Source organism: Cyrtonyx montezumae, unplaced genomic scaffold (genome assembly GCF_038088225.1).
Source record: "Cyrtonyx montezumae isolate F1298 unplaced genomic scaffold, pur_monq_1.0 scaffold_13, whole genome shotgun sequence".
Taxonomy (NCBI): Eukaryota; Metazoa; Chordata; class Aves; order Galliformes; family Odontophoridae; genus Cyrtonyx; species Cyrtonyx montezumae.
In genome coordinates this window covers 36,987,488-37,059,576 of record NW_027071859.1, presented here as the reverse complement: position 1 = coordinate 37,059,576, position 72,089 = coordinate 36,987,488, and the positions used below count along the sequence as shown (strand labels likewise).

General features: G+C 39.1%; 2 protein-coding genes across 2 annotated transcripts in view; both read left to right on the top strand.

The window, feature by feature from the left end:
- The window catches only part of NDUFAF4 (NADH:ubiquinone oxidoreductase complex assembly factor 4), a 3,559-nt gene extending 1,913 nt beyond the window's left edge, over positions 1-1,646 (top strand). The window contains exon 3 of the mRNA XM_065731047.1: positions 712-1,646. Within this exon, the coding sequence (XP_065587119.1) occupies positions 712-1,008 (297 nt within the window). The 3' untranslated portion in view covers positions 1,009-1,646. The remainder of the gene's footprint in view (positions 1-711) is intronic.
- Positions 1,647-29,273: 27,627 nt separating this feature from the next.
- On the top strand, positions 29,274-57,694 carry GPR63 (G protein-coupled receptor 63). Its single transcript, XM_065731157.1, has 2 exons — positions 29,274-29,350; positions 55,467-57,694. The coding sequence occupies exon 2, from the start codon at positions 55,611-55,613 to the stop codon at positions 56,868-56,870; it is 1,260 nt and encodes a 419-aa protein (XP_065587229.1). The 5' UTR covers positions 29,274-29,350; positions 55,467-55,610; the 3' UTR covers positions 56,871-57,694.
- The last annotated feature ends 14,395 nt before the right edge of the window (positions 57,695-72,089 follow it).

Here is a 72,089-nt window from a genome sequence, read left to right as displayed (position 1 = left end):
TTAAAAGTAGTTTTTCTTAAGAAGGTTGCCATTGTTTCTATTTTGTAGTGTTATTTATTAGTGAAATCTTAAATAAAAGGGAAGGTAGAGCTGGTTTGGAAATGATTTAGAAAAGAAGATGTAAAAGGACTTAAAAGAGAGACTTTCAGTGTCTGAGTACTGCAGTGATCTTGAGAATTCAGTTGCACGTGATGATGCTGAATATTCTCTTGTCCATCAGAGCTTGTTCTCGAGACAGAGCAAAAGAGGTGATACCTTTTAGTTGAAAAACTGAAGTCTGAAAATGAGAGGAGAAGAACGAAAAGGATTTCCAGTGGTATCATGAGAAGGATTCCAGTTTTCAATGTGATTTTTCCCCTCCCCACTGACATGAATCAGTATCAAATACTGGGTCATGTGTATTTGCATTTGGGTACCAAATGGCTTGTATGAAGGGCTGCTGAGTCTGTACAGCACTTCAACTGTACTGGATCATAGCTTTTCGTGGTGTGGATAGGGAGTTGGCCCTCTATATGGAGTAGCTGTGCAACAACTGCCTGTAATTGTGATATGCAGAAGTGAGGGTGGCTAAGCTACCTTTTTATTGCTGTGAAAATGGGAAAAACTACTGGGAAATGCCATATTTAGAGATATCAAATAGCTCAACTGTTACAGTATGTGTAGTAAACAGAACTGCTGTTAAGCTCTTTTTGTTTTTCTTCCCATAATTAGGTAAAAGATGGAGGTGACAAACGTCTTCCACGTAAACAGGAGGAGAAGAGATTGACAAAACTAGGTCAAATGAAAGAGCTAGATATTAAGAAAGTTCCCGTAGGCAAAATTTCCACTGTGGAGGCTCTGATGCTTCTTAATAATCATAAACTTCATCCTCAGATATGGACTGCAGAGAAAATAGCAGCAGAGTACAGTCTGGAACTGAAGGAAGTCAACTCTCTTCTGGAATTCTTCATTCCTTTCTCCTTGCAAGAATTTCCTAAAGAAACAAGGAAAGCTATAAAACCAACATAAGAATAATTACAAAAAACTTGTGCCATCTTGCTTGTGTCTTAATTATACCACTGAGTATATTTGATGTCTGAGAAGTGCTGGTAATGTGTTATCCAGCAAGGCTGCTGCCTTGTACCAAAAAGATGTATTCAGGCAATTCCATCCTGTATTTGATGGCTTCAGGTAAATGTGGTAATTACAGGACACAGTTTGCGAAACAGATTTTAAGAACTAAGTTGTGTGAGAGCCTGTCACAGGATTCTGATTGCTGCATTCATGTGTCTTCCATTCAGTTAAAATATGTAAGTTCTATTTAGAAATTTAACTTAAACAAACAATAAAGCCCAGACATATTGCCTTTCTTAACAGAGACTTCCTGGCCTCTGGCAAAATCAGTGCTGTGTATTAGCTCTGTAATTTGTGTTGCAAGGACATGTTCTCAAGGTATGTATATACTAAAGTAGCTGTATTTCTACTGTGTAAAAGTTAAATAGCACTTATACTTTACAAAGAGTGTTAGCCACAGGAAGATTTAGAAAGTTCAGCTGTGTCAAAATACAAAGGTGAGTAGCTAGAAGTCCTCTTCCTGATGGCTGTGGTGTGACCCTCTCTTCCACTCTGTTCTGATTTTGCTGAATTATCTGTACCTCCCCAGGTACCGTCCAGTCAGTGAATTTGTAGTGAAAATCTGGTATCATGGCAGTCCTTTGCAGCAGCCTCTGGCACTTGCTGTGTGAGAAGTAATGGCACATTTAGTAGGTAGCTATTAAATACAATTGTATCTACTGATTGGACTCACTAGTAGACCTTCTGAAAATGTCTACTTGTGCTGTTGTAAGAACCCTTTTTCCCCCATGTAAGCCTTCTTTGATTTATCCAAATACAAGCTTAGATCAGTGCGTTCACTGACAAACAAGTTTTCCTCGTGCTACCACACTTGATGTGAACAGCATCGTTTAGCTGTCAGCAAAGGAAATTAAACTGAGGAGATGACTGGACTTCAGTTTTGATACTCTGCTTGGATCTGTGTAGATAAGGAAGAAGTTTAGCACTGCTGGCTAAGTACTGACTAGTGAAAACTGGTTCATGTTTTCCAGCTAACTAGAAGAGGGAGCAGAATTTATGTTTAAAATTACAGTATGGTTGCCTTCATTTAGAAAAAAAAAAAGTTAAAATGTTTACATTGCAATGTGAATGTTTCTAATGCTCACCACCAAAAAAGCTAAATGTGACTTTCTTTTTAACAACTTCTCTGTTAGGTCTTAGAATTCTGATCATGGTAAATATTTTACCAAGAACAACATCACCTTTGCTATTTTTAAAGGAAGATTCTTACTGCTTCTCTGAGACGGAACAAAGTAATTATAGTTTACCACAGTGTGTTCAAGGTGTTCTCATTGTCACTACAGACTAGTGAAGGATTGTGTAAAAGTGCTCATTTGTCTTGCATGTGGGTGATGGCCTGGTCACTGTTCCTGTAACTTAATAGGGACAGACTGAAGTGAAAATGACACATAGCACTTCTGAGCTGTGAACCACATGATGATTGACTTGATTTCCACAAAATACCTGTCTGTGCTGTAACAGAAACACTGTATTTTTCAATACAGTTCATCCCAGTCTAATACTTAAGGTGGAAATTGGAAAGAACAGCTGTGGAGTACTTTTGGTACAGATACTTTATTATTGTCAGGGACCTTGTGATTTCCTTATTTGAAAATGGATCTTCAGTTATGTATTGGAGTTGATTAAAAACTTGCTTTACAATCAGCAGTAGACAACAGTAGACTCAGTACCTATTTTGGTGTTTCCTTTACACTTTGAACTTGTTTTTGTCTATTCCCTTTCCTGTGGCTGTTTAGCTGCTGGTGTAAGGAAAAGGTGTTCAAGGAAATGTTTTGAAGTGGTAATTATGGAGGATTTGTGAGGATCTGCCACACAGGTTTATGGGAACCTTATCTGGATAATTTCTCGTGTTTCTTTTCCATGAATGCGCTGTGCCAAACATCAAATATTTTTACCACTGTAAAGAACTAGTGTATAGTAAATTTGATAAAGAACCTACATTGTTCTCTAGGAACGTTTCAGCAGATACTCTGACTTCCAGACTTGGGTTTTCCTCAAGATGTCTCTAGGGGGAGTATATTTGCTCACTTATCTGTGTTTTCTGGGCCGTTCTCACTTCAGTGCATCCGTTTCTCTAGCTTCATTCTGTAAGTTTGTATTCCCAGTCTCCAGGCAGTTCTCTCTGCCAGTTTCTGTGAAAACTTTATGTAGCTACACTTCCTGCTTTTTACTCCCTCACAGGCAAATGTTGCTTATATTCACATTATCAGTGACCTGTTTTATTTCAGCAGAGCGGTGTCTTGCCTTCCAGGAGTAGTGTATCTGTGGTAAAGATGAGAGGACAGAGCAAATGCTTTGTTCTGGGGAACTTGTGACAGACTTTCAAAAGGGATGTAGCTTTTCATTTATCTTCAAAATTTGTCCTTTGAGGTATTCTAAACTAAAATAGATCTTGTGCTGTCTTTCTTTGTATTAATAGTAGCCAGGTTCTTGCAATTTGATGTTGGGATAGCAAGATCAGAGTTGTAAGGCAGGAAAGAGGTTTAACTCCACTCTGTGCAGTTCAGTCAGAGGGAACTTCAATAAAGCAATCTTTCTGTAGTTATCCAGCATAGGGAACTTGTCTTTTAAGCTGCCTATCTTTTCCCAAGAAGGAAGGAAAGCGATGCTCATAAGTTAGATTTGTATACTAAACTTAGAGTATCTTATTTCTGTATTGATAAATGGGGTCAAACCTCAAGGAATAGTAAAACAGAATCGAAAAATCTGAAGTTTAAAAGGATGTCTTTTTCATATAAGATCATACTTCCTTGTTTGTAATTCCAGGAAGCTTCAGGTTTCATACCTCTGTGCTGGAATGTTTTTTGAACAGGATTTTTCTGGTCGGTGTTGAATTCACAGCAACAGCTATAGAGACCTGCTCAGTGCAGGCAGGCTTCAGGTACAAATGGCTTTTGGTACTTGAGACTGCAAGAGCAAGGAAGGTCTGCACTGACATACTATTAAACCACTGCACTGCTGCCTATCATTACTAAATACATCTCAGTGAAAATTCACTATGAACCTAGTGAATTTTGTATCCTCCCATGGTTTAGGTAGGTTCTGCCATGTTATTATCAGTGCTGTGTGTTTTCTGTTGAGGGCTTCCAGAGAAAGCTTTTTCAATTGGGAAAACAGCCCCCTAGAAATTGTATTTAGCCCACATCAGGATTTGGGTGTTGTAAGAGGGTGCGGGAATTCCATCCATGTTTTTTAGGCCTCCTGACAAAGTGTAGTACTGCTGTGTTGTGAGAGAAGAAATTGGAAGAGAACTAGAGCATAGCAGCTCCTATGAGGATTTCTTGCCCAGAAGTGGAAAATGCAAGGCATTTGTAGGACTGAAGCTCTGTGGGTAGGTGCAGTGGTACACAGGAGCAGCCATACCTGTGAGTGGGGTTGCCCTAGGGAACAGAGTTCACCAGTGCTGCTGGTGACAGCCAGGCTTATTCCTGCCGTAGGTTTCTGTAAGCAGAAGCATGGATGTAAAGCAACTGGTAGGTCTGCTTATGTGGGAGATGTTTGGAGCAACCTGCATGTGGCTGGGAACCTGCATGTGGCTGGGAATGCTGAGCTGGTGGTAATTGCCTGCCTTGGCAGAAGGAAAAAAAATAAAGGTGAAGGTGTAGTCTTCAGAGTATTTTCTCTGAACTAAAATATGTCCTGTTATTAATTACACAGAGCTTTGTTCCCAGGAAAAACAACAACAACAACAAAATAACCACGATGCAGGTTTTGATTCAAGCAGTTCTGACTTGCCTCAGGCCAGGTGCTGCATGGGCTCTGTGAGCCAGCACGGCCAGAGCTGTGCTGCAGGGCTGAGGTGCTGGGCAGGAGCCTGAGGCTGTGTGCTGGCACTCTCAGTTGCCTTTGGTCCTGTTCCCTGGTGCTGGGAGCGCAGCACTATATCCTAAAGCATGCCACGGGCTGGGCTATCAGCTCCCTCCTGTTGAAGAGGTGAGGTGGGTTCAAGCTCCTGTATTTACAACTGAGAAGCAGCGTTTTACTCGTCTGCATCAGTTGCTATCCTTTGCTTGGGTCAAACATATGTTCACCTTACTTCTATTAAGGAGGAAAGGTTACTAAAACTGGGTATAGTGCTAAAATGTGACCAAACTTTCTGAGTACACTATCTGCAGGTTCTTCGATTTGGGATGGGAAAAGTTTATTCTGAAAGCTATTATAGTCTAGTAAAATATTTTTATGTTTGGTTTGAGATGTCATTTACTGCTAAGAACAGTGCAAGCTGAATGCAAAATATTTTCTTCAAATATATCCTTCACCTTGCCACATAATGGAAAATATTTTTTTGTTGTTCTAGTTAATCTCAGAAGCAAATGCTAAGACTTCTGATAAGATAAAGTTCATCCCAGCATGGCTGCTACTATTCCCTCCCTTACCATGATCCTGTCCTCCCACTCTCCCTCCTAATTTGTTGCTGGGTGCCATCTGGCAAGTCTCTAGCCGGGTGTCACAGATCTGTAATTAACTGTGTACAGTGAGTGGGGCTGATTTACTGTGTACCTAAAGCTACAGTGAAATTGGAATAAATAGAAAGCAAGTGCATTGAATAGCAGTGAATTAAAGCAAAGCAGGCTACTGAAGATGTCTTTAGGAAGAAATAATGCCACTTGACTGGTTTTGCTACTCCACAGGGGAAGGAACTGGAAATAAAATTCATACTGTATCCTGCCTTTCTCAATTAGCTGTCACCTGTTAAAGTCTCCTGTGTGGGAACAAATTCATAGTTGTTGTCACTTAAATTCTTATAAGCTCACTTCTGCACATGCAATATTAAACTGGAGCTATTTTTCCTGTGACTGGCATTTAATCACAGTTTCTTAGCCTTTTTGGAAACAATACGCTATTTTGTGCATTTTTAATAAAGGTTATTTGAATTTTACCGTGGATACAGTTGTGATTAAAAGCTGAGGAGATGCAACTAAATGAAGTCTCTTGTTTCTGCCAATAACAGAAATGTCTGTTTGTAATGCATAGGTTCAGCAACATAAATGATTCTCTAGCCTTAAAAAAAAACAGCGAAAGAATAATGTTTCTGAGGGACCCTAAGGAAGAAACACAGTTTTACTGACAGAGCACATATAGAAGACCCTTGTTGTGTTTTATACTTGAAATATTGTGTTTTTCTGCAATTCTACTTTGGAACTTGTTACAGAATTCACCCCTTGCTTCACCGTTGTGCTCTACCATACAACATTCAATTCTGCCAAAATATGCAATTAATTCTCAGTCAAGGACAAAAGCTTGAGCTGAGTCTGAGCCATCCTACTCAAATCTCATTAAGATTACTGCACCCTGGAATAATGCTTTTCAGAAATATGAACCAATCCTGTTGTGTTAACTGCTACCTACTTCTGAAAATGAAAAAGGAAAATCTTAATCTAGTTAAACCAGAAATGCAGAATATGATATTGGTGTAAATAAATTGCATAAAGCTTTTGACGTGCTGTTGTTTCTTGTGTCTTGAATTTAACCTCTCTGTGGCAGTTTCTGTTTTTAAAAATATATATTTTCATTTTTCAATGAATACGGAAGCCCTTTGTTAAAATAACCTTTTATCCTTGTTGATGCAGCAGCACCTTCTTTGCCCACCCCTGCACATATAGTCAGGACTTTGCAGAATGAGGAGGAAAACCAGCAGACGAATAGTGCCAAGCTGAAGAATGCCATGAAGGATTTTTCTATGCTCTGCCCTGTCTGTGCAGGGCAGTTACACTGCACTTGTGCAGCCTTGATCAAAGCTTTGTTTCAAGCTGAAGGCAACTTGAGTCTGAACTAACTTCACACACTGCTAGCTTCAAGGTATTTCAGTGATAAGGGAAAATGATTACTTAAGAGATAAAATCCAGGGTTGGTTCCAATTGGTCAGATTGTTTCTATGGTTGCTGAGTGGTATCTGAAGATTCAGCTGAAAAAAATGTCTTAAAGATGAGAAAACAGCTTATCTGTTGCATCCTTGCACTACATTTGCTAGGCAGGAATGGAGTTCCAGGCTTGAGATGAGATACAGCCTGATGGTTTCGTTACTGGATCCTTTTAAAAAACACCTTTCCCCCAAATAAAACTTTCTAAAAGCCAAATCCATCTTAACTGCAGCTGGCTTCTTTTTTTTTGTTTTATGCTGTTAACTAGGAAATCTTTGAAGTGCCCCCAGAGATTTATCAGAATATCAAGATGACCTAAGATATGAAACACAAGAGCAGATGTAGTGTTTGTTTTGACTCTGCTCTGCAAGGTCACTTCACCCCATGGCTTTTAGGTAAGTCACCACAGAAAGAATCACTTAATCTGATGCTATATTTTTTTTTTCTGATTTACCATTAGGAATAGTATTGCTTGACATCACCAAGCAGTGGAGAATAAATAAAAAAAATAACAAATTAATATTGAATTTTCATAGGCATGATTTTTTTTTTGCCTTTTCTACATTTCTAGTTTAGAGAGGTTATATTTTTTTACCTTTAAAAGTGCAGATCGTTAGCAGCATCTGTCATTCCTGCAGCTCTCAATGAGCTTATCCTTAGTCCTCTAAGGTTATACAGTGCCATTTGAACTGGAATAATGAGTGCAGCATTCTTACTGGCATGCAGGAGCAGAATGACATAGCTTTAATAGGGACTGAGCAACCTCTGTGGAAGTCAAGTGTAAGGAGTTATCTAGGTATCTGGGATCTAATTGTTTTTGTGTTGAGGAATGGTCTTAGTGAAAAGAGAACTGAGCATCTCATATGTGAAAAAAAGCAGACCATTTGCTATATCAAAAAGTTGGGTGCCATGTTGTAAGGAGTCTTAAATCCACAGAATTGCAGTGTAATTTATTAAGATTGTAAGGAAATTATCTATTGTGTGCAGTCAAGCTGTGGATGCTCCCATGGCTGAAAACTGCACAACTTGGGAAACTCTTTTCAGTCCCTAAGAATGGGGAGAATTGTTTTCTTATGTTGAGGCAAAATTCTCCCTGTTGCACCTTACCTGTTTTTCCGCTGTGTGCTGCTGGAGAGGGTGATTTCACATTTCCTATGCTCTGCCAACATCAAAAATTCTGAGAAGAGATACATGATTCTGCTCACCTCTGCTTTACTCCTCCACTTGGAATATCATTCCTATTCCTGCTCCTACCTGGAGCTCACTTTTTTACCTCATGTGTGAGAGGAGAGGAAAATCAAATACAACATAAGAGACAAAGGGATCATTCAACAGAATGCAAATATGCAATGTAAGTATTATTCTAACAATAGCAATAATATTATTCTTTTTCCTGCCATCTTGAACTTTTATTCTGTTTGTCCTTCATATCAGGAAATACACTGATCTCTGAGAGGCACAAGCCAGGCTTCTGGGCAGGAGAACAGGGATACATGAGTGAAAATCCAAACAAAATTACATGGCCTTATTTTATTTCATGAGCGGTAGTGTAGAAAAATTGCATGTAAGCTCAGAACCTCTCCTCTTCCCCTAGCAATTTCTCTGGAGTAACATTTTCTCATAATAAGGTTACAGAACTTACAGTACAGTAAGAGAGCTCTTTATGAAAGGAATTGCTTCCACTTATTGCACACATTAAAGATTTTTAGTTGTTACGCATTTTCAAAGGCCCTAGACTTCACAAAATTGTTGGGAGCAAGTGTGTTGCAAATCAGCTTTAGAATTTGTGATGCTTTGATTCTGCACTTTGATGATGTTGTGTTGATACATTGAGTAATTTGGTATTTTACTTGCTTGTCTCCCATGTTTTTACAAAGGTACTTCACAATAACATGCGTGCAGTTTCCTTATGCCTGAAGTTTGCATCAGATATATGGAGAAATCTGGGTGTGAAGCCAGACATCTCCATTTTTTTAAACCAATGCCATAGGTACACACATCACCTTGTTTTAATCTCTTAAATCACTCCAGGAATCAAAGAATCCCAGAATGGCTGAGGTGGGAAGGGACCCCTGGGTCTATGTGGCCCAACCCCTGCCTAAGCAGGGACACCCAGAGCAGGGTGCCCAGGGCCTTGGCCAGGCAGCTTTTGAAGATGGAGTCCAAGTAGGAGACCCCACATCCTCTCTAGGCAGTCTGTACCAGTGCTCTGTCATATGCAGGGCATGGAAGTGCTGCCTGGTGCTCAGAGAGAACTTCCTGTGCTCCAGTTTGACACTACCTGTGTTCTGAAAAGACTCTATAGTGTCTCAGCACCATGTACATATTTGCCTCCATAGTGGGTGCTCACCTTAAGTTCAGGTTGGTGGCAAAGAAAAGCTGAAAAATCTTTCTGCATGAGAATGACCAAATTGCAAATCTTGTGCTCCAGTTGCAGGGGTCTGACTGCTCTTGCTGAGTGAATGGAACAGGGTAGACCCTCAGGTCCTGTGGATTATATGCATGAATATTTATGTAGATAAATGATCAGGTTCCCACTGTCTGAAATGACTCATAGGACTGAAAATATGAGCAGTCAGGCCTTAAGATTAGCTCTGAGACTCCAGTAAATTTCTCAGAAATAAGGCTATTTCAGTTAAGCTTCACTTTTTTTTTCCTCTGAGGGATGAAAAACACTGAAATACTCTTCTATGGAAGTGTGAAATGGCACCCTGTGAACAGTAAAAGGTATGATAATGCTCTAGTCACAGGCTATTGATCTGACCATGTGAGAACACTTTTAAAGTGTAGAAGGTCATAATAAATTCAATTAGTCTAACACTTTAGAGAATTCCTTGTAAAACATGGTAATTCAACATTATGCTACATTACAAAATCTGATACTATATCCTGAGCCTGTAAATGAGAGTCAATACTGAACATAGAAAAAGTTTTTTCTGCTTATAGACAAATGTGTTGCGTTTCTACACACAGAAATACAGATACACAGATAAATAATGCTATTATTCTACTATTGGTGCAATAGTTTAGCTTTTGGGAGCATTCTAAGCTTGCAAAGTTTGTAAAGTATGCAAGCTGGAAAGAAATGATATTCTTTTCAACTTTCTCATTGTAGTGTTCGAGAGTGTGGCATCCTCTGGATCACTCACTACTGCTAATTCTGCCACGTGGGTCAGTTGGATCACAGGTCAGCATGAAGTCATTTCTCCTGTGTATGAAATGAAAGTCAGCCTGTTAATGTGTACCATCAGCAGCTGGAATGCACCAGTGTTTTATCTCTTGGCATTCATTGTTACAAATAAATTGTATCCTACTTCAAAGTTGCCATTCAGAATAGATATCAAAGATTTGTATAATATTGTTCAGTGTTTAGAAAATATTTAATCATCACTGTAGCGTACAATTTGCATTATTCTCATTTTTCATGCCAACATGATTTGTATGACAGCCAGTGTATGCTAATTAGTCAAATTTCCCTGATTAATTTTTGTCAACGTGTTGCCCTAACATGACTTGAAATGTACAGCTTATTGTATTAAATGTATTAAAATTGCTTCTGCTTTCCACTGTATACTAGGGAATAATTTGCTACTAACAGCAAGTGTTTACAACAATTTTTAAATGCACATATTCTAATTAAAATGAACATCCAACATGTTGGCCAAGGGTGAGTCATACTTCATAATAGCTCAACAGGGAAGAAGGTTTGAATATGTATTTTTTCAAAGCAATGGCTTTGAGAATAATTTGTTTTCTTTGTTACGAAGTACATTTTGTGCTGTTTGTTGCACACCTAAAAGATGGATCAGTGAACACGAAAGTGTGAAGACTGGGCACGTGTCCTGCTTCGGACAAGGAAGGCAGCTGTGCTGGAAGGCTACTTGAAAACTTTGTTGGCTTGGTTTTGTGGCTAAGGTCAAAACCCACTCTGCATTTTTAGCACTGAGGAACAAGCAGATGCCACTCTCATTACCATGGTTTATGTCCAGTCACAGTGTCCTCTCAGAAAAGCAAGAAGTTTTGTTTTATATTTGGTACATATATTCCTTGGGTATCTGAAAACAGAACTGCAACATGAATATCCATGGACATATTGTCAGAGTTTGACTCTTGAATGGGGTACATGCTTCCCTGTGCCTAAAAACTTCTCCTTGTGCCCCAGAGAGGTTTGAAAATCAATGCCATCACAGCAATGCCTTCTGCCAAAGAGCGTTGGATGGATGGTGTGTGAGGAACCTTCCAAAAACCACAAGTTATGGTGGAATACATGCAAAGAAGAAAAGCATGGAAGAAATCAGTGCTTTCAGAAAGTAGGCAGTATTCCCACCCCCACCCCCCCCCCTTTTTTTAAATGAATTTTTAGCTCTTTCTTGCAGTTATGTTTCTCAGAATATGATGAACAAAGGTATCAGAAGATGTTCTTTATGTAGCAAATTATGTACGAAATGACATGATACGTGCCAAGACAGAAGAGATAACCTTATTTAAAATGTGCCAGCTGAATCAAGATAGAATGAAATGCAGTACAGAACTGATTTCAGGGAGCTTCAGTCAGATTGCAATCGCTACCTAAACATGTTTGTGATTTTCTGATCCATTGCCACTTCCAACTTTCAACACATCCTAAAATACTTGTGAAATGAGGCACCAGTAGCACCTGTCACTGAAAAGCTGTAAGGAAGGCACCCCCTGCTCCAGCTGTTCCCTCCTCCTACCTCCTTAATAGATGATAGCCATGGTAAATCTGTAAACCACTGGAAAATGTTGGGAGATTAATTGGACTCATAACTGCAAAAGCAAGGAGACATTTCTGCAAGTGTTTAGATCAGCTTTGTCAGAAGGAAGTCTGTTGCAACAACTACACATTTAGTTCTGCAGGGAACACATGGGGAATAAATCAACTTTCAGGCTTGAATTACAGTACAGGAGGGATAATTACCATAGCAGAAAATTTGCTTAGAAACAAAAACCTTTTTGTAGCACATAAACACCTGAGATAGAATTATGCTGAAAATTAATGCTGAGCATCCAATCAATATCAAATGGGAATACTGACTAGTTACACCAGACAGAGCTATGAGAATTTGTACTCTTAGTGGGAATGGACAAGGGCAGCATTTGAACAGACTTCCAAAAGATACTGAGTGATTCTGATGGCTCATAAGGATCCATTTATTCCCCAAAGCCCCAGGTACTATGGAGCTGTTTGTTCTGCAGACTTCATGTGTCTGCCAGGGGAATTACCTACCTTCAGAAGGTCTGCTTTAGCCCTATAAATCAGACACTTGATTAAAAGTTCTACCAGAAACCTAAGATGAGCTTTAGGATCTGGACTGCTGGAGCTAAGCTGTTTTACACAGCAGCCCTGAACCAAATATTGCTGGTTTTGTGTTCAGCTAAGTACAAATCAGAAATTTGTTCTTCCCTGCAGTGTGCATTGTCAGGTACAAAAAAAAAAAAAACAAAACATCCTTGGTTTAAAAGCTAGTAATAATATATTATATGCTCATGAAATTGTATACAGCATTTCAAGTCTACCTAGGTAAAATCGGGCAGGTTACTGAGTTTTATAAAATTTTACTGGTTGTAAAACCTTGGTTTCCTTGCTATTAATGCCACTGACTGTTCAGTCATCTGAAGTCCTCCAGTATGTACAAGATTGGTTGCACTTTTCTTGGAATGCAGAGTCAAGGCTATAGCAAAGTCTAAGATTTTACATCAAATAACTTCAGAGAGGTAGTAATTAGAATATTATCATACAGAGGTCTTCTGCCTCAGTTGCCAAGAATATCTGCCATCCAGAGGGACCTGCACAGGCTTGAGAGATGAGTTCATGTCAACTTCATGAAGTTTAACAAGGCCAAGTGCAGGGTCCTGCATCTGCATCCAGGCAATCCCAAGTACATCCAGTTCTGGAGCCCCAACACAAGAAGGACATTTAGCTGCTGGAATGAGTCCAGAGGAGGGGCAAAAAGATCATCAGAGGGCTGGAGCACCTCCCCTACAGGAACAGGCTGAGAGGACTGGAGCTCTTCAGCACAGAGACAGGAAGGCTCCAGCGGGATGTTATAGCAGCCTTCCAGAACCTGAAGGGGGCCTACAGGAAAGATGGTGAGGGCCATTTCATAAGGGCATATAGTGACAGGATGAGGGTAAATGGCTTTAAACTGAAAGAGGGCAGATGTAAACTAGATATTAGGAAGAAATTCTTTACTGTGAGGGTGGTGAGACACTGGAACAGGTTGCCAAGAGAGGTTGTGGAGAGAGGTTGCTCCCCCTCCCTGGAAGCATTCAAGGCCAGGTTGGATGGGGCTGTGAGCAACCTGGTATAGAGGGAGGTGTCCCTGCCTATAGCGGCAGGTTGGAACTACATGATCTTAAATTTCAATTCCAACCTAAACCATTCTATGATTCTATGATATTACTGCCCAAGCATCAGATAATTTGAAAAGAAATATGAGATTCACAGGGGTGATTTGATTTACAATTATTGAACCTTTGCTGCAGACTTTTGATCTTTTCTTCACAATCGTAAAGCTTAAAACTTTCATTAAAACAGAGAGAAATAAAGCTTTTCACCTGTAACAGGACTGAAGGTATTAAAACTTCTTTTTGAGATGAAAAAATCTAATATATTTCTCTCTGAGAAAAAAAGATGGAAAAGCTAATGTAGAATCAATGACATCTTAATCAGATACCAAGGTTTTGGTTTGGAAGGTTTTTCGGCATATAATTAGGCGTTTCCTTAAGCATTCATATCTTCTCATTCTCTTAAAAGAGAAAAACAGACAGCTCATGCATTCTGCCTATGAACAGAATTATACCTCAGATATTCAGAACCTACACTGCTGATTTAGCATATGATGTATTATTGTTGACAGAGAATAATTACTTTTTTTTTTTTTTTACTCCAGAAGAGATTGCATTTTTGAGGTGCATGAAATAACCCTGTATATCATCTACATATCACTTTGGATTACCACTAAAGAAACGTAACATATAAATCAGCAGTGATGTTATTTGCTAGAAAAAGCCCTCAGTAGGTTACCAAAGGAGAGTTTTTGTATAAACAAACTTATCTTGATCTCTTTTGGTTTATTCCAGAGAACATTGTCTTTAAGTGGTTTATGGGTATTCTGGGTTCTTCCTTTATCCTTATTTTCATATTTCACACAATTTTAGATGTGACTGCTGCGATGATTGAGTCTGGTCTAAAACACAGTGTCATTGTGCTTCTCTGTTCTCTAAAACAGAAAACAAACTTCAAGGAGAAAATAAAGAAGTCCTCTATTGATTAAATAATTACCAGGGAGAAAAAAAAAATCCTTTGTGATCCTTAGAAAATCACCATTCTGGTTTATTATCTTCACGGTTCACAACAGGGCTCTACTTCTAGACTGATCATTTGTTTTAACCTTTAAGTTGTTTTGTGATCTTCTTGTACTGGTGCTTATTGTACTGAAAATAGACTGTAAACATAAACTGTGATCAAGGAGTATTTTGAAACATCATCTCTGCAATGTGAATGAGAACAAACACAGTTGGTGTTCATCTAACATTTGTAGAAGATAGAAAATATCTCTAGAAGAACAATTGTCCGGAAAACGACAGGGCTGGACAAAATAGCAGCTATGTCTAAAGAGATGTGCTGGCAGCTCTAATGTGATTCCTGCAGTATTCTTTGTGGAGGAGAGACACCCTGGAGGCAGAAGTCATTTTGGTTTTGTTCCCTGCAGACTCATCAGGGGCCAGCTGCATCTCCTACGCACACTGATGTCATGCTGTGACCAAAAAAAATTTCTAATAAGGCTGGAGCTAGCACTATGACAGCAGATCTTTTCCATTTCTAGCTTCTGTATGTGTCCCTGTTGGCTGCAACTCTGCAGACAGAGTACAAAAATGGCAAGTGGCCTTTGAGAGACTCAAAGCTGCGGTGTGGCGACAGCCTTGCAAGCCAGTCCTTTTTTTTAGTGTGCAATTAATTGTGGGGCTCACTGCCATGAGATGCTGTAGAGGTCAAAAGTATACGTGGATTTTTTTAAGAAAAGTCAAACAACATCCAAGCAATGAAGTGAAAGTCCATCTGTGCCTGTTAAGCACAGCAGTTGGGATGTAACATCCGATTTAGGAAGAATAACTGCTTTAGGAAGTCCGTAAGTCACCGACTGCTGGAAACCAGATGTAATCAGCACGAGGCTGTGCCTGTAAGTATCTATTGATCACTCTTAACATGAATAGAATGGGTTAAATGGATCTCAGCCTTGACCAGTTTTATGTCCCAAAGGAAGCTTGAAATGGTGACAGCCTCATGACTGAATCCACATGGCAGCGTGCCAGCATGAGTGCTATCTTCATCCTCTGCTTTTCCTCCCGGTCCTGCACCCCACCCCAGCTGCTGTGTGTCAGACATTTTTCCTTCTGTGTTTCAGGGATTTCCCAGTGTGCCAAAGGAATACAGCTGAGAAGGCATAAATCTGACACCAAAGTCTTTTCACTTAGACTACAAATAACACCAATTTAGTATTTCAGAGGCCTTCGCCACACAGAGCGTATCATTCAGATAGGTAGAAATCAGTGATTATTATAATCAGACATAATGGTGGCTGTTGCTTCACTGCAGACATGGCAGAGATGGCTGAAGCTGTTAAGGCCATTTCTCTCAAACTTCACTGACCCTGCAGCCCAGCTGGTGAGATGGGCTCTGTGATCGCCCCAGTCTGCTCCTGCTCAAGTCAGTGGATGCACTTTGAGTTAATCTTCACTGACCTTTTGCTGAAGCAAAGAAGAAGCACTTGTATGAGCATTTCTACCGGCTCAGCTCTGCAGACAGTGCCCTCCAGCAGAAAGGTAATCAAGTTGAAACTTCTACAGATGCTTTCACAGAAGTTATTTAACACAACTCCACAGCCCAGCAAGAGTTCACTCCCTGTGTAGGCAATCCAGAATATAGATTTTCTCTCTTTCTTCCCTGAGACAGAGCTGAAGCTATGTCTCCACATAGACAGTAGGTTGCTCAGAGTGCAGAATTCTTTTTTTTAAGTACAAGGAAGAAAGACGCCAAGCTGTGTTGCCGACTTCTGATTAAATTGGCAGAGCTGGAAATCACAGATGTCATCTTTGTACTGAAAAGAGTTCATTCCAACGTGACTTCTATTGAAAAGCCGTTCCAGAACCAGATTCTTCTGATGATTACAGACGTTCTATATTTCAAACCTAAATTTATTCATAGCTCTTCTCCCTCCTCAGTGACTGCTGTCTTACTGTCCGTGTATTTATAGGCATCAATCCTAATATTAGAGAAGCCCTTATACAGAATAATCAGGAGATCTATGCTTCAGTAAACATGATCTGAGATTGTAAAAAGGATGATTTTATTTTTTCAGTGTTGTGGGTTAAAATATATCTTTGCAGTACCCACCTCTCCTCTCTGGCATCAGCTGATTTATTTGAAGAAAGGGAAAGGAGTACACCGATCAATAGCAAAAGGTTGAAACTTCTAATGTTTACTCTTAATAACCCAGATTCATTTTAAAAGGGCATAGAACTTCTTCAATAATAACTTTCTTCTCTCCAGTTGTCAGCATTCATAAAATGGAATAGCCTCAAACTATTCCTTTAAAGAGATGATTTACTTATTCCTGGATATTTTATCACCATCCCACAAAACAATAAACAAAAACCAACCAAACAAAAAAAAGTGAGTAGAACTTAATTTGCTTGAAAGCTGATTTAAAATGCTTGGATTTTAAAAATGCAGAATTAATTAGTGAAGAGTATTATAAAAGAATAGCCTGTGATCTGTGTGATTGCCTTTACAGGGACCTTACATTATTGTTTCACATAGACAAGGTGAAGCAAAATGTAATATCTGTATCTTACTGTAGTCTACAGGGATTCTCCCTTCTTCTTAAGTGTTAATAGAGATGAAGACAGGAATACTGATATAAGAGCTTTTTTATTGCTCAGCAATCTCCTTATGTTTGATTCAGGACAAAGAAAGGATATTGTATCAGGATTTAAAGGCCTTTGTTAATCTTTCAGTTCTTTCTCAGCCTTCTGTCTGATCACTAGAAAGCCATTTGTTCTCTCTTTGTCTAAGTAAAATGGATGAGCAAAAATACATTCCTTCAGCCTGTAGCTACCCATTTTAATTCCACCAAATGGTCAGCAAGTCAGAGGTTGTATCATGTAACAAGTGTAGGTACACAAAGGTAGATAGAGTTAGGGAAGATGGGAGGCAGGAAGATCATAGAATCACAGAATCATTAAGGTTGGAAAAGATCACTGAAGTCATCTAGTTCCAACCATCGATCCATCATCATCATATCCACTAAACCACATCCCTCAGTGCTACATCAACCCTTTTCTTAAACACCTTTAAGGATGGTGACTCAATGAAGAAAGGACAGGGCTAAAGAAAACTAAAAAGAAATACACCAAATACTAAGAAAAAAAAGCAAAATGTATTGGATAGCGAAAAAGAAAAGGAAGAGTTCAAGATTAAAATAAAACAAAATAGAATAATTGGAAGAGGACATAGAACAGAGAAACCCTGACACCACTCCTTGAAGAACTAAAAGACAAGTGGTTGCTGCCCAGAGGTGCTCTACCTGAAGATGTGTGTTGATGGTGGAATGAAGACAAGTCCCACACAGTCCACAGAGATCCACATTCCCTATTGAGCTTCTTTGTTTTGGTCACATGAATAACCAAAAGTGCAGGGCCTGAAAGATATTGACAAATAGCTCTTATAACTTGGAAGTGACATGGTGAGAGGAAAAAGTGCATCTGGCACTTAAGTCAGAGGTTTGGGAGAAGCTGAAGGTGAGATCACGACCTGGGCCATTTGATATATGCTCCAAGTATCTGTTGTGTGCCAGGACCTCTTTCCACTGTCAGAGAAAAGAAGGATCTCCAGTCCAACCCAGAAGGATGTTTCCTGTGCTTGTGTATGTTCTTAGACATTTTATTTCTGCCTAAGGAGTGTGAGTTGTAAAAGCCTCCACAGGTGGAAGTCATTGTTCAATTATTAATTGTGTTCTAAAAATTGCAAGGCATATTTAGGACAAATAGAACTTAAAAAGAATTTGGAGAATGAGCTATACCCAGGTGTTATTAAGATAGAGTAGTGCAAAACCATAGTAAAATTTTAATATTCTTAAAACCCCCATCATTTTAAGCTCACTATTTCTCTAGTAAAGTTTAATTTATAGAAGTCTAATCCACAGCAGTATATTCCAACTCAGATTTTTCTCAGTTGTTAATTGCTTGCCTTACCTACTCTGATGCTCTTCCAGTAAGAGTTTTTTTTTACATTCTTTTTATTCAATTTGAGGATATTATGAAGCATCAGTCACTGATTAGCAGTTCAGTAGCATTTTATTATAGAGGTCTCTCTACAACACAAGGTTTGTGGGATGTTGCCTTTGGTTCTGAATAAGAATTTAGATTATTTTAATGAATAACATCTATGATTTATAGCATCCATTAAAAATAAAATTTGGCAGTGAACAAATGCCAACAGTTTTAACATAATTCACAAATTAGATTTTGTAATACCAAGCTTGCCGCACACACAAAAAAGTATGTTGTAGTAGAGGTCCTGTTTTATTATGTTTTTCCTACTATGTTTTCCTGTGCAAAACACAGGATGTGTTCAGACAGTGCACTGTAGACAGTTTCCTCCATTAAGGCATTTAAAAGTCACTGCAGCTAGTGTTAATAAAATACAGTATAAGGACCTCTAAGGATTTGCTGAAAATAAAAACTATCATGATAATTCTTATGTTATTATGTGGAAATAATTATCAAGTTAACATAATTTTAAAATGTTTTAAAAATAAATGTATCAATATGTACTATAAAGGTTACATTAAAAATTGGATAAAATAACCAGAGTAGATAAAGTATATTCTGAATGTGACAAATAGCAAGCAAGAAACTGAATTATTCCTAGGAAGCTGCATTTCCACAAAGCTTTGGTGCATATAATAATAAAATTGTTACAACCTGTCACATGCACATCTTGTTCTTAGGGGAGTTGTACAAATTGTTAAGCTCTTCTGTGTAATTGGGATGGTTTTGATAACTGAAGCGCACAGTTTAAAGGTTATCTGGTCTTCCCAGTAGGAAACAATCAAACAAAAACTCCGCTACCTACATACTCCTCTACTGCTGCTGAGGTTCCTCCTTTAAGAAACTAAAGTTTCTTTGAGTTGGCTTTTGCTGAGCAGAAAATGGAAAGGCAAGTTGATTAGTGCAGAGTTTAAACTAGATAAAGGTAGAAGCTTTGAGGTAAACAAGGAAGCTATATATTGGTGTCACATTCAAGGTAGAAAAGTGTATAGTTCTGACTTGAAACAGTTTCTCTTGTGCAACTTTACATGAAACATATTTTACAGTATTTTAAAAATCTAATTAAATTCTTTTGCTACCTACGTACTACCTCATTCTGCTCTAACATGAGATGATGATATCATGGCAATCTTGTGCTTTCACTGCTGTCTTCTGGGCTTTTTCTCATTTATAGTAGAGTTAATTGCACCATACAAATGCAAGAACTTAAGTTGTGAGAATCATCTCATTTAGGCCTTTGTAGCAAATCGCCACCCATCATCTCATAGAATCATTTGGTTGGAAAAGACCTTTAAGATCATGAATTCCAACCATCACCTAACACCACCAAGTCAACCACTAAACCTTTTTCCTAATTGCAACATCCACAAGTCTCTGAAATATCCCCAGAGGCAGTGACTGTCACTTCCCTGGGCAATCTGTTCCAATGCCTCACCACTCTTTCACTGAAGAATTTCTTCCCAATATCCAAACTAAACCTCCTGCGGTGCAACTTCCATTCTACTGCTTGTTACCTGAGAACAGGCACAGGCACCCTCTCACTGCAATCTCTTTTCAAGTAGTAGTAGAGATTTATGAGGTCTCTTTTCCAGACTGAACAACCCCAATTCCCTCAGATGCTGTTCATAACACTTGCTTTCTAGCCCATTCACCATTTCATTCTTCTTCTCTGAATGCATTCCAGCAACTCAATATCCTTGTAGCAAGTGGCCCCAAAAGTGAACACACTACCTGAAATGTGGTCTCACCAGTGCTATGCAAAGGGTGACATTCACTTATCTGGTCCTGATGGCCACACTATTTCTGATGCAGGCCAGGAGCTATTGGCCTTTTTGATCATCACACTGGCCTAAGCTTAGCCACTACTCGTTCAACAAGCTGAACAACCTTAGAACAATTTAAGACTGTCTCCTTAGATTTGTTCTGCTGCAGACATTTAGGAAACCAAGGTTTGTTAGTCAATAAGTAGTCAGACTGCTTTTGGCTGATCAAGGAGTGTGAATGTACAGCAGGGAGTGGGAATAAGGGACAGGAAGCATGAGGTACAATTGCTAGCCTAAACTACTGCTAAAAGGGCACATTCTTGCCCTTCTCTCAGTCCTGAGCACACAGATCTAACTTCCCCCCCATGTGCTCCGATCACGGTGATGGATAGTGAGCAATCTCAGAGGAAAACTAACATACTCCATACCTTGTCCCTTGCAATTGCCTTCAATTCTCCAAGATTAGTAATCAAATAAGACCAATTAATGGGGAAAAGCCATGGGTGTTAGTGCTTGGCAATTGCCAAGAAGGCTGCAGTTGGCACCCACAAGCCTTATTTGGCCCTCAGCAACAGTTTACTAGGTGTCCCATCACAGTGTCAACTCATATTCATCCATATACCTTGCTTTTCAATTTGAGCTATTTTAAATAACAAAAAATTTAAATGCCTTTGCACGATCAAAGTCTTTAATATAGGAAACACAGTGTTCCTCTGGGTCCTTCTGTTTGCTCAGCAGTCTCCAGGTGAAGCATTCAGTGAAGTATTTTTAAAGCTGGCAATGAGCTGAAATGCTTCCTCTTTGGATTTGCACTGTGCTTCTTAAACTGGGATTTATGAATGTTGGGTGGCTTATCTCAGTCTAGGATAATGGCTATTCTGCACCTCTGAAAAATCAAAACAGAAAATCAAGATCACTGCTACTGCACTACTGTCATCACAGTGGCCTCATGTTTCAGAGATTCACTTGAGACAAGCTTTGTTTTCCTGTTCTCTCCTGTTTCAAGTTTACTGCCAGTAGTGGTCATTAAATCAAAGCTATTGTGAAAATGCCTGTTAAATAAATGACAAATTAATTTTTATAAAAGATAATTCATGACTCAGATTTAGACTTAAAACATTTGTTTCTAACCAAGAAGTCCAACTGTTGCTAGCAGGAATGGCATAGATGTTAGTAAATTTGGAATGGACAGCACACCGTCACTCAGCAGGTTCTGATTCCTAATCAATGATGTGAAGAACCAGATGTTCTTAAAATCAAGAAGATACTGTTTTTCCAAGCTGAGAGGAAATGCAGCATCCTCTCCTGTTCTTTTTCAGATTATGTGGTGCCAAATTCACCTCTTCCTAAGCATGTGCAAACTCCTAAAGAAACCAAAACTTGCTTGAACAAACTGAGCAGAATTGAAACATGCTAGAAAGTACAATAACACTCTCTCTTCTGCATTTCAGTATTATATACCACTCTGCTGTTCTGCTTTCCATTTTTGAGTTATGTTTGGAAGCACTGAGGCAACATTTTACTCAAAGGGTACAGCTAGGATTTAAAGAGGGCCTTAGTATAAGAGATAATATCTAGTACTGGGGAAACATATTCTAATAAATGCTTGCCCATAGGCTTAGTGAGTGAAAATATGTTTTCAGACTTTCTGAATTTTACTTTCTTCTCTCATTTCTGTTACTTGCAGTGGCAAAGCAGAACTCCGTATAAGGACTATAACCATCCAATTTTCAAATGTCTTCATGATTCAGAACAAACAAAAAAGCATCTATTCCAAGTTAACCAGAAATCTATCTCTGTTGTTTTGTACATACCTGCCCTTCCAAAGCAACAAAAATGAACAGAGCTGGTAGCCAGCTCTCATGTTGGATGCACTTGAAAGCTAAGATTCTCAAGCTGTCTGAGAATATGATTTCTCAAGATCCTCCTGCTCAACCAACACCTCACCGTCTGCAATGAGAAAAAGCTGAACAAGCTGCTAGGAAAACCCATAACTGACTCCCAGTGTCCATGTTGAACTGCTGCTCGGGAAAGCTAGCACCTGCAAAGCTAAGAGCAAGTAGTTTAAGAAAGGACAAATGGAAGGCTATGGTCCTGAAGGAAAAAGGAAGCTGAATGAGAGAACAGATACACATGCACCCATGCTTCCTGTGTACAGTAACAAGGTAACATAATTCCTGTGCTGTCCTCCCAGGATGCTAACTCATGTTGTCTCTAAGAGCCAGCAAAGAGTTCCCCTGCCACTAGTTTATCTAAAACTTTTTTAAAACCAAGAAGAAAACAAGAAAAGCACAACACCCTTCAGCAAGATGTTCCAAAGGCTAACTAGGCCTTTTCTCTTATTTGTTGTCACTGCTCTGAATGAAGTCCAGATCCATGCTAGGTAGCAGTGCATTTTCTTCCTTTTTAAATCCTTATGAAGACTGGAGTTCCTGACACTGTGGTCCAAAACATGATCCAAACATTATTCTAGGCAGGCAGTGCTAAAATACAGAAAACAAGTAGGCTTGATATCTCTTTTTCCCCTCAGCATCCCAAGGTATAGAAATTCCTACAGAAGGGAAGTATGATCATAGTTTCCCTTCCTTTATTTCTGACATAAGTGAATAGTCATACTTAAAACATGTGAGTTGATACCCCACAACTATTTCTATTATAGCCTGGTGGTCAGAGTAGTTTAGATGTGGAGGAGCCCAGTGAAAATTCTTACCTCTCTTAAAAATATTGTAATTAATTTAATTAATTCAATTGATTTGAGAAGATGAGCTGAACTACCAGCTCTCAAACTGTCAGGCTACGTTTCCTTGCACTGGATTCAGAGAATTCAGCGATCCTATGAGACCAGTGCTGGTGACACTTTTGAGATTGCCTCATTAGGTGCCAGGTGTTCAGTCCCACTAGCCCAGAGGCATTTTGGGACTCACCTGACACCTCAGGGGCAAGGGAAATCCAGGACCTCCCATTTGCAATTCTGAAGCTCCAACACAAAAGCAGACACAGCTGGAAGCCGGGTGATGGCAGCAACTGAACTTCTTTTGCTATGCAAGGAGAGGACAGAGAGCTGGGGAAAATGTTTACAGTATAGTAACTTGTTCTCTAGAAGGTCTGTCTGTCTAGGTTTTTTTTTTTTTTGCCACAGGTTCCTGATTTAAAGAAGAAAATAAAAACAACATTACAAAGAAAATGCTGACTTCTGTAGCACTGGACATATCTGCCATGATGGTGTCTGAAATAACACTGTGAGCAGACTGAGTACAAGCAAAGGTTCTTGCTGGAGGCTATAAATTAAATGAAGTGCTGAGAGTCTTTTCTTAAAATTGGGAACTGAGATGAAAACGAGTATATACAGAGCTGAGTTTCATGGAAAAACAAACAAACAAACAAACAAAAAAAACTACTTGCAACTATTCCAAACCCTGTCCTTAATCTCCATGAGCTTCAGAAGTAATTGCTAAGGGATGGAGTCACAGCACAGACACTTCAGGGCCCTGTAGATCAGAAGCAGAATGCTGAATTTTCCCAAAACATTTTTTCTGAGGCAATGTGTTTGGTGCACTGATGCAGTAGAACCTTGGTGTACCCCGCTTCAAAGATAAACAGCAGCAACTGCAGCAGCAAATGGCCTTTGAGAGGAAGGTGAATTTTATGACGGCTATTGATAATCTTTTATTTTTTGCTATGATTAATAAAAGAAGAATGAATTCAGTAGTATTCAGATGGTCAGAAGAGAATACAAGACACTGAATGCATGAGTGTACCTGAAATAACATAATAAATGTAATGACAAACTATAAAGTGTGTTCAAATGCTTTCACTTTCTCTGTCTTCCCCTCAGAATAAAAACAAGACAGAAAACGAAGTACTGAGGCTGTGAGAACATGTCTAGTTGATATTTGCTTCATGACAAAAGCAGCTGCAGAGGATCTATAGAGAGACATGAAGAACTTTCATGCCACACTTCAAACTTAGCTCCAGTTTGCAAGCTTTCTGCATCAATTCACAGATAAACATCATAAATTTCCATTTCAAAACAGCAGTCTGTTTTTTCACCGTAGTCCTTCCTCATCCAGACTTTCTTCACTTGCTGCTCTTGTTGCAGTGGGCTTGCTTACATTCCACGTATAGTCAGAACAAGATACTTGTGTGACTTCAAGCACATGAAGAACTGCACTGAGGTCAGATTTTGGTCATTATGGTCATTTGTCATTATGGTATACTGTGTTTTTTCAAGTCTTCAAATTAATTCCATTGCAATGGAAAAGAAGGTTAAAGGATTGTAAGGTTTTTATTTTGGATTTATCAGATAGCAGTTTTGAAGCCTTCCTATTCTTCAGGGCACAGAGTTCAGAAGAAGCCTTGAAACTTTGGGCTGTTTTGGGGAGGTAGACAGCTCATATCTAACCAATTAATAAAATAAGTGCAAACAATCTCTCAAAACTTGATTTATTTATTTTTTTTCCTATTTATGTGCATGATTTCTTGCTACTCTTATGGAACAAAATCTAACTGCATTTTCTATCATTCATGTTTCATGTTTCTAAAAAGTGGACTTTTTCTTTTGGGGAAATAACCTTTGTCCCCCACTTAACATTACTCTTTCGCTTATTGCATACAGAAATATATATATATATATCTAGGAGGTTGATTTTTAGTAAAAGCTGAAGGATAGCCATGCTACAGCCTGATTTCTCTTCAAAGAGTGCTGGTGTTTTCATAAAAAGGCCTGACCATCTTCTCTGAGGTTTTACATGATGTACTGGAAATGATCACTGAGTAAAGTATCATAAATATGAATAGAATAATCAGAAGAAGTCTAAATAATGCTGAAATGCTCGTGTAAGATGCTTTCAAGTGACAACTGAAGAATTCTCTCTGAGGCACGCAAAGTAAATTAGCATAAGCCTTATGTTACTTATATTGTAATAACAACAATTTAATGCAATCAGCACAGCAGTGAAATGATGACTCATTGCTCTAGGAAAATGACCAAGAAGCCACCAAAAGCCTAACAAATACAGTAATCAGCAAAGATTCCCTGCCTTTGGTGTTCTCTGGAATTAATGGAACCTTCCTCCACCGTTATAATAGCAGACAGCAAGAAACATTCTACCTTCACAGCCTGGGTTGCACTGAGGCATTACTCAAAAGAGATCAATTTTACTCTGCCAGGATTAGCAAGTTGGGGGCAGAAACGTGTGCCAGCAATCAGCAGTTTGACCACTGTGCTGTCCAAGTCCCCTCATGCTAAAAGAAACAAAAAATGGGAGCACTTAAGATTGATATTGCTATTCCACACTGCATCGTCAGGAGAGGCATGCATATTAGTGTTAGTGCAAGAGAGGGCAGAGCTATGAAAAAAGAAGGCATGGTTCACTTTTGCTAATTAAATTTAACCTCAATGTGGAGCCTGCTTCTGGAGTGAGGTAACTCAGAGAATCCTCATTTGTACAATAGGGTTTCCTCTTGACCTCTTCCTGCACAAGACCTGTTTTTCCCCGCCTTTTTGGGTCTGAATGACTAAGCTTTTCTGCAGTCCTTTCTCAAGATAACCCTTTTTTTTCTTCCCTTCAAGGAACAGCTGGAATAACAAGGCCTTTGTATTTTAAGTTATTCATTAAAGTTAAATGGCTTTCTCTTCAAGCTTGTCCTAGGGCAACTATTATAAGGTTAACCTTTCTATAGCTGTGAATCCAGATAAGTTGCTCAATTTTCTCTGCACCCAGCCAGACACAAATATGTATGAATATGCCTTTTCCATGGTTCATAGCTGTTGCCTCAATACCTATTCTGATTTCCCAAAGCAGCACTGAACATCAAGAGAAAAAAGGTCAAAAGCCATGAAATGATGTTTGAGAAGGGCAGCAAGCACCTCATCATCTGTTCATTATTTTGGTAAGACAGATGGTGATCCACAGCACATTCTCCTAAATATAGCCAGGGTATTTCACATATTAAAGGATAAACAAACAAGCAACACCAAAACCCTATTCCTACAGAGTAGGTGTGCTTAACAGAACCTTTACCATAGCCACATATCCCCACAGAATGCTGATTACCCTTGCTGTTGTTTTCAATAGGCTTCTTCAGTCTTACAGTGAGTCACTCAAATTTTGGGGTCTCCTTGGCAGCCTCACCTCAAAAACATGTTCCTTTCTGCTTTGTCTTTCCTATTCAGATTGCACCCTTTAATATTTTCCTATAATTCCTTCCAAAAACAAAGAAAAAAGTGGTTTGAAGCTCATGCCTAAATCCAAGAGCATGCACACAGACCCATTGGGTACAATAAGGTAGAGCCCAGGCAAGATTTAGCATTTCCTCAGGGATGACATTCCTCTCTCCATACTGCTGTTTTCATTCTTTTTTTTTTTTTTCATTTTATTTATTTATTTATTTGTTTATTTGTTCAATTAAACAGCATACACATACTGCTGTATGCAGAGTGCTGGGGGAGCACTAGTCTCCGCAGCAGCGAGTCACAGCACAAACTCAAACAGTGGGATATAAAATTTGTCAGTGGAACAACAAGCTCTGAAGAGATGCTTTAAGACTGTCAAGTAAGTTCATCGCCTCTTGACAGGAAATCATTCTTCTATGTCCTTCTTATATCAGTAGCTACTTGTTAGTTCCTTGATTTGGCAGTGAGACTAATTACTCAAAAAAAAAAAAAAAATCACCACAGAATCACTTTAAATATGTTGCTGTCCCTTCCACAAGATGGAGTGTAGTGATGGTATCTGAGGATTTTCAAACCGAATCAGTAGATTATATCTCCTCTCCGCTAGGAAGAGCCTTTAAAGACCTCAGTCAACCACAGCAAAGCAAATCAGAGGCTCCTGTGGGGCAGTTGCTCACTGTTTAGTTATGCTTGTTTTAGATGGGAGGAGTGAAAATACATCCCCAGGAAAAAACAAATGGAGTTCACAGCTCTTTTTTTTTTTTTTTTTTTTTTTTCTGTTTGTTTTGCTTTGTTTTAAACTGTCCAAAAGAAGTAGTAGAACTTAACAGCATTTTTTTTCTCCAATAAAGAACTGAAAAAATATATAAATTAATAACAAGCTCATGCATCTAGCCACTTGTTAAAGACGTTCAGATAACAAACGTAACTTCACTTGGTCAAGAATTACTATCGCAGCTCACAAGCCAGATTACTTCCTTTGGCTTTGTGTTCTCAGCTCAGTCAGATAAGAGTGGTACTTAAAAACCAAAGCAAGAGCAGTGGACAGAGTTGCTGGTGTTCTGTGGTACATCAGCCTCACAATCAAGAGAACCATTCAGGAGAACAGAAGCTTCCTTTTCCTCCCTCTCATGTTCTGAGCTGATTGCAGGTGGCTGTGATCTGATACAGGGATCTGTTATTGGCTGACAGACAAGTAACTGCAGTTTGAATAGGGAAAGAGATTGTGAAAGTCTCTCCCTGACTCAGACATCAGGTAGTTCTGTGATACAATAGAAAGTGAGAGTGCCTGTACCAATTTACAGTGTTCTAAACCCATTTAATATGATACAGCAATCTCGCCAAATGATATGTATTTTAATTATGACAATAAAACTAGTAGTTAAAACGTGCTCCAAGCATAGGAACATGCTTCCTTGTGAGCTGGTTGATGTCTCATGCCTGCCAGTGTTCAAAAGGCATCTGGGCAATGGCCTCAGTACCGTGCTTTAACTTTTCATCAGCCCTGAGGAGGTCAGGCAGTTGGACTGAATGATCTTTGTCCGTCCCTTCTAATTGCACTATAATGGTCTACTATAATGGTTCTACTCCTACTCCTACTCCTCTCCTACCCTACCCTACCCTACCCTAATCTAATCTGTTCAGTCATAATCATGGACCACAAAGACCTCAGCCACAAATTTTGAACTATAACTTTGCAATTCTCAGCATCAGTGTCCCCCAGCTCAGTATGAGGTTGATAATGGTTTTGGCCTCAGGTTGCAGTACAATCCCTTTGGCAAATCTTCCTCCTTAGAGGGCAATGTGGGCAGTGAGGAGGCATACAGGCTTATCTTAGCCCTCAGATATTGGTCAGTGTACACACAGCGATTGACTGCTCTGCACTAGGGTGATGTTACCTCAAGTGCTGTGTGCAAGCACCATATAAGTGGACATAAAACTATTAGAGAGCATCCAAGGGAAGGCCACGAAGCTGGCAAAGGGTCTAGAGAGCAAGACATATGAGGAGCAGCTCAAGTCCCTTGGTTTGTTCAGCGAGGGGAGTGGAGGGGCAGTGCTGAGCTCTGGTCTCTGTTGACAGCAAGGGGGGACGGCACAGTGGAAGGGCAGGGTGGGTGTTAGAGAAATGATTTTCATCAGAGGGCAGTGGGAGTGGCACAGACTGCCTGTGGCACTGGCTCAGCCTCGAGTTGCAGGAGTTCAAGACGCACAGGGACAACACCCTCAGCTACAGAGTTTGAATTTTGGGTGGTGCTGTGTGTAGCCCAGGGTCGGACTCGGTGATCCTTATGGGTCCCTTCCAACTCAGGATATTCTAAGATTCTCTTATTTTATCGTTATCTTTTCCTTTACATATAGCAGAGCTGCAACACCAACACCACAATGCGCACGTCGCATTTACATCCCTACCAGGCTGGAGTTACTAGCCCTGCCTTCAGCTCCGCTGTAACCCAGCTTTCCAAGAACGCTGCCTCCAACTCAACATCAGCGCACCCCTCGCTCAGAGCTGGGCAGCGACCGCGGACCCCTTTTCACTCGGCAACGGGTTCGAGCGCACCAGCCGGCGACAGAGACGGCTCAGCGCAGCTGAGAGCCCGAAGCGGCATCATCCATCGGCAGCCCACAACTCCGCTGGGCCGGAGCGTGCGCGCCCACGGCAGGCGGAGCCCCGTGCGGGTGGGCGGGACCAGGCGGCGCTGCAGAGAGCGGGACGGGCGGCGGCGGGGTGGCTGCCGCGGGCGGTCGGGAGCGGGGCGAGGCGAGGCGAGGCGAGGCAGCGCCGGTTCCCCGCTTGCTCGCTCCGGCGGTTCCGCGTCGCTGCCCGTGAGGCTGAGCCGGCACCGGAGCGCATGGGGAGGCGGCGCTGAGCGGGCTGCCCTCCGCGGGGCTGGCGGGCACGGGCAGCGGCGCCGCGGGAGAGCGATGCCCCTCGTTTTCCTGCTTGTGCTGTCCTTCCTCCTCCTCCCTTCTTTGAAGCTTTTGTTTTCCGCGGCCGGCTCTACGGCAGGAAACTTCCCGGAGGGATGGGCTCCGTCCGGGCTCGTGCTGCGCGGGGATCCGCAGGGCGCCGGCCACGCTGCGAGGTGAGGCCGTCGTCCGTGCCTGGGATGCTCTGAGCGGGCTCGGTTCCCCGCGGCCGCCCGCGTTCCCGGCCGCGAGGTCCCGCAGCCACGGCTGGGCGCTGCCCCGCGCTGCGGGGGTTCCTCTGGAGGCGGCGTGCGGGGGAGCGGCGCTTCCGGCGCGCTGCTCGGCCCCGGCGTTGGGTTCGCGGGGCGGTGTTGTGTGGGCAGGAATCCCGCTGCTGGTGCTGGCAGTACGGCGTGCTCCGAGGGCGCTCCCGGCGAAAAGAAGCGGCTCGCTGCAAAAGCACCGGTTCTTTCCTCTTTTCTATTACTATTTTTTTTTTTTTCAAACGCGTGCTCACAGAGCACGTCGTAAAGTTCACCTAACAGAACCCCGGAGGGATTGTTAACAAGTTACGTAGTCTCTTCGTGGATGCCTGAAGTTGGAAAGAGGTCTCAAAGAGTGCCTCTTAAACAGCGGTCTACTGGCAGCTCTCCGCTGTCTCTTAATGGATCTTTTTGCAGTTATCTGTTGTGAAAACGTGTTTGCCGACGTTGCTCCAGCCAAGTTTCCAGGATAGCGTAATAGATTCACTTTAACTATATTTTTAGTCCGTAAAAACAGACTTAACAATTCTACTAATTGCTTGTCATTACCACTTCTAAATAACTTTCAATTGAAATATCTACTGCCAGATGATGGTCCCTCAGAAACCTGGCTCCTTACACTGTTGTTGCATGACTCACTTATTAGGCAGTGTCCTCGCTGTAAGAAGGCACATCAAATGTATAGAGAACTTTTTTAAACTAAAGCAAATAAAAACGGACAGTGGATATCATTAGATCATGTGTGAAGTCTGCCTGCTCTGAGGAAGCGGGGATGCTCCAAGATGAGCTCCACTCATTTCTTGTTTTCTTCTTGTATGCTACAGGGTGTATGTAACTTGTGTATTTCATGGTATTTGCTGTTTAAAATCTTCCTATAAGAATATCAATATATAAAGTGTGGAGATGCTGTGCCCTCTCTCTGCCTGTTAACTAAATATCTCCAAGACTGTTCTCTGGCCCTGAAGCTGATTGTCATGAATTAGCCCTTGCCAATGCTGCTGACTTCTCTCTTTACAGAGAGAGAGAGCTTTATATGAACAACTTCCTGGGAATGTTTCCTGGCCCTTTGGAATCCAAATCGTGCTTAAGAGTTGTGTAGGAGAGCTGCAGTGGGCTGGGGTGTGAAGCATGCTGTGCTGGTCTGTAGCAGGTCAACAGTCTGTGTCATCAAGTGAGCTCCACAATCCAGGAATAGTTCCTGGTGTTGTTTGATGCACAGATGCAGGCATCGTCTATCAGTAATGCTGTAAGTAGTCTTTCTTAAGGCTGTGCTCAGTCACAGTGATCTAATTTGCCTGCATCAAGTTGCTCAGGCTCTGCAAAATTGCTTTCCTTTGTCAGCTGCTGACCCCTGCCCAGGCTGCTGCTTTCTCCTTGTGCAGGTGAGTGCAGAGGGGGCAAGTGGAGGCTCGGTGGCTCTCCCACCTTCCCATAAAGGAGAGTAAGCAGAACCAGGAGAAGGGCCAGAAAAACCTCCCATCTGCTTTCAGGTGTGTTCTCTTGGAGCACCTCATGTCCATAAGCAGTCCTAGTCACTAGATGTGAACCCAACCACAGGTTGTTTTGATATTTTCCAAGTTGTTTTGCTAACAGTACTGAGCTGGGGAGAGCGAGTAATATTTTTTTAAATGCTCTGTAGAAGATTATTTACTTTCAGGTGCCAGCAGATATTATTTTTCTCTGAAAATTATTAGAGTAGATATTTCAAATGAATCTCCTGACCTTCATCATTCTTGCAGTCTTTTCTTTTTGATGCTGAAATTGGTGCAGAGTTTCGCAGTATCTCACAGTTTGGTTCAGTAATGAAATGCTGTAGATGTTACACTTTTGCTGTGCTTGCTTGTTGGATGTGGATATGTCTAGGCTAGCTCTCATAATAGTCTCATAAATAATTTTCAAAGCAATTCTCAGGGATATCAGATTTAATTGTTACAAATGAGGGAAGTGAGACAAGAGGAAATGTGGCTATTTGTCTAAGGAATCTCAGTTGTAGAATCCAGAAATAGAGTCTCAGATTGAAAATTGATTTGTCAGGTCATGCTGCCTCTCATAGACACGGAAAATACTTGAACTGAATGGTGTATTTTATTCCTGTACTTGCTAACAGCCATTATTTTGCTAACCTAGCTAGTAGTGCAGTTTGAACTTGAAGAGAATTTAGTTGACTTATTTTCAGCTGAGGGTAGCTTATTTAAACCTTACATGTGTTGTGGGACTTGGTAAGTGCTTTAAGTACTTTCCTGAACAGACAGTTTAAGTGAAAGTCTCAGTGAAATTCCACTTAATTTCATTTGAATGAAGCATTATAAAATATTAATCTCAACATGCACTTTAGGAGAAAGGTGAGCAGTCCTTCCCTTCTCCCATTACACAGAAGCACTATTTCAGTAGGTTGTTTGCACCTGGGCATATGCTGAAGTGTTGAAGGAGTCCCACTGGTTTGAACAGCTTTTAGAGAAATCTCTTGCATAACAGTAACCTAATTTACCTCAATGTAGATGGAGATTATACAAAAGCTGTATTTAAAATAATGTTGTTCAGGCCACTTAAGCACAGAAATGTTTGAAAATTTAAAGCTATGAAGCTTTGGTGATAAGGCCTTTGGGAGCTCTGCTTTATATGATCTAGGATCCTTTGTTATTTTATTTTATCTTTTTCAGAGCATTTAGCATCTAAAATCACGCAGTCCTTCCCTGATTTTCTCCTTCTTGGAGTTATTAAAATGAGGTTTGGCTTGTGTTGATTAAATGATATGGTAGACACAGTAATTGCAGGGAAAAGTAGTCCTGGGCCTTCTAAAGGAAGTTGGAGTCTGTGTGGGAATAGTATTTAGTCATGTAATTAAAGATTATGTCATAATGTTTAATTAGGTTTCCATAACTGTTAGTTCTCAAGTCTTGTGAGCCTGACTTTCAAACCTTAGTAGTGTTTATGTTTTAACATTAAAAAAGTGTGTGTAATTTTCACATTTTTTTTCCCTCCCTAATAGAAATGAAGTAACTATTTTGTGGAGTATCTATGATCACTTCCATTGTCTTAGCAGAGTTGGAACCTGGAGATGCTGGTTCAGGCTTTAACTACCTGAGCCACAGGTTGTGATTTGTATATGGATAGACAAGGAAAGGAAGTAGCGTCATTTATATGTGGAGTGTGAAGATGATTATCTCAACTTTCCCATATTTTCTAGTAGTTTTAATGTAGTGCAATGGAACTGACTTAAGGATGGCAAAATACTGGGGCTTGGTTTTCATTCTGTTATCTACAGGGCAATGCTATCTGATGAATTTATGTTTTCTCCACAATATTTTCCCCTTGCTGCCCTGTTTCTTCTGGTCTGTCTTGCTGGCCAGCTGCTTCCTGTTTTTCTGCCAGATCCTTCCCTTGGATGATCTAATATATAATTTCTAGTTGCTGGTCATTTTTAATTGGTCAGTTAGAATATTTTATCTTCATCTAATCTGCAGCTATCTTATTTTGGTGAAGTTCCTACTTTTTCTCCCATGTGATCATGCTTTACGTTTTCCAGCAGGTGCCTGTGTCATTATGGATGCTGGGAGTTTAGGAGGTAAATCCAAAGTGGAGAAAAATAAGCTTGTTCAGAAAGTGGTTTATCACACCTGTGATTGGTTTGCTGTCTGTGTTGTGCCTCTGCTCAGTGTGGTAAGAACCCTGATGCCTCTGTTAGCCTTGCTATTCACCTATTAGGGCACTAATGTTACGGAAATCAATCACTAGTTGAGCACCTTTGAAAACTATTTTTTTTTGGTCATTATTCAATATGTGGTCACATGCCTTATTTAAAACCCACTCTAAATGAGCAACAGTTAATTTTGATGTATGCTTCTGCGACCTTGTTAATCCCTGCAGTATCTCAGTTCTTCAGGTGCATTATGTTACTTGTTATTTCACTGTCTTGTGCAAGCTGTCCCCCCATTTTAAAAAATATTACTGCAGTAGACACAGATTTACAGGAAAAAGTTCACAGCTGGAGGGTGTTTGTTTGAATTTTGAATATGAGGGGAAAACTGCAGCAAATGAAGTTTTGTTTTTTTTTTAATAGAAATTGTAAAAATAATGCTTACATCTTTCTAAAGCTGTTGTAGAACTCAATACCTGATACTACTTGATACACTGGTGCAGGTTTTCTGCATCAGTGTAACTCACTGAATCCTCACAGAGAATTGTACAAAGTTCTTTGTGTATAATAGAAGAGGTATGTGAGAAATAGATGACTTTTGTTTTTTTTTGTCAGACATGAAAAGTAATTTGAAAACATACAATATTGTATGTTGATTAAAATCATCAGTAGATAGTATTTACTTCAGCAAGCATTCTGTTACTTGATCACTTTGATGTAGAATCTTCTGTGTGTTGTGACTTCTGAGTTTTCTTAAGACTTTTCTTTCTGAAGTAGTACATGTTTCTTATGGATGTGTTTAGAAATACACGTGTGTAATGCATTTGTTTCATTTTGATTTCTGCAACATTAAGTGTATGTGTGTATATTTCATATATGCATGAATTCTGAATGGAAGCAATTATTTCAAGCTGTATTTTTATCCAAGTGTCCTTTCCCTTACTACCAAAATCATTTTAAGAAGCAAAGTAAGAATCTGCAAACTGAATTCTAACCTTTGTACATCTAGCCAAGGACATGCCATGGAACATCAAAAGAGTGTGTACAGTATGTTAGTGCTTCATATTCCACAGAAGTGTGCACTGGTACCCCAGAACTTTGTGTGCATGTATTGAGTACTCTGGACAAATCTGTGTTTGGTGTGGAGAGGAATTACCTCTTCTGATGCCAAACCAAGTGGCTAACAGTGGGGCTTCCCACCCCTTGCCTTACCTCTGATAGGAAGGGTACATGAGTTGGTAGAGCTGAAAAATTAGTTCCATCTTTCACACTACCAAATCTTCAGCATGTCTGCTCAAGCACCAAGTGTGTCATTTATGATAAGGAGGTGACATTTAAAGTAAATCTGGCAATATTTAATGCTGACTCACAAAGGCATGTTCAGAGTATTTATAACTGGGAGAGGTTGTGCTATGCCTTACTGGTATTGGGACCTCTGAGTCTGCTGTGAGAAATGTTCATTGCATTTATTATGAAGCTAGAGATGGGACTAAGTGCGTTGGCTAACCTAAGTTAAGACCTTTTTCCTCCTTATTCCCTTGCTAAGGTAAGGAGGCAGATTCAGACTGCAGGCATCTTTCCTAGAAATATCAAATCAAAGCATAAAATTTCACATAATAGCACTTCTGCTGTTAGACGGCCAGATCCAAATGAGTTGGATTACATCCGTGTTTTCAAGGCCACCACAAATAATAGACTTGAAAAAGCATCTCCACAGTACATTGGCAATATAGTGATGTGTTCCTAGCTATTGTCAGCAAGGCTGAAATCAGTCCTCATATATTCTGTCAGGTTTCCCTGCTGTTCTCCAAGTCTGCCTCTGTTCCCAGGTGATATGCACCTATGAAGCATTATGCAGCTGTTACATACAAATACACCTCTGAACCAATTGTTTGGACAGTTCAGATTTGTAGAGGCAGATGTAGTTCCTTAAGGAAATGGAAATCATCCACTGTGCCGTTAAGAAACAAGATAACTGTTTCAGGTATCTGTTTTAACTTTGGTTACTTCTGCTTTCCAGAAATAATAATGGCTGACATGGTTGCTTCCATGCTTTGTTCAAATTAGCTGAGGTCAGTCTCAGCCCTAGTAGGTAGAAAATGGCTGTTGGGGAACAAAAACACTATTAAAAGAAGCAATCTGTGGTCAAGTCTTAAGTTGGGGCTTCTTACTGATGAACACTTCATGTGGTTTGTCAGGTGTTGCCCAAAAACCTGGCCAGTTTGCTGCTGTCTGGGAACTGGCAGCAGAGCTGGATCCAAAGTATTTCAAAGAGCTGTCTTCTACATAATGAAGAGATTACGTGCGTTTTGAAAGTGTTTTCAAAAAGCAAGTTTAATAAACTATATCCATCAATTAATCTGTAATTAGTAGATAACCTCCTGAGATCATGATGTGATCACTCATATAATGTAGAAATCATTCAACACAAAAAATATTTTTAATTAACGTTGATGAACTGTTAGGTTAGAACTGGATTTTGTTTTCAGGTTGGAGTTGCCAAATTTATGCAGAATGACGTATGTGTGAGATGCATTCTGCTATTCTAAGTTGTATCTGTCCTTCGTGATAGGAGATGCCTGGATGGTATTCACAGTTTCATCTTAATTTGGCTGCATTGCTGTGGAGTTGCTTGTCATCCTCCAGTCTCAAAACATCACACAGCTGGACAGTGCTTCCTGATGCGGGATGCCCACGCTGACATTCTGTGACATCAGTGCTGCAAACGTTTAACATGCATCAAAGCAAATCTGCTGGTAGCAAAGAAAATCACACCTGACTTTGCTCCCAGAAGTCAGCATGGGGAGTTCTACTGGGTGTGCTTTTTCCACCACAGAGAGTGTGATACGGATTGCATTGAAGATAACAGTGAAAATGGTGAAAAACAGTTATCATTCTTGGGTTCTTAACATGTAAATGCTGCTGCTGGGGAATAGATTCTTGTTCATAGGTGATATTTTTAGTGATAGATGCAAAAACCTAAAGGGCAGGTGTTTTAAGACAAATGGCTACCCTTTGTAATGTGATAAGCTTACATTGGGTTTTGCTGATTGCCGTTAATAGCACTGCATCCCAGGTCTTAAGAGTACAGACTGTTCTTGTACACTTCTAGAGGGTCCTTCAATTGGGCCTGGGAGAACGAGGATGAGAGAAATAGTTTCATTTCTGAAACTTGCAGAAAGATGGCATGCATAAGTTCTCCCTCTCAGTGCAAGGGACCTGAGTCTTCAGCAGCTTTACTTAGGACCGCAATGTCAAGGAAGAGATGTTTATTGTAACACTTGGAAGTTGAAAAGACTGCATGCAGTTTGCAGTATGTGAATCACTGATTCAAGTGATGGAGAGCTTGCGTCTCTGTGTGTTCTTTAAGAACGTTATTGCCTTTTGGATTCATTTTGTGCTTGCTAATCACAGTGACTAGATGCTGTTTAAAATATAAATGTTTTTGAGGCTATTTCCGGTATACAGGAGGATATGGTTTAGAAATTTAGCTTTCTGCAGCCAGATGGATTATAGCGTTGCTAAGGAAACAGACTATAAATGAAGTGGCATCTGAGTGTCCCTAGAACATCAGACTGCTTGAAGCTGGTATTTTAAACTCGTTTAGGTATGTAGATAAATTGATGATGCAATAAGAAGTTAATTTCCTGCATTTTACACTTCATTAATTTTCATTACTTTGTTAGTGTTTTCAAAAGGTTCCTTAAATTCCCACTCAGCCAACCTGGTGTGTGGGTCACCGAACAAAAATTTGTTATTAAAATTAGAAAATGGGCAAAAACTGTACAGTAAAGCAGATCCTAAAATAGTCATTATAACTACAGGACAGCAGTTAGATAATGGTTTTAAAAAGGCCTTGGACCAGCATGGTTCTACTAAAAACTTAAGACTAAGAAATAAGCTGAGATTATTTCAAGTTTGTGGGGAAGAGAAGAGCTGCTGTGGACCTGATGAAGTTATAAATCTGGAATTTCACACATAAGTTATAAAACACATGTATTGACAGCTGGCATTGACTGGACAAGGAGAAGGCAGGAACCTGAGTTGAGAATATCCTGAAATACTTGCAAACCTTTTGAAAGGATATATAGATGAGTTGTGGGTGCTCCCCTTTACATTTAACCAAGGCAGTCGTTTAAGAGGTAGTAACTACATGCTTATTTCACATTGCTTGCTTTACTCCTAAGTGCCTTGTCTTCCTGCGGTTAAAGTCCTTTCCTTGTAAGCTTGGTGGGTTGGAAACTGACAGTCTAGAGTAGCTGGTGGTCCTTACTTTCTCAGCATTGCATGGGTTGTGACTTAATGTAAGAGAAATAAGTAGTCTGTGTCCAATAGGAAACATTTAGAATTACATCCAATTTCAAACAAAAGCCTCAAAGTGATAGTAGGAGATAGACAACAAAGAGCAGCATAAAAACAAAGGAGTCTGATCTGCTGCTTTGAAGTTGTATCCTGTGTGTACATGGGTGTAAATTACAGCATATGAGGAAGTGCTTAAACTTTATTAGAACATATTATTTATGAGGAATAGTTACTCAAAATGGGACAATATGCAGGAATTTCATGAGTTGCTTTAGCTTAAGAAGTTAGAGGTCAGCAATGAGAACAGGCACTGGTTGAGTCTGTAGTGCTTCAGAAACTTAGGTACTTCTATAATGAAAATAGGATATCTGAAAAAAAAGTTCATTTTTATGAACTTACTGAACAAAGATAGTTTATGGGCTACATAGGAAATGGAAGGCTAAGGAAGGATTTAAAGTATGTACAGGTTATAAAGTCTGTACATTAATTAATGAAATTTTTGATAAAACACATTCTAGAAATTGAGTTGGTGTTCCAGCAGTGTTAAAACTCTTCAACATGCAGCATTAGAACTGTTATTTAGAATACGCTGGAGAGAAGAGTTTCTGGTCTTTTCAGCCAGGTGGGCAACAGAGGTAACTGGAGGAGATGACATTAAGTACACTAGAGCCTTTCCCTGCATGTTTGTCATATGGCTGGCTTTATTGCATTGATAGGGGTACTGTCAGCATGCACCTGCCACTGTCTTATCACTTAGAAATAGCCTGGAACAGAGTCCAGCTGTTAAGGATATTAAATCATTACTTTTCCTCTTGAAGTACCCTTTTTCCAAAGAATTTTAGGATTGAGCCAGATTAATTGTACGGGTGGCTATTTCCTTCCAGGAAGAGCCATTACATCTTTCCTTGAAGTCTCTCTCCTCTCCTGAATGACTGTTGGGTGGAGAGGGAACTGCAGGAAATCAGGAAAAGGCATCAAGAAGGAGATAAGTATGCTGGTGGATCACATTAACTGCTGTTGCGGAGTGCCCTTAGGAAACTTTAATTGTGGCTCTTAAGACTGGTGGTTTAACCTGGATGAGAGCCATGCTTTAGTCAGGTATGCTGGAGCAATTCAGATCAGAAAGAATCAAAAGATTCTTTAAGTGAATCTTTTCTCTTGTAAACAAAATAATGATGTGTAATAGTGTTGGCTTTTATTGGAGAGATTATATGGAAATACATTATTAAAAATTTTAAATAGAAAAAGCAGTGATTTGGTAGGCAAAAATGTTATTATTTTCATTCACCTCAGAGTGCGTAAGAGCTGCTAGTAGAAGCTTGACGTCTGGAGTAGGAAAGTGTTTTCAATAGAAATAAGGAGAAAATGATTAGATCAGACAACTACTTCACATCTATCCTAGAGAAAGGCAGAAAAAAATAAATTTTAATTGATAGTTTATCAAGTAGTTTAAAGTTAATGTTTTTGTCTTAGAAATATATGAGGAACATCACTTCCTATTTGATAGCTATCTTTTTCAAGGTCTTGTACTGAGTAATGTTAGTTCTAGCGCAAACAATGTTTTAGGGACTAGAGATTTATATATAGCATACTGGCATGAGTTTAATTCCAGTTTCGTTATCATTGATGATGATAAACATCATCACACGTTTTTTTTTCCTATACACTTTGCCCATAACTTTGTTACTAACTTTGTCAGTGTGCTTCTCTTTCAAAAAATGAGTATGAGCCTAATTTTTTTCCAGCAGTTTCTGAGGAGTTGCAGTCAAATTAGAGATTGTGTGTTAGGCTTATTACTCTGTTTGAAGTACTTATGAGGGGAAAAGAAAGAGACTGAGGGGAGTGGTGAAGAGGGAGAGAGACAGAAAGAGAAAAGCATCACCGGTCCAGGTTCTAGTGCCCAGCCAGTGGCGGGGGGTTGTTTGGTCTATGAGAATGCTCATCTGGGAGTTCTGAAGTCCCTTAAGGTACCAAAGTCTTCAAGTTCTCACCTTATTGTCTCGGGCATTCTTTTTGTGCCTGCTGGATTTACAGTGTTTACCATCAACAAGTTTGCCATCAGCAAGTCTGCAGTCAAAATGTAAAAGTAAACAGAAGTTTTGGTCTGAGCAAGATTGGTTGCAGGACTCTCTTACCTGACCGTGTTTTCAGCCTCTAGCATGTTCATCATGGTGATGGTCTTACCTTGCAAGCATTTGAGACTATTCTAGATATACCACAGAAAAAATGTTTTTCACTGGTCGACTACAGTCCAACCCATGGCTCAGACTCTTCATTTTGTTTCCATTCATTGCAGGGAAGTTGGACTAACTGGCGCTTATGGGGTCCTTCCAACTCTAAGGATCTATGATTCATAGGCTGTGGTGATATGACTATAGCAGATGGAGCAAAAGAAGAGAGAGGATGCAGAGAAAAAAGTAAGAAATGTAATATTCTGTAGATCATAACTTATGAGAATACTATGCTAATAATTACAAACAGGAAAATAAAATAAGAATTTCAATATTTACAAGCTCTTTTCACCACCCACGAATCTTAAAAAGCTTAACAGGGAATCAATCCAGCATTCAAGAGATCTGCTTAACAGTTGCATAGTTTAAAACAACGCCTTGGTCTTTTCTGATTCTGTGATCATAGCACAGGCCTCCACACTGTGGCTCAAACATTTTACAGTTTGTCTTTGATGATGTTGATTTGTACTTAATGCACAAAAAATAGAAAAGAATGACCAGGCGTGGAGTTCATATATGATATTGTAATATAAAATAGAAGCAACATAATGATTACAGTTCCTGTTTGTAGGAGTGATGCTAACCATCCTTAGAGTGAAAGTCCAAAAACAAGTAAGTTTATATCTAGCCACCCTCCTCTGTTCTGTTGCAGATATTGAATAATGTCGTGAATGTAATGTAGATAATTTTTGATGGTAGTTGATTCATTAAATATGTTAAAACAACACATCCCTGCAAAATCTTGCCACAAGAAGAAATAATCTGCTACCAGTCAATTACCTTGTGATGCTTTGTTTCATTTCTCTCACTTCCTTAAGTGATGCAATAGATTTTGAGGTTCCAATTCAATCCTTGTGCCAAAGCTCAGGCAGTGTGTTTCAGTTGCCTATAGGTGTGTACTACCAATCCTGGGAACTCCATCAAATTTAACGTTGATTCTAGTGCCTCTTTATGAGAGGATAAATTAACATGTGGATTACAAGTATAATCTAGAATATGTTTTGGAGGCCTTACCTTGCTTGATAAAGGAGGATGTTCACATCACAATTGAGTCATAACTCTACCAATTGTACAGGGGCCACCTGTAGAGTATGCTGACACCGGAGTGTAAACTGTGGTTCCACAGAACAAAAACCACCTCAAAGGCAAAATTAATGTACTTTGGCACAGGTTATATTTATTATATCGTTACATGCCAATTATCTGTTCTCCATAGTCACCTGTGGTTTGGTACAATTAACAAAACTAAAACATGTTTCTGCCCATGAGACATTTGCTACTTGAAAAATAGACATTTCTGAAGTAAAATCTTCAGATATAGTTTCTGTGTCGTATGAATTTAGGTTTGTAACATTAATGTTGAAATTTCTTGGTACAGTTTAATTTTGTAAAAGGGAGAATGGTGTTAGGCGATCCTTGAAAACATGTCAGTAATACCACCATCTGAATGTTCACCAGGCAAACAAAAGGCAGATAAATTAGTCAGCCATATGCAGGTGCTCATGCAGGAGATGTTCCACCAATTCAGTTCTTGGTGTTATGTATTTAAAGATAATAAACCCACACCATAAACTGCAAAAGTTCTTGTTGTTACAGTCTGAATTCACACAAGTCCTTTGGAATTAAAAGCAGAAACGTTAATGCTTAATGCTAATAGTCCTTGAGGATGCTGGTTCTGCATATGATAATTCTTGGCTCCAGTGTCAGCTGGGTTTCCTGTACTACAGACAGCAGCTTGGTTGCAACTGGCCCAACATGCGTTGTTTAAAACGTGGGATCTATCCATACAGTCCTAGCTCTGCCCTTCTCTTTCCCCACGGGGTCTGCTCATTCCTAGGGGATACTTTCTGTTTACCTCACCACACTGAGGTAAACTTTTCTAATGCCACTGTATGCAGGCCTTCTGTCAAATTTGAGAGATCCCATTCTGGATACCTTCAGCCCATAATGTGTCTCCTTGTTCTAAGGAGAAGAGGGGAGGGTGATTTCTTTGCTGTTCTGTTCTCCTAATGGCAGAGTTACATTTAATAATGCTCCCTCTGAGTCCCATCCTTCCAAGCTATTTCTCTCTGGATCATGGGCTCTTTTTGATTTCCCTATCTTGCCTGACTCATCGGGACAACACATCATGCAAGCAGTTTTGTAACTTAACTACTTATATGTTCAAAGAGTCTATCAGATTCTCGATCAGGGGTGTCACTCTACTGGGATTGACTACTAATAACAAAGGGAGAAGGCTGTTCCCAGATTAATTATCTATCATGCACCACTTGGAGACAAGCATCCTTTTGCATGCTTTCTGTCAAATGATTTACAATTGGGGTTTCAGTACACACTGAATCTCTCTTATCCAAGGGAACCAAGTTCCCAGCCCAATAAGCAGCTCTTTGAGTTAAGGACCAGTGTACTGCTCGGTCATTGATATCAAAGTAAATTCCAGGCCTGTAACATCCCTGTGCCTCACCTTCTGATAAGACTTGATCTCCACCTGTCAGACATACACTTCACACATATTTTTATCCTTCTGCTCATCTGTTCAAATACCTGTCTTTTTGAGCTGTCCTTAACCCTACTCGTAGTACAGCATGCATCATGGTTGCATGTGGCTTCTCCCAGACACGTTTTCTGCTCTGCAGGACTGGGATCATGCAAATTGTTCTGAGCCCAAGCCATTCCCTCTGGCAAAGGGCATACATTATTCTATTTCAATTTCTCAGTTACAGGGCTGTAATAAAGCACTGGCGTTTCCTGGGCAGCTATGGTTTGCCACTGCACATACCTCTCCTGGCTTACAGCCTCCCTGGCATGTAGTTGAGAGGTCACTTCCCAACATTCTTGCCCCTGAGCAGAGTGTCTGTATTCCTCATACCTTCTCAGGCTTAAAGCTACAAGGTAATCTCCAGAACTTCTAACAGTGAGTGGATCCTGCCGACTATGACAAATTCAGATGTCTCGTCCTGTTTGGTTTGTGGACTGCAAAATGCTGTAACTGTATCCTGGGAGACAACTAATTTGGTGTACATTTTAATAGTTCCTAAGTAGTGGAAAACCACCAAGTATTGCGAAAGTCGCTCAATTAGCTATTAAGTTATTTGCAACAGCAAATTATAAGGTGCTTACAATGAATGCTCCTACAAAAGATTTGAATTATTCAATTGATATTTGTTTTCTTCGCATTGTTATTTAAAAAGATCAAATAATTAAGTAGCAATGCCTCTTCTGTTACATTAAAACAAGTATATACTTTAAAAATTACATTGGTTTTTATTAAAAAAAACCAGCAAACATTCATTATTCATGGAATATTTCCAAGCCTTGCCAGTCTCATCTATATAGAAATTGTTTCTGATTGCATTGCACAGGATCTCAATGTCTGTGATATGTCATCTCACCCTGAACTGTCCAAATGTAAACCCTCAATTTAACAATTTTTCAGATCTGTACTATGAATGGAATTGATTGATGTCAAACTAGGATTGTTTCTTAGATGTGAATTTGCTGACTTGAAAGTGTTATTTTAGTTGACTGGCATGAGACAAAAATTACTCTGAAGCCATTAAAACAATTAGATGATACGGCTGAAAATAATTAAGAGTATACTTAGTCTATTTCCATGTTATGAAAAATAAGATAACAGTCTAATATGTAACTATTAATCTGAGCTAAACTATCACAACAAAGCTAGGGTAAATCTGGAAAAGAACACAAGCCACTGTTCAAGTATTTGGTCAAGTGTTTTTGATTTGAGATGGTAGTAACTATCAAAGATGTATGTGCATGTGTATACACACATGCATATTTAAAATATAAAATCTTCATTTAACTTTCAGGTAAATTTTATCTGGACAACATTTGAGTGCTCTCAGAGCAGGATGCTGCAAGCAGCAGCGTGGCTCTTGGTGTGATGTAGCAGTAGGACAAGGAGCAGTGGCCTAAAACTTGATCACAGAATTTCCATACAAACATGGAGAAGATCTTCTCTATGGTAAGAGTAATGGAGCAGTGGAGCAGGTTGCCTAGAGAGATGGTTGAGTCTCCTGTGGAGATAGTCAAGACCTGTCCGGATGCCTAGATGTACGACCTATTGTAGGGAATCTGCTTTGTCGTGGAGACTAGACTCAGTGATCTCTTGAGGTCCATTCCAACCCCTGCAATTCTGTGATTCTGTGGTATGCCAAGAAGCAAGATTCAGATCAGCTACAGGGCATCAGCAGGCCTCTTGGGCAGAAGCAGAACATGACTGTAGCATGAGCTGAGTCTCTGTGGAAAAGCATAATCAGGACTGACCTTTTTGCTCCAGGAACTCACCCACATCTCAGGAACCTGGTGTGGGCTTCACAATTTGAAGAGAGTACAAATTCGGTGACCTTTTTAATGTCATTGGAAGGGACCTCTGGAGACCATCTTGTCCAGCCCCTGCTAAATCAGGTTCCCTGCAGGACATTGCACAGAAAAGCATCCAAGTGGATCTTGAATAACTTCTGAGAAGGACACTCCCCAGCCTCTCTGGTTAGCCTGTTCCAGTGGTCTGCAACCTTCAGTGTTTAATTTTTCCTCAAGTTTGTATGGAACTTCTTATGTTCTGGTTTGTTCCTTATGTCTCTTGTCCTCTCATAGGTCATCACCAAAAATGCCTGTCCCCATCCGCTTGACTCCAGCCTTTAGGAAGCACTGAAGGTCCTTCTCAGTCTTCTCCAGACTGAACAGTCCCAGGTCTCTCAGCTTTTCCTTCTAAGGGAGATGTGTCTGGCCCCTAAACATCTTTGTAGCTGTCTGTTGCACTCTCTCAAGTAATTCCCTGTCTTTCCTGAACTGAGGAGCCCAGAACTGGACACAGTGTTCCAGATGTTCATAAGTTCATAAGGTTGGAAAGGACCTATAAGATCACCTAGTCCAACCATCCTCCTATCACTCTCTCTACCCAACTACTAAATTAAATCCCTTAGCACCTCATCTAAACGCTTCTTGAACAGCGCTAGGGATGGTGCCTCAACCACCTCCCTAGGCAGGCCATTCCAGTGCCTGACCACTCTTTCAGAAAAGAAATGCTTCCCGAGGTCTAATCTAAATCTTCCCCGGCGCAACTTGTGGCCATTCCCTCTCGTCCTGTCGTTATTTATCAGGGAGAAGAGGCCCACCCCCTCCTCACCACAACCCCCCTTCAGGAAGTGGTAGAGTGCAATAAGGTCTCCTCTGAGCCTCCTCTTCTCCAGACTAAACAATCCCAGCTCCCTCAGCCGCTCCTCATAAGACTTGTGCTCCAGGCCCCTCACCAGTTTTGTTGCCCTTCTCTGAACACGCTCCAGGGCCTCAATGTCCTTCTTGTAGTGAGGGGCCCAAAACTGAACACAGTACTCGAGGTGCGGCCGTACCAGAGCTGAGTACAGGGGGATGATCACCTCCCTGCTCCTGCTGGCTACACTATTTCTAATACAGGCCAGGATGCTGTTGGCCTTCTTGGCCACCTGGGCACACTGCCAGCTCATGTTGAGCCGAGCATCAACCAACACCCCCAGGTCCTTTTCCTCTCTACATTCTTCAAGCCATTCTGCCCCAAGCCTATAGCATTGCATGGGGTTATTGTGGCCAAAGTGTAGGACCCGGCACTTGGTCTTATTGAACCTCATCCCATTGAGCTCAGCCCAGCTGTTCAGCCTATCCAAATCCCTCTGAAGGGCCTCCCTACCCTCAGGCAGTTTGACACATCGGCTTCACCAGGGTGGAGTAGAGGTCTCACAGCTGGGCATGCTGTTTTTAATGCTCCTCAGGATATCACTGGCCTTCTTGGCCACAGGGGCACAATGCTGGCTCATCACTTATCAGTGTGGCTAATCACTTATCCATTAGTGTCTCTGCATCCTTCCATAAAAAAAGAGAGTTTTCATTAAATTGATTTTACTTGAAAATCAAGTTTATTCTTACAGGAGAGACAGCTTTATAAATTTCATCATTATAAAAGTACTGTTGATGACAGTGTTACTGTTTCTAAAAAGTTAATCTTTTGACCTTTTGCATTTGGGAAATTTTTAATGTTAATATGGAAGTGAACAGAAGATCTGTTTTCCCCTATTAGTAGAAGACTGTACAGAAGTGTACTGAGTGTGCTGCAACGTTACAAAGGAGGTACAAGCAATTTAATTCAGAGAACCTGTACGTCTCTAACTTACGGTATGTGAAGATGAAATTACATTCAGTTAGATAATCTACTACAGAAGGTGCTGTATATGAAAAACTAAAATAGTCTTAGGACAGACGTTAAAGTTGTGTGACTCAACAGATTTTTTTTTTTTTTTTTTTACTTGCCTAAAATCTTTTGATAGACTGATTTTTGTTTTTTTTTCAATTTCTTTTGAAGGAGAAAGGAAACTTTCAGTACTTAAGTACATTTAAGATTTTGGAGTAAAGCTTGAATTAAAAAGCCAGAACTATGTTATGAAAAATATGTGAAAAATGACCAAGGACTACGTGCAACTAAATGTAGAGAAATACCAGTAAAGTACTTGACAGAAGTTACAACTCATTAAAAAGCAATAGCATACAGAAATCATAACAATTTTGAGGCCTTAGGTAACCTGTTGCTAAGACTTTAGTGTAGTCCAAATGCTGTGGGAAATGTTTTTAAGTTTAATGGTGTCTTAGATCTCAGTAGTTTTGGTTCTGTTCTTTGTAAATGACAGCTCCTTGCCTGAGGAGTTGAATTAGACCCGAAAAGATGCAAATTCCTCTATGATCATCAGTGTTTACAAATTTTGCACAGCACTGTCTTTAATGTGATCTATATTAAGTACCTCGCAGTACACTGAGGCCAGATCTGGGACATGCTCTTATGCTTTGATCTGTGTATACCAGCAGCTTCAGGCTGGAAGTGTGAAAGTGTTAACTTGGCTTGCTGGGGTCTGTCTTAATCCAGATCAATCCTCCTGCTACAGGGCTGGGGAGTTTCTCTTGGGAAGGCTTTGGGTAGTGGAACTGGAATCTTTACATTTAAAATTCACTGCAGGACTGTGTAGGATTACAGAGCTTTTCCCCTCTGTTCACATTATCAAACAAATAACGAAACATACAAAAAGCCCAACTACTCACTTAGAGTAGGGGGAGGAAAAGGAAAGTTGTTTGGAAACAGTGTTAACCTCTGACTGTTAACACATAACTACCTAAATGGGTTTGTGATGTGGAAAGCAGATTTCTCAGCAAGCGCCTGTGTGGTAAATCAGGCTTACATTTTGAATGTTTGAAGTCCCTATTAAGTTGGTTGAACGTACACAAAATCAGCTCTGCAGTGGCTGAAGGAGCCAGGTTGTTAGGAGTGGTCTTCAAGTATAAATTGTTCCTCGTGCTTGCCTCCTAGGAGGTCACTATAAACTCTGGTTTGTCCTCCAGCCCACGTGTACAATTATTTAGAAGCTTGTTCATGAAAGATCCTGCTGTCCTTCGTTCCAGCATGGAGGTGACTTATTAATGCTTTGAAAGAAATTGATAGTTATGTAGTCTTTTAAAAACAAGCATCTATGTCTCATATCTTTGTTCTTTTGATTTTATATGAAAACAATATTTATAAATAAGTCAGGCCATTGGTATCTTTTGAGATGACATATACTCAACTTTCAAGGCTAGTAGAAATTTTCTAGCTTCCTTCTGATTGTATGTGGAGAAGCTACATTGAAATTTGATTCTCTTAGCAACATGAATGTCATGATTGAATATGCAACATTTAGCTGTGGTGGTAGGCCCATTTTGCAAAAATCATTTTGGCTACTTGAGACATAATAGTCTTGATGATAGCTGATGGTTGATGGGTTCTAGAGCTTATAGAGGAAATGCTAAGATCCTGTTTCTTCCTGTTCTTCCTCTTGTTTGCTCTTCCGCTCCAGACCTGTTTTCTTGCCTTTTGTTTTTCCAGTACCATTACTCTGATATCTTAGCTATTTGGGGAACAAATAGCTTCCTCTTGTTTGCTCTTCCGCTCCAGACCTGTTTTCTTGCCTTTTGTTTTTCCAGTACCATTACTCTGATATCTTAGCTATTTGGGGAACACTTCAGCTTATTTTTGATGGTCGGTAGTACTCAGTGAGTTTAAATGATATTTCTTCTGAGAGTCTTTGGATTTTTTGACTTCACGTTTCTCATGTTTTAGACTAAGCGTGTAGTTTAACAGGATTTAAAACAGGATGGTACACTGGTCCTGGAATATCTCAATATAAAATGTTGAGATTTTGATGCTCCACAGATGAGACCTGAGGATCAATTTGCTTAACGAAACTGTTCTGCATAAGATCTGTGTTTTCTGCAAAATACAGAGATGTGATCTGTGTTTTGTCAGGATACACAGTATTCTACTTTCCCAATAAAGAAATAAAGCTTTATTACAGGAAAAACTGTTGCAGTTCTGTTCTTATTCTTTGTGTAAATATGTCAACTATATGTATATATGTTTGGACAGGTTATTTGGAGAAGGAATAATTTGTTGAGCAGAACAGCACAAGATGACTTATGATTCCTATTCTTTATAGAAAGCTGTCTGGATTCATATCCTTTTTTTTTTTTTTCCCTATTGTCAAATTTGGTATGTAGTGACTGCATGTAAAATCCGAAGTTCCACTTAAAATTTAGGAACCAAAGTATTTAGGAAGCATCTAACTTAATAGTTTTATATTAATAACCAGATGGAATGGATATAAATGAAGATCACGCTTTCAATAGTATTTTCAGCATTTACTGTTACATTTCACTTAGTTCTTCAAGAGTATTCACTTAGCTATTCAACATACAAATTGTCAGTGTGACTGTTTGAACATGTGGGAAAGTTGGAAATAGAAAAGAGTCTGGGACTAGAAATGAATCTGCAGCTTTGTAAGTCCTTTCATGTGACCTACAAATCGAGAACATGATTTTTCTCAAGAATAAAAAATTATTAATTCCATTTTGCATATTTGTGATTTAGAATAGTAATAATGACTTGCATGGTTGGCATTGCTTGTCAGTTAATGGCTCTCTGAACTAAGGATAGAAATAAATATTCTCAAGAGGTCAATTAGTTGTACTTAATGACCCCAAACAGGTGGCTGTTCCCCCACTGTACTTCCCTTTGAAAAGTGCTGCAGTGTGTTCATAGAGTGGAAAAGAGGAAAACTATAAATTAAGCTAATACTTCTTGTGAGTAGTTTTGTGGGTCATCTACCTATGCAGTATAGTTGATTAGCTTCAATTTAGGACATGTATATATGTGTTACAACTGAAAACTGCTAGTTCCTTTCAGTGGACTAGGAGAAACATGGTCCCTGCTGATTTGTGCCCTGATTCACCCTTTGCACTGGCTGCTGTGCAACGCATTCCACTCCAGTATGTCTCTGCTTAAACCTAATGACTTGAGAAACAATGTTCAACTCATACTGAAATGAGGTTTTAGGTTTCTTTGTTCCATAATGGTGCATCACAGAACACATTTTTACTGTTTTCTTTCTATTTATATATATATATATTTATTTATTAAAAAAAAAAAGCCCTTGACCCTCCTACTTGACTGTTTTAGTATTCTCATAATATTTTACTTGTTTATGGTTGTCTTAATAAGTTGTTTTTGCCACGTTTAACTTCAAAATTTTAGCAGATATAAAAAGCTGCAGTGGGTTCCCTTTTGTGGTTACTTGGCACGTTAACAGAAAATAGATTTACTCTACTGGGCACTGCGTGAGCTTTAAGTTTCTGAAGAAAGATAACTTCTGCATGCTGGATCAGATCTTGATTCTGGGCAATACTGGAAATACGCTTAATTTTAGCAGATAAATTTAATAAATCACTGAACATTCTGTCAGCACATCATAGCATATTCTGGTCTACATCAAACATAATTGTTATTGTGATACTGTTTTTACAAGTAAAAAGTTTCCTGTTTTGGCTATGATGGGATTACTGGTTTTGACTGATGCCTTTGCATGTAAGATATCATCTTTGATTTTTGTTTGAGCATGCTTCCCAGATTTTGAACAGAAATGTTTTTACCTTTTAGCTTCTAAAAGTGTTAAAAACAGACACAATACTTCCAGTAATAGTTATGTTTGATGAATGAAATTTGTGTGGTATTTAGCTGTAAGTGTATACTTCATTGAAATAATTTTGTCTATTATGTTCTATAAAAAGAAAGTTGCATATGAGTGAGAACCTTGCTTTAGAGGAAATGTGCATGCCCAGTAATTTTCAGTGCAGAAATGGGAAAAAGTGATTGTGTGAAGCTTTTTTGCATCTGAAAAGAATTGGTGAGGGTACATGGTCCAAAAGTGAGAGTGCTGTGAGAAAAAGATATTTGCCTCTTGCGTGAGTACTTACATCATTAAAAAGCATACCTTTTTAAATTACCAAAGCACAGTGATCTTTTACAAGCTGTGCAGATACATTCAGCAATGACTCTGGCTTTGAAATTAAAGGATCTGCCTTTCTCAAAAAGCAGGTGAGGACTGAAATGTAATGCCTATAAAGTTACGTTATTGGTCCCTTTCTTTCATTTGAAATTTTTGTCCTTATGTAGTTTTTGATATGTTGAGGGGGTAGGAAGAGGGATACATGACAAAGGGAAAATACAAGGTTCATGTTTAATGATTGAATGAATGTTCATGGCATAAACCCTGTGAATACTAAATATATATGTGACTGCTACAGAAGAGTTCCTTTTGTCTGAATGCTAATGACTTCTATGAAGTGTAATACCCAAGAAAGACCATAACTAACTTGTCTGAAGTGGTCCCACAGCCTTTGTGGTCAGGTGTGAGAAACAGAGTGATTAATGTTTTCCAGATATAGACATCTATACTAAGATCACATGAATTATCTCCTAAATTGCCTTCTGAACTTGCAGAAGTTCTATGGCATCCACAAAATCCTGTGGCTAATATTTTCACTATTGTAGGACAGTTGTTTCCTTTGGCTGCTCCTACTTATGAGACAGCGATCATTCAGGTTTCCTTTGCCACTAATAATTCCATAATAATCCTGTCGTACCTTTTTTCAGTCACTTAGATCAGACAAAGAATTGAACAAAGCACTGAAGATAAGAGGTGTCATGAATGTGTATGTGGATAGCTTCTGCTTTTCTTGGTCGCTTTGCTAACAGTTCTGAACACTTGGGTTAGTTTTCTTAGAGCAGATTATTGTCACTTCTTCTGGATGGTGATTGTTTAGCATTTGTTGCTATGCAGACAGCCTTGTTTCTATAGCTTTCCTTCTAGCAACACTGAATTTTGTGTAGCAGTTTATTACCTTGCCATTAACAATCATGAGTTCCCTCTGTGCCTCTTTTTAGTTAATCTTTGTTTTTATTAGATTACTCTGAAAAAACAGTTTATTTTCATCATCAGTAAATGTCATGGTTTCACATTTCCCTCTTCCTACAATATGTTGAACTGCTTGAACCCAGTATAGATTTTCTTTTTAAGACCTTTCTGGTGATCTTTTTTCACTGAAAAACTATCCACTTCTCCTTTTGTTACCTGTTTTAAACTGATTATTATATGTGAGAGAGTTTGCAATGCTTTTAGAGCTTTGGTAGAGAGATTGTGTAAAAAGCAGAAATGCAAAAGTTACTTTTTCTGGTTTATTGCTTACAGAGCGAAAGATACTGCCTTTGGGAATCTCATTTATGACACTGTGATTTTTAAGTCCAGAAGTATTTGTTGAATTTATGCTCTTTTACAGTCCCTGTAGGACTGCTTCTTTCCTTCTTCAGCGTTTTTGTCTTAAGGAACTTCGGGTGAGATTTTCTCACTCGTTGCTAAAAAAAATCCTTTCTTCTCTGTCCCAGCAAAATGTTTAACTTTTATACCATTGGTTACAGAGTTTATTTAGATACCTAGCAAAAAAAGGTTTATAAAGAAAAGAAAGAAAAAGAAAAAAACACAAAAAAAACCCACAAAGAGTTTTGACTACTCTTTCTCCTTTAGTTTGTAATTAACACTGAGGCTTTCTCTAGTACCCTCTATGAGATAAAAAATTCAAGTGAAAAGGGGAGAAAAAGGAAAATCTAGAACAAAGGTAATTGACACTTTTACAAAATATTAATTTGCATAGCATAGTATACTCTTCTGAAGTTTAACATTCTTTGATATATAACAGAGTGGAGTAGAAAATGCTAACAGTAGCCCTTCCCATTGAAGGAGAAGGACCTTGATAAAGTGGAATTTGTATGACTCAATTAAACCAGCGTGTTAATAATATCTCCTTGTGGCACAATTAGAAGTGAAGAAAAGCAGGTTAGTTGTCTTAAAAAAAAATGCTGAAGGCTGTCTAGGCCTGGAAACCATCTAGTGATCTTAAGCATGCAGATAGGAAGAGAATAGGAATAGAAAGGCTATGGAATAAGAGGAGTGGGCCGTAATGCTTGTGTTCCTTATTAACTCCTGGCAGCATCATTAGAAGGTTTGCATTTGAATCTCAAGAATTTGTGCAGCCTGGTGACATACATTATATTTGTTGTTAATTTCTTTGTTACTGACATATTATTCTTTTGATCTAAGTAAGCTTTTGCTCTTACATGAAACATATGGCTCTTGTGTAATTTCTTAAAAGCGTTCCTTCCTCCTTTCACTTGTGCTTAGAGTTGGTACCAAACAGAACCTGCATAGATACTCTGAGTAGAATTTCTGTTATCAGGCACAGGAATCTCAAATTAGTATCACAGATTTGTCATAATGTGCAGGGATGGAGGACATCAAGTGCCCTCTGTAGAAGTCTGTATCTCTTTTCTGATTAAAAACATGAAAACAGCCTGAAGTGTCTGCTGCTATTCTTTAGATTCAATGTGAGGAATCCCACTTATCTTTCTGACTGTGGTGATTTTTTAAAAAGACATAGAGTGCTTCTGATTTCCAGCTTGTTCAGATGCCAGAGTACTCTGTGGGTAGTTAATTTAATAGTCCAAGATAGAGAGCAGTTCTGTAAAGAGCTCTTTTGCATCTTATTTGTCTGTAAGAGCAGTGAATATTTGATAAATGCATAAGACAGTACCTGTAAACTCTAAAAGGAATTGTTGCATTGTATCGGCATAACAGTGAGGGAGGGAGTTCAGCATGGTGTCTGAGGGTTAAATTTACAGGGGAAAAAAAAAGAGGATGTGCAGTTAAATTATGTGGGATACCAAGATAAATGAATAAAGACACGTCTAGACCATTAAAAACTTAGTTTGCTGCAGGGAGATTGTTTGTAGCAACTAAGGAAGAATTAGTTTCCTGTACATTGATGTGAGTCAGTCACTCAGTAAAACGAATTGAGGAATACTCCAATCCTGTGGATGAGTTACTTGATAATAAATAGCAGGTTAGGATGTTTTACGTGTTTCTTCCTGAGGCATTTGGTGCTGTTGGCCGACTTGAAACAAGGGATGCTGTAATGTGTTGGGAAGCTCAGATGGGCTCGTTTTTCAGCACCTAGCAAACAGGCAGGTAGTTGATACTGGTGTTATGTAAGTTGTTTGGAAATATTACTAACACTTCCAGATGTAGTTGACTTCAAAGCAAAATCATGAAGTTATGAGATTATTTAAATAATAATTATTTAAGATTATTATTGCATTATTTAAGATACTGTAAAGATAGAGAATCCATCTAAGTACAGGCTTGGTAGTCTGACCTCAGCTCTAGGGAAGGTTATGGAGCATATCATCTTAAATGTTCTCGTACAGGACGATTGAGTGATCATAAGCAACCAGCACGCATTATGAAAAGCAGGTCCTGCTTGGCTAACATGATCTCCTGCTATGACATTATGACCCACTTAGTAGATGATGGAAAAGCTGTAGATGTTATTTACCTGGAATTTTAGTAAAGCAATATACTATTTGCCACAGCATTCTCGTGGAGAAACTGGCTGTTCATATCTTGGACAAGTGTACAGTTTGAAGGATGAAGGGCTCTCTGGATGGATGGACTCAAAGAGTCACTGTGAATGGAGTTCAGTTGGTGGCCAGTCACCAGTGGTGATCCCCGGGGCTCAATAACGGGGCTAGTTTTGTTTAATACTTTTATCAGCAATCTTAATGAGAGGATTGAAGGCATCCTTAGTATGTTTATAGGTGATAACAAGTTAGGTGGTACTGTTGATCTTCAACATTTCAGCTGAACATGAGCCAGCAGTGTGCCCAGTTGACCAAAAAGGCCAATGGCATCCTGTCTTTTATCAGAAACAGTGTTGCTAGCAGGAACAAGGAAGTAATTGTCCCCCTGTACTCAGCGCTGGTGAGGCCGCACCTTGAGTACTGTGTTCAGTTTTGGGCTCCTCACTGTAAGAAAGACATCGAGGCCCTGGAGAGTGTTCAGGGAAGGGCAGCGAAGCTGGTGAAGGGTCTGGAGCACAGGCTTTATGAGGAGTGGCTGAGGGAGCTGGGATTGTTCAGTGTGGAGAAAAGGAGGCTCAGGGAGACCTTATACTCTATAACTACATAAAAGGAAGTTGTAGTGAGCTGGAGGTTGGCCTCTACTCTAGTGTAACTAGTGACAGGACTAGAGAGAATGGCTTTAAGTTGTGCCAGGTGGAGTTCAGACTGGATGTCAGGAAGTACTTCTCCAGAAGAGTTGTCAGGAGGTGGAGTGGTCTGACCAGGGAGGTTGTGGAGTCACCAACCTTGGTGGTATTCAAGAAACATTTAGATGCTGTGTTGAGGAACATGATTTAGAGAAAACAATTGGCGATAGGTGAATGGTTGGACTGGACGATCTTGTAGGTCTTTTCCAACCTTGTTGATTCTATGATTCAAGCAGAGGGTTTGGATACTCTAGATTGATGGGCTGAGTCTATTTGCATGACATACAATAAAGCTAACTGGTGGGTCCAGCACTTGGGTTATAACAACCCAATGCAGTGATAACAGGTTTGGGGAAGTGTGACTGGAAAGCAACCTGATTGGAAGGGACCTGGGGTGCTGTGTGACAGCCAGCTGAACGTGAGCCGGCAGTGTGCCCAGGTTGCCATGAAGGCCAGTAGCATCCTGGATTGCATCAGAAATAGCATGATCAGCATAACCAGGGAAGTGATTGTCCCTTTCTGCATGGCACTGTAGTACACCTGAAGTACTGTGGTTTTGGGCCCCTCTTTATAAGAACTATGCTAAATTGCTATAGAATTTGTAGAGAAGAGTAACAAAGCTGGTAAACAGACTAGAAATAAGAGTAATGAAGAGCAGATGAGGGAACATGAGTAGTTTAATCTGGACTTTAAGGAGATAAGGGGAAACCTCACTGATCTCCACAACAACCTGGAAGGAGGTTGCAGAAGGGAGGCTATTGGTCTCTTTTCTCTGGTGACAAATGATAGGACATGAGGGAATAGTCTCATGTTTTCCTAGGGGATGTTTAGACTGGGCATAAATAATTTCTTCATGCAGAGGGTGGTCAAGTATTGGATCAGGCTGCTCAGGAAGTGGAGAAGTCCGCATCTCTGGAGGAGATTTGTGGATGGACATTAAGAAAGTTGGTTTAGCAATTGGATTTGGTAGGTCAGCTTGATAGGTTGGATTTCATGATCTTTGTAGGACTTCCCAATCTAAATAACTCTATGATTCTTTACTAATTTGAATTATTCACTCTTCATCAGTAAGGTTTGGTTTTGAGCACAAAAGTTTTCCAGTCCTGGTTATTGTAGAGAGAAGCCTGGTGAATGAGAGCATTTTACCATATTAGCAAGACTACTGGAGCAGGATCTTTAAGAAAAGGACCAAATATTACTATACTCCTCTCATGCGTGCTTAAGTAAAAGGTGTCAGTCTAAAGTGTAAAAATGTATTAGGGATACTTTTGTCATTAAGGAAAGCAAGTTATCATATGGTTCTGATTGATTTTAGAGAATCTTATTTGTTTTGTTTTAAATTCTTCTTTTTCAGATGGAAGTACAGACATGAATTTAAGAGCTTTGATGCTTTCAGATGTTTAATTCAGATTTGATAAATGACATGGAATAAGATACTGCCTGAACAAGCTGAAATGCCTTGAAGACCTTTGGTTCTGCTTTCATTCTTCCTGAAGCGATGGTTTTCTCAGCAATGTTGACACCAACCAGTTCTGGGACATCGAATGCTACTTTTATTGTTTATGAAAATGCCTACACGAATTTTACCACTCCCCAGGTCTTACTTCGTAGTGGCACAACGCAGCCATTGAGATATAGTTCAGGTGCTGTGCTCACCACTGAGAGAAGTACTTTTCTGGTAAACACTACGGCTGTCCTGCCATCACAAGAAGTTTTCAGGAGCTTGAGTTTGCCCCTCCAGATCATACTTTCTGCTGCTATGATATTTATTGTGTTGGTTTCTTTCCTTGGAAACTTTGTTGTATGCCTCATGGTCTACCAGAAGGCAGCTATGCGATCTGCAATAAACATTCTCTTAGCAAGCCTAGCTTTTGCAGACATGCTGCTGGCAGTGTTGAACATGCCTTTTGCTCTGATAACAATCATTACCACGCATTGGATTTTTGGGGATATATTCTGCAGAGTCTCTGCCATGTTTTTTTGGCTTTTTGTCATAGAGGGGGTAGCAATTCTTCTTATCATTAGCATTGACCGATTTCTTATTATAGTTCAGAGGCAAGATAAATTGACACCATGCCGTGCTAAGATTCTCATTGTTATTTCCTGGGCAGCGTCCTTTGTTGTTGCTTTTCCATTATCAGTAGGGAATCCTAATCTGCAGATACCCTCAAGAGCACCTCAGTGTGTTTTTGGCTACTCTACTAGCCCAGGCTACCAAGCATATGTGATAATTATCTTGCTAATTTCCTTTTTTATTCCGTTCCTGGTAATGCTATATTCTTTTATGGGCATACTCAACACCGTCCGCCACAATGCAGTTCGTATCCATAGCCACCCTGACAGCATATGCCTCAGCCAGGCCAGCAAACTTGGTCTCATGAGCTTACAGAGACCTTTTCAGATGAATATCGATATGAGCTTTAAAACTCGTGCCTTCACAACCATCTTGATTTTGTTCCTTGTCTTCATAGTGTGTTGGGCGCCCTTCACCACTTACAGCCTTATTGCCACATTCAACAGCCACTTCTACTACAAGCACAACTTCTTTGAGATAAGCACTTGGCTCCTCTGGCTCTGCTACCTCAAGTCTGCACTGAACCCACTGATTTACTACTGGAGGATTAAGAAGTTTCATGATGCATGCTTAGACTTGATGCCTAAATACTTCAAGTTTTTACCACAGCTACCTGGCCATACGAGGCGGCGCATTCGGCCCAGCGCCATCTATGTGTGTGGGGAACATCGGTCGGTAGTGTAAAGCTGCGGTCGTATGACAGTGATTGTTATTGTTTGGGATTGTTTTCAGGCTTTTTGTTTTATTATATACGGCTTCTTCAGTGTGGCCATATCTTATAACTTGATAAAATTTTCCAGTACTCTGTGCAATTTTGGGAGGAAAGATGAAAGGAAGGTAATTGATTGTAGTTGGGTTTACTACCAGAATACAATGTAAAGAAAATAACAAATGTTACCTCTGGGATTCCATGGAAATCCATTCTTTTAAACAAAAAATTGCATTTGAAACGTTTTGTCAGGTTTATGCTTACTAAGCCTGCAGTTGTATCTAATTGTAGGAATTTTTTATGCTGCTAAGATACATTATATTCAGTTGGTGTAATTTTTCTGAAAAATGTTGCTGCTTTCTGCCAATATATTGGAGCCAAAAAATCTCATTAGATAACTTCTATTTAATTTTAACAATATTTAGGAGGTTTTGATGGTGATGTTATAAAATGTTTTTCATTTTTAATATTTCCATTAATATTTTTGTGCACTTTAAAAAAAAAAAAAAGCTGTAGTTTTTTTCATTGGAATATTTTGTTCTGTATGGAAAGGACATTAATGTTATTGTTTCTTTTATACTGGTGAATTTCAGTGAAAATCCCATGTAAGCTCTAGGAGGGCCACTTATGTTGTAGCTATAATTACAGTCATAGATCTGCTTCTTTTCAACGATTTTTCAGAAGTAACAACTGTGCAGTTCTTGGGGGGAGCTGGGAGGAGAAAATAGGAAAGAGAGGGAGAGAAAGGAGTGAAAATATCGTATCCTGAGGTTTATATGCTAACACAGTATTTAGAAAAAAAAAAAAGTTCATTTCAAAATTGTCTGAGGGGGGAGAGGTAGCTGTAGTTACTTTCAGTTGTTAGAAGCTACCCAAAGCTAGTGATATGCCTGAAAAAGCTATCAGGAGTTGTGACTTCGTGCTTACCGTTCACTCTGTGTTGATATAACACTGTTTCTGTGTGAAACTCCTATAAGGCTAGGTATGCTCTGTATGGCTGAAGTCATGCTGTCAGGTTATGCAGATAGAGTTAGGGATAGCACAAACCGTACCTAAATCTAGGACCTAGTCTATGTAGAAGGGGAGAAAATCCTAATTGCTTGTTTTACAGTTTAAGTATTAGACTGAAATCTAATAATAATGAATGACTGGATGCCAGCAAATTTTGCTAGGGCTAGAGATGCATTCCTGTTTTCCCATTGAGGCTACTTTACATTGATTTTTATTTTTCCCTTTTCCCTCTGTTGTACCTGCTGCCTCAAGAGTTTACTGTATTTTTCTCTTGCATTAGGCATCAGGTTCTCTCCCTGAAATACCAAACCATAATTCTGATTAGTGTCCGGTGCCTTGGTACCTGCCTGGAAAGTAGAAAGACAGATGTTTTTCTTGATGATAGCAACCTAGGCTTTCTTTTTTTAATCAGCTAATTAAATATTTATTGAGAGGCAAGTAAAATCAGGACTTACATTTGCACTTTGAAGAGAGATTCGCCAGTTGCTGTGAGTGGATGCTTGAAGGACTTGTGTGTTCTTGTACCTGAGGAGCAAATAGCAATCTTATCTTTAGTTGTAGTAACAACTATTGGCAAAACTGATGGAGGTTTTTACATGTTAGGAGAATGAAAGGAATTGTTCTGAATTCTAGTTTTTTCATTAAAATAAAAACCTGTTTATGCACTGCAAATGGAGGTTGTGGATTGTAAAGGCACCCAGGCGGCAGTGATGTTTTTAATGTCTGCTTTGTATTTTGTCAGGTAACTAATGATTTTTCTGATCAAAATGATACTAAAGGATTTCCTCTGTAAAACTGTAAAAGAATGTTTTATTATGTCTTCACATTGTAGCTTTTATTTCTCGATTGCGTTTACATTGATAGCAAAAGTTGGATTTGCGTTGCATGAATTTTGTGTTTCAGAACTGTCATCCCTGTTATCTCTGTAAGCAGCAAAATTGTGCTTAGAGCTAATGTAATACAGTGAGAGTATACACAGTCCAGGATGGCAGGGACACGTATTTTTTGCTGTCTTCCAGAGCTCATAATGTGAGACTTGAATGAATGTTGTAAAATATTGTAGTTCGGGAACAATACGGGATTGAGTAATACAAGAAAGTTAGTGAAAGGACTTTCTGGAAGGGAAAGAGGAAAACATTGTGGTGGGATTTCATAATCTCTCATAAGCACTTGCTGTGACTTAAAGATTTCAAACATAGAAGAATGGTAATTTGTCTGAATGACCGAGTGATTGTTTATTCCTACTGTACCAGGGTTTCTGCTCAGAGCTGGGTCTTCTGATACTTGAAGAGAAGAAACACTGATAGTGTGGCCCAAATTCAAATGTGACTGACTTGGTGATACAGTATCCACACTTACTAGATCCTAGAGGTGATCAGAGCATCCAGTAAACAGAAGGATGTTCAAGAAAAAAAACAAGGTAGTAGAAAAGTGTCCCCAGGGTAATTATGTTTACAGAATCATTTGGCCTATTGTGTCTAATGGTCTTTAGAGCAGTGCCTTGATAATTACAGCTAAAGTCCTAGGACTGAGATGAACACCACTTAAACTTCTCTAGTCTAATTGTCTGTGATCTTGCCAAGCTAAGTCCAATTTTGCTGGTGTCTGTAATGTTAAAACACATATGTGCTTGCATGATTAGGTCCATTGAAGCATTTTGGTGGACTTGATCTAGATGGGATTTTTAAAACTGAAATTGATCCTTCTTGTTTCTACTGGGAAATTACAGCCTTCTTCTCCAAAATTGATACTTGTTACTGAACTCTATTCATATGTTACATTTTCAGAAATATTTGGTACGGAGGAATGAAATGAATGTATTTTCAGTCTGTTTCAGTTTAATTAATTCTGCCAAAGCATGCTGCTTCTGTTGCTAAATCTGTTGCTAAAATGATTCTTTTGTACTCAGTTATGTATTTTAAACATTTGTTATTCATGTAAGAATGTGTATATAGGGAAGAAGATTGTTTTGCTTCTTACTGATTTCTGTTATTTACCTAATTTGTATGCAAAATGCTTTTTTCTTTTAAATTTGGGCATGTGCGTAGACATCTGGAAGATTTCAGTGGTCTTTCTGTAACCAATGGAGACATTTAATTCTCAAACCATTCTCAATACCCTCCTTGAAAGAGATTTTTGAATTATTTTTAAGTGAAAAATAAACATTAAGAGCACAAGTTTGTTGCAGTTGGAATGGAATTTCTTAGGTCCAGCTTTCTAGGAGCCACTATTTTGCCATAATGAACTGGTTTCATCTTTTTTTTTTTTTTTGCGTAATCATTTTCTGATATGAAGAAACCTTGAATTACATTTTGTAAAGAACCTATTAAATGTCTTTCCTGTACATATTATACCCCTGAACATACCTGAGGGAGAAAAGGAAAAAAACAAGTATGAACATTCTCAAAAAAATGTGGAAAAAGTCTATACAATTGCTATGAATTTGTGCATTCGCAAACTAAGCTAAAGTTGCCTTTAGTTTAATCCCCAGCTTCCTAGTTTCAAACACCTTATTTTGTTTATAAATTAAATCACTATATAAGCTTGCTTTTCTAATTTCAGTTTAAAACAAATTTTTTTTTCTTGTGTGTATAAAAAAAAGTTAGAAAATGTTCTCTTATAAGAAAGTGGAGTTGTCAATATATCTAAAATAATTAATTGAAGTAATGTAGAGCTAAAGAGAAATTGAAGATTACTGAAGAAAATTACCTTCCAAAAGATACTGCCTGAACTGGGTGTGCTACCATAGAGCTTGGATGAAGTAATAAAAATTATCTTATTTTGCAATAAATGAAACAACAGCGGTGCTGCATGGCATGATTCATTTCAGTATAAGACAGTGACCTTTAATGATTCAAGTGCTGCCTGTTTGTAGGTGATGGCTTATTCCCCATTTTAGTAGAATGAAAAATGTTCAGCATCTTGAATTCAACCTGTGGCCCACAGGCTGCGTGCAGCCTGGCACAGCTGGTGATGCCCCCTGCCCCACACCATCATGGTGGCAGCTCTTCCCAGTGGCTCTGGTCATGAACCCATTGCTCAGCAACTACCATACCATCAGTCCTATTATAACACTGAGTTGACTGAAACCAGGTCATGGCAAGGGCAGTGCTGACTCCAATGATGGCAAATAATTATATGCACTTTGATACCTTGGCTAAACACAGTGATCAGAATGGCAAAAAATGCACAGCCATGCTTTCCATTTCGGTAAAGGAATTAGAGAATAGGCTTCAAGACTGGAAAAAAAATATGTTAATGGCACCATTTTCACTTGATATAAATACATTACCTGCAAATTTTCATATGAAATGTATTGAGTTGCAGTCAGATATTCAACTCAAAAATCTGACCGTGTTTCTTTACCAGACTTTCATATGATCTCTCTTACCAGAAAGAAATATCCTTCACTTCACAATCAAACCTTATTTATGTCATCACTTTGTGAAAGAATGTACATTTGTGAACATTGTCAACGATGAAGCACGAGAAAAGTAAAATCTCACTGAAAATCTCTGATGTACACTTTGAGTGCTCACAAGTTGCAACCACTGTAGTCAAACCAGCCTGATATGTTAGTTCCACAAAAACAAAGTCACATATCCCACTGCTTTTCTGATTTTTTTCCTCTCTTGTTTTTATTGTTTTAAGAAAAATATCAGAAATTAAAATGGTTTGTTACTTATATAATAATTATGTTGTATATTTTACTAGAGCTTCTCCAAAAGTAACACCTCCTATTTTATTATGTTGTCTCTCAGCATCAAAGGCAGATTTGATGGTATGGCAACAGAGGTTGAACCTTCCCACCAGTGTACCCTGTGATATTCAGAATGAGGTGGTGGGTGGTGAATTTCAGCAGTGGTGACAGTGGGGCAACTCTGCTGATACAGATTTTTGTGAGCACAGCATGCAGGCTCTTTGTCATTACTGACAAAAATGCATAGTTAATGGTGATGGGATTGTTAGAAAAATGGTGTTTTGTTGCTGAGAATTTGCTGTACTAAATAGTGTTATTGTGTTCTTTGTTGTAGTTTCCATGGAAATAAACAGGAGGCATTACTTTTGGAGGAATTTATGTATCTGTGGCCCAAGACAATTCCTCTTCACTCAGTGGGGCCCAGGCAAGCCAAATGGTTGGACACTCATGTTCTACAGAATGGCCTTGCTCAGCTGGCCACATGCCCAGTTCTAACATTCCTTCCCCGTACTTCTGCAAGTAACTCCACCTTGAGTATGGTTTGAAGCATCCACCATAGGCTTAGAATGTTTTACCAACTTTGGTTATAAGATTAGAGTTGTCAGGGAGGAGCTGTTACAGGAGCAAGTATGTTTGCAGCTGAGCTACAACAGTCTACAGCCAACTCATCACTGAATTTGTCCCTCTTTTTGAGTACATCGGGCACAGAATCCGCTGGTGAGTATTTAAAAGAACTGGAGTTCTTACTGCTTGCTCTTGAAAAAAATAAATAAATGGGATCAATGAAGACAATCAGAGCTCTGCTCTGATAAAGGAGAAAAAAGCCTTAAGTCAGTGACTGTGCTACATGATGGAGGAAAATGCGACTTTAATAGGTGATAATTCTTAGGTGTCCATTACAGTACTGATTTTTGTTTTTAAAGGGGCAGATAGGGATACTTTAAGCACAGAATATATTGTGTTATTTTGCTTTACTGTGCAGCAGTGAGTGGAACTTGATATAAAACTACAAACTGTACTGCAGATAAGTGACATAGTATTCATAAAAATCAAAGTAGAACTTGTTCCTGTTTCATTATCCTTTGTAGATAACCAGCTTTGCTGGTGTGTGGGAGCAGAATGTAGCATTAGTGAGACATACTCCTTGTTTAATTGGTGCTGTGCCTTAAATAGATTTCTGCAATTCAGACCTCTGTGTTTGACCTGAAATAAAATTAAGTCTGTTCATCAGTAGGAATTCCACTAACACTCTCCCTTCTGTTGAGAGAAAAGTTTTAGTAAAATAGATAGGCAATAATTTCTCCAGGAGTGAATTAATCTGATCTCCAAAGGAGCTGTAATCACTGCTTTAATATACATCAGTGTCTTCCATAGACTTAAGGGACCTAGGCCCTGTGTCAAAGACACGGGGGATGTTGGTAGCTGAGAGTAGTGCATAAATAGCTGGAATGGCAGGAGAGCCACTGTAGCTTAACAGGAAGATCTCAGTACAGGAACAATTTAAGTCCTGATGTTCTTTGTGGTGTCAGTGCTGTCCCTCTGAAAAAAAAACAAAAAAAGTCATTTCTGTCAAAAGGAGAAAGTAGCCTGTCTTCTGTCCTCTCTTTTTTTGATTCTTCAGTGGTGAGAGCAGTCATTTAGAATTTGTTTTTGGACTTAGATGTCCTTCCCTTCCTACAGCCTGTGAACTGCAGTATGTCCTAGAGGGCTTGGGAGATACTGTCAGTGCTCCCTCTATGTGCCCTTTCTCAGTGCAAATTTAGTCTTTCTATTTGCAGTGGATTAGCCTTCATAAGGAGTAAGAATGCCCTTTCTATTCTTCTTCCACATTAAGTAAGAATCCACTGACTTCTTAATTATTTTTTTTAATTTTCTTTTTTTTTTTTTTCAGTCTCAGCTGTAGAATGAGCTCTGAAAATGCCTATGGATGGAATTTCCCATGTGATGTGATGTAGGTAATGTAAAGTCCACTTTCTGAATCCTAGTGCTCTAGGGACAGACAGTGCACTGTTCACTACTTCTAGATATGTGCAGAGGCAGATGGATATGATGGGGTTGATCTGTGTTATCTATCTGTAGCAGAGACTCCAATAATCACTTGAGGCTCCTCTGCAGTTAGTGAAGGTGAGTGGATGCTTTTAGCTGTGATTTATATAGAAACTTTAGAAACTTTGGAAGTTTACCTTAGTGTAAGAGAAACTGAGCCTGGAAAAGCTGGAGTCTCTCCATTGGCTACAAAGGGAACTGGTTCAATTGGAGGTATATGTCCACAGTTGGTCAGATTAATCTTGCCCAAAAGCATGTAAGCAGTGTAAATGTGGGAAGCTTAGGCACCCATGAACTTGAGTGCTAAATGCAGATGAATGCAGCATTAACTATTAAACTTAGATTTCAAGAGTCTGAATCTACCTTTTATTCTTTTTTAATTGATATATACAATGTGTTCTATATATTCTAATATATTCTATTTCTGGTGATAACTGCACTGTAATAAAAACTGCATTTTAAAACTTAAGGCTACTTTTCTGCAGTGCTCCTTTGTAGACCAGAGGCATAGAGACATAGGCATAGATGACATAGGCAATTCTTCTGTGGTTCAGATTTATTTTTGCAGAAGAAAATTGGCATTACCTTTGTACCTTTAATTACTTGGTCTTCAGTTCTTCATGTTTCAGTGTAGAGGAGCCTTTATAAAGTAAAATCTAAAGTTATTCAGACTTCTGGCATAATTTTGTTGAGTTTTGGCAATTCTCATGCTCTTATTTCAAATTTGGAAATCCAGAAAGCATAATTCCATAGATTGAACTACTCTTTTATTGATTTTGTTAGATTAGGTAGAGGGTTTGGTCCAAAATTTATAATTAATAAATAAATAAATAAGTGAAGGAGCTGAGAGACTCCGTGTGGGGGCCTGACTTTGCAGCCTACTAATTTGTACAAGTCTGAAACCTTGAAGACCATCCTAACAGCATAGTTTCAGTTTTTATTCAGTGATTCTCTAATCTGAAATAGTTTTGTGATCCACATAACAGGTTGCATTTATTTATTTTTAAACTGTAGGAGGTTGCTAAGGGGGAAGAAAAAAAGCATGTTGTATTTGTTGCTTTTTAGGAGATGCTTATATTAGACAATAACTCACTAATGTATCTTGTACAGGAGGCCAGGCTATATGACCACAGTAACTCGTTCTGACTTCATTCAGTGTCAGAATCTGATTTCACTTACATAGTACTTCACTTCAGTAGTTCCAGTGTCAAGGTGAGTTTGGGAATTACTAGGAAGAATCTTAAATATAATTTGAGGGATTCTAAGAAATAGCCCTTTCATGAGCTTCGTTAGCCTTTGTAATTTATCTTAGGTTGACACTGGTGGTACTTGATTCTGGAAGGTTAGCTTTTGTAAATCAACTTTCTCATGGGAATTCATTATTTTAAAACCTGTGACTAATGAAAGATGTTTTGTTCTTTTGAAGTTCAACTTAATTTCCATGAAGGTTACTATTACTAAGCAACAGATTCTGTTGAGTGTCTCTTGAGGGACTGAAGCTATAGTATGTACAAAAGTAAAGCAAAACACAAAATATTATGAAATAATAGCCCAGGTAGAGTAGACATATTTCCAGGAGTTTCCTTGAAAGCTGATGTTTGACCAGTGGAAGAAGATCCACTGGAGCTAAAGACATCTTAAGCCATATCACCATTTACTGCAGATGCAAAGCAAGATTCAGCCTCTCCTCAAATGTAAATGCACAATAGCATGACCATTCAAAAGAAGAAGCTCCAAAGTATAATTCATCGTACTCAGTTCTTCAGAGAGGAGTTGTTGGCTATAGGATATGTTAGTCATGTTCAAGGAGGAGTGCTTATTCTAAATGTAAGGGTAGAGTGAAATGAAATAGAGAAAAGCTTTCTTATGTCACAGAAGATAATACTGTTGTTTTGATATTTATTCTATGTAGCTTTGTGTAAGAGTAGAAGTAGATATTTATAGATTCCTTAAGGGAAAAAGAAGACATTCAGGTTTTGGGGGTAGAGATTTACTTTATCCACTGGTTTTGTTAAATACAAGGCACAAATGATAGAGGACAAAGAAGAAGGAAATAGACAATTACTTTAAAAAATCTTTTGAATGCTTTAGTAAGTTCCTTAGTTTTTGTTGGGTTTGTGTTCCACTTAAGAGATTTAAATCAAGAGATTCAGTTTTCTAGAATAACTTTTAAATGAGATGAGCTTGAGTATTTGTTCAATAGTGTTTATAAATAAAGTAGAAAAAATACCTATTCTATGACAACCTACATGGTGTATGGAGAAGTATGGAGAATCTGGAAAACAGTAGTGTTCTAAATATTTGAATTTAATAGTAAATATTAAATGAATGACATGAATATCAGACTTTCAGGTGTATGGATTTTAGCACAGAAATCCATGGCCACTGTCACTCCCAGCTATTCTGAACTCTGATCATTCCAGTCACAGTTTCTTTTTAGCACTGTTCATTGTTGTTTATCCCAAATATGCATATCTTCTAACACTGTATAGGAAAGCTGGACTATTATCCAAATCTCTGAAAAGTGAGAAATGAGGTACAAAGGAGTTGGATATAGACAAAAACAAACAAACAAAAACAAAACCAACAAAAAAACAGATACCTTAGTTAGAGAAAGTAAATAAACAGGATCCCTAGTCAGATGTTTCCCTGTCACTGGGGATGCTGAAGATCATCAGGAGACAGATGAGTCTATTTACAGGCATGCCCATGAGCTGTTGTGTCCTCATGTTAGAGGAAGAAAATGCCTTGGAATCTGATTATCTCCTCCCCAACAATCCTCCTATCTGGAGCTTTCCAGCTCTGCTGGAAGTTCACAGCTGGCTGTTGTGTTTCTGCTTTCAATTACATCTATCGAGTAATGGGATGGCTTTTAGAAATTAATGTGGTGTTTAGAATTAGATTCTGTTCTTAAACTACGTGCTCAGTTTATGTTGCAAGCTCATTTTAGGCAGAGATTTGGAATAAGTTGCATGAAGTCTGGTTAATTGGTTATGGAAAGGATTACTTTCAGTCTTGGACCAATTAAGATTTTACAATGTTGCCATAGGTCAATTACATTACAATTACTGTGGGAAATGCCAGCCTTTTGAGTATGTTTTGATTGTGATTCAAAAGACAAGTTGGTGCTTTCAGAAATTCCCTCAGCAGGCAAAGAATCACTTCCTTCAGAAAAGCTGCCTTCAGTTTTGATGTTTTTTCAACAAAATGCTGCTGTCTGTCTCTGTTCCAGAGACCTCAGGCAACCTCTAGAGAGTCAGCCTGGAGTGTGGAGATGTCTCATTGTGAAAAGAGGTGTCAGAAAGCTTAAAATCTTACATTTCTAGCTCTTCGTGCTTTTAGGGGCTCTGCTTCAAGGCAGACATTCAAAGTTCAAGTTAAACTTAGGCTCCAAAGACGTGAAGTCTTTTATCTTGGTATCAAAGAACCTGGAAGACCCAGTGTCTTTATCCTCAGAGAGCCTTGCATCAGGACCTAAAACTGCACACCTTGAACACCTTAGGTCAGCTATTTCTGGACATGGTGAGGGAATTGTTAGGTTTCAAGATGGCATCTATACTGCTAAATAGGCCAGGGTGTAGTAATAGCAGGGCTGAATTAAGGAACTGGAACACCTTTCCTGTAAGGAAAGTCTGAGAGAACTGAACCTGGAGAAGAGAAGGCTTGGAGGGGAGAATCTATATGTAGAAATACTTGAAAGGAAGATGGGAAGAGGACAGAACCAGGCTCTTCTCAGTGGTGCCAAGTGCCAGAACAGGAGGCAATGGGCACAAACTAGAAGAAAAAGTTCGGTCTGAACATCAGGAAGCACTTCACTGTGCAAGTGTCAGAGCTGAGACATGCTGCCAAGAGAAGCTGTAGGGTGACCCTCCTTGGAGATCCTAGAATCATAGAATGGCTCAGATTGGAAGGGACCATAAAAGTCATCCAGTTCCAGTCCCCTTGCAACAGTTGGGGACACTTTGCCCAGGGCCCTGTCCAACCTGGCCATGGCTCAGGGGCATCCACAGCTTCTCTGGGCAGCCTGTTCCAGTGCCTTACTACTCTCTGACTAAAAGATTTTTGTCTGATCTAAATCTCTCCTCTTTTAGTTTAAAGCTGCTACGTCTTGTCCTATCACTATATTCCCTGTTAGAGAGAGATCTTTCCCAGCTCTCTTGTAAGTCCTTTTCTTTTAGGCCTTTTCTTCAAAAGCCACCTGGGTGTGATCCTGGGCAAGCAGCCCTAGGTGGCCCATACTTGAGCAGGGTTGGGCCAGTTGGTCCGTTCCCACCTCAGCCATTCTGTGGTTGTCAGCCCTGCTGTGCAGTCCTTGTTGTTAATTATTTAACAGGCTTTTTATTTCATTATTTATTTTCTTCACAGGCCTTTTTTTCCGTAGGCCTTTTCCAGGTCATGGCTCAGATGCTAGAACAGGACAAGGGTCCATGCCATTTAACATTTTGGGTATATAGGTCATATTTTAAAGGCATTAATTAATTAAATAAATATTTTTAATATGTTTTAACTGGATGAATGTGTGCTGAGCTGTACCATTTTGTCTGAGACATTTATACTTGCCTTGTTTTATTTGCTCATTTAATTAATGACATAAGCAGGAATTTTGAAATTCCTACTAATTCGTACTGAATAGGACAAGTATTTGCCTGCTAGTCCTTGAAATGGTGGAAAGCATTACAGTTTCTCATCCACTTACTGTTCTGTTTGTAGTTTATTCACTGACATTTCAACAAGCTATATGCAGAAATTGTTTGCATAAATAAATAAATAAATGTACATAGTATAATTTTCCTCCCTAAGGAAACCGAGAATATTTGACAAACTACTTTTCCTCTAAGGTCATGTTTTTTAATACAAAACAAACTATGTATTTAAGAGAGGTGGCTTGCAAACATGATTAGTATTCATCCTTGGCTTGCTAATATCTTTAAATTATTCATTCCAGGTCATTTCATAGTACCTCAGTCAATTTTTCACGTGCATATTATTACACAAAAAAACATGGCTGGACTGTCCTCATTACGAGGAACCAATTTTCACTGTCATCGTAGAGATTGTAAACATGATATAATTCCTTTTTTTTGCATAAAGTTGCTCACAAATAACTTTGCAATATAATCCTGTACACCACTACAGACAGCTCTAAAGATGTAAGGAGTTAAATTAAAATGTTATTTAAAATTAGTATTAAATTTGTAAGATTTGTGTACATTGTTTCTAGTGCTCTCATTTTTAAGTCTGGGGTAGAAACAAATTCTGTGCATTCAGTTGAAGAACAGCTATGATTTATTTTTTTTCATGTACTTTTCCAAACATATTAAGAGTATGAAATGCTTTCTTTTTTTTCAGAAGTGCACTTTTAGAATGGATTTATCGTGTATATCTGTATATTCCTATCACATTATCCGTGTATGCTTACAGACTATGCACACATAACTGTAAGATGAACAGTAAAATTTTGAATTGGTCTTCAAAGACAGATACAGCCACAGCTGCTACATACTTTTTTTTTTTTTACTGCATTTTAAATATGTAACATGATGTTAATGGGATGATTATGACCCTTCGTACTGGCATTTCTCCCTATTGAAGTTGCAAAGGACCGTTTTGTCATATGTAATGCTGGCAAATACATATCTTGTCCCAGATATGGTGGTACCTTATCAGATGACCTAGTTTGCAATATTTGAGTTATTTTGGAGTGGAATGTAAAGCAGTCTTTGAGCACCTCAACACTTTTGATTGTTCAGTGACCTGGGAAATTATAAGTCTGGAGGGGACAAAAAGCATGCTTGCAACATAAATCATGGTAAATACTTTAGACAAGCAGGTTTAATAGCTCTTGTAGAGTACCAAATCGTTTTATCTGTTATGCATTTATGATCTGCATGTCATTTTTCCTATCCAGAGCTCATTAATATTGCTTAGCAAGCAATTCTTAGAGAAAACAAGTTGTGACTTATCTTTTTCCAATGAATTTATCCAAGCCAGTGGTATTTTAATTTAATTTATTTCCAGTCAAGGGAATTTTATCACAGTCCTCACATGAGATGTGCCACAAGGTACCCTAGTGTGCTCATAGTGCCTTAGAAAACTTTGATTTACTTGAATTAAAACTAACGTGCCTGTGAGTATATGTAGCAAAATCTGATTTTTCTTTCATTAAATTATAGTAATGTAATCACTACAAATGCAGAACAAGTACAATTATGGCTTATAGAGTAATGTATTTAAAACTTTGAAAGAATAAACTATTTTATAAATATTTGGGGCAAAATATGTGATTGTTCAAACAGGTTTGCCAGGATTTGGGATTACACTTTCTCAGAGGAACACTGAAAATAACAAATGTGCGACTTCTTTACCTGGCTGATCATTTCTTACCACCAGGCCTGGTATTTGAAAAAGGAATGTTGTAGGTTCTTGCTAGCTGTCCATTTGCTAAAAGAGTTGCATGGCTATGCAGACAGAAACCTCTTCCAGGTGAAGATATAGAGACATACATTGCTATGAAATATCCTCATATGAAGATCATGCAGAAGAGGTTTTATTTTGAGAATTATAGCTAATTACTTCAGTTTCCATACATTATACTTTCAGATGCTTTAGAAAACAAGGCATTCTATCTCCAGGATGGATTATGAGCTGAGAAACATCCACAGTTGTACAGGAGGTTTATATCCACTTCTGCCATGCATGTCAGTTCAGTAAGGAAGTGAACTGAGCTTACTTTCTATTTTTTTTTTTTCCCAGTAGATGTAGGCTGGCAGGTTTTGAAGGAAACAAGCTAGATGTTTCTTAATGTTCTTGATGTCAGTGTCATGGATCAGTGTGATTTTGTGTGGGTTTTTATGTCTTATAGTGAAATGTTCACTGCTTTAACAGGTTTGTGTTTCAAATGTAATAGAGGGACTCATTATGGTTTCCTGAAAATAACTATGCTTCAAAGTCACTTTGTGTCTCCTTTATGTAATATTAATGTGAGAAACAAAAGGAACAGAAAAATGGTGCCTGTTACTCTACTTAACCACTTGGTGCATGTCTTTTCACGGCATTTGCTTTGAATTCTGTCAAGAATAAGTTATAACTATTGTCAGTTTTTGAAAAGCAATGTAAGACTATTAGAGTGAACCAAATTCATGCATCTCATGTTGATTTTTTTACCTCAAGATTCTGAGAACTATCAGGTAGTTACTGTGTCAGAGATTCATTTCACTGAACTTTTGGCACCACTAAGACAGGCATACAATCTGAGATACTCCCATATGTTCTCTAGGTGTCCTTGGTTGGTGAATCATCCCTTCCACCCAAGAAACATATTTGGGTAGAATGAATCATTCCCCAGAAATGTCTGCTTGTTTCCAGTAACTTTAGAAGAGGGTAAACTTGAGATGTGGTCCAGTTGCTTCTCGAAAGAGTGGTCACATTCTTTCTCCACTTGTCTGATGTGACTTGTTTATTGCCATGGCTGTGTTAAAAAGGGAGTAGCACAAAATTACACCATGATTATTCCATGATACTTAGTATATGATTTTTCTGAATCAAATCCTATGTTGGTAAGAGAATTTAGGTATTGCCCATTGTGTACTAAATATGTGCTATATGATATACTCAGAAATATAAGGAGATTTATTTAGTTCAAATTTTGGCTGGCAAAGTTTTTGTTGTCTGCTCTTCCTTTTATCCTACTTCTGGTTAAGAGTGAGAGCAATAGAAAGAATGAATGCCTTGTTCCTGTCCTGTAGGGCATTACTTAAGGCTCACAGATGACTCTCAGTTTTTAGGTAACGGATCTAAGACTCTCTGAATGTGATCTGTATGAAAGAACTTGCCTAAGAACTTTATGACTCATTGCATTTTGCTTTCTTCCAGTAACATTTCATTAGTTTTGTCTGTTGCTAACTTATGGCATATTTGCATCATTACCATCACATACTGACATTCAAATTATTTATTTATTTAATTAATTAAAGGCAGATATTGTCATGTGATTATTATTAATATTGCTGTTACGAAATTCTGAATCCAGGACTTGCATGGTTACTGCTATTTAGATACTATTAGTCTGTTATATACAACTTCCTGGTATGATACTGATACCCGAGTGATCTTTCAAATAATTAGGAGAAAAGTTTTTCTAAAGGCTTAGTTTCTTAGCTCGAAGCTGTGGCCAACAGCATTTCTTGCTTTCACCTCTCCCCTCCAAGGATGTTTTTAATACCTTCAGGAAATCAGACATCCAATTCCTCCTACAGAGAATTGTCCTCATAGTCCAGTCAAAAGGGACTGTGACATCTGCAGTTAGACACTATCTGGGCCATAACAGGTATAACATTGCTTGTAGTGCACCGTGGCAGATGATATTAGTTACTGTGATTTACTATGGGACTGTGGTGCTCCATCCAGGGTAATGGTGCTATGCTAAATTAGCAGAAAT

Excerpts from the sequence above, each read along its gene's own strand:
- GPR63 (XM_065731157.1), top strand. The coding sequence starts at position 55,611 with ATGGTTTTCTCAGCAATGTTGACACCAACCAGTTCTGGGACATCGAAT.